The sequence below is a fragment of the Chenopodium album genome, chromosome 7 (assembly GCF_948465745.1).
Source record: "Chenopodium album chromosome 7, dcCheAlbu1.1, whole genome shotgun sequence".
Taxonomy (NCBI): Eukaryota; Viridiplantae; Streptophyta; class Magnoliopsida; order Caryophyllales; family Amaranthaceae; genus Chenopodium; species Chenopodium album.
This window is the reverse complement of record NC_137840.1, coordinates 78,095,252-78,161,132: the sequence shown is the minus strand read 5'-3', so window position 1 is coordinate 78,161,132 and position 65,881 is coordinate 78,095,252. Positions and strand designations below refer to the sequence as shown.

Genomic DNA, 65,881 nt, shown 5'->3' with positions numbered 1-65,881 from the left:
CGCCCACTGCCCGATGCTAACCTATAGTAGGGGTCTCGGCACGTGTCGTAAGCTAAGCTCGCACGGTGGATACTGAGATTCAGCCCTATGTCACTTCGATTCGTCCCTCACCCCACCCTATTCCATAAAAACACCTATATTTTAGAAAATGAGGTTAGCGATGCATCTCATATGCTAAAAAAGGCTAAGTACGGGATTAAGAGGTGTCGCAAAGCCTAAGAGTTGGGATGTTGGATGGTACAAGTGAGCAAGGGGACGTGTGGCATGTGCATAAGACATGTGCACCCCAAGGACAAGGCATACCGGGTTCTGAGCACTATTTACGACTCCCAAGGCCCTTAAGACAAGAAGTTTAAGGATGAATTAGATGGTTCCGGACACTGTTTATGACTCCCAAAACCTTTGGGAACCCAAGGAAGTAATTAGATGCATAATCTCGCCGGTTGAAAAAATGATGTACGGAAGCCAAATATGAAGGCTATAAAACACGAAATCGGAACAATTTAGGATGTGTCAGGACCTTGTGTGGGAATTTCACGAAACATTACGGGATGCATCCCGGGGACATATAGTATTGTTTCGACCCATATATGACCATTATTCGAATACGTACAAGCCTTGTGAAAGCTTATAGACAATAAAGGAGGAGTGTACGAAAACGTGAAAATTAATCGTTTTAAGGCAAATTGGATGGTTCCACTCACCCAATTGGACTCCCGGAGGGTATTAGAGACCATTATAAACATCTAGGTAATTTTTAGTTTCAGGCGAAAAAATACTAAAAATTTCCAAAATTGAAAGCTATTATCCACGCTTTTTAAGGAATTTTTGAGGTTACGGGGCCCAGTGTCAAAAAGTGATGAAACCCTAGGGGATACATCTTAGAGTCATATAATGTCGTTTGGAACCATATAACCAATAAATGATGTCATAAATGTCCATGGTAGGCTTGAGTTCACAAAATCGGTGCAAGTTGCGAATTAATAAATTGACTGTTTTAAGGCAAATTGGATGGTTCCACCCACTCAATTGGACTCCCGAAGGGTATTAGGGACCATGGTTAACACCTCGTCAATTTTTATTTTCGGGCAAAAAAAGGTCAAAAAATTCAAAATTGAAGGCTATTATCCACGCTTTATGAGGAATTTTTGAGGTTACGGGGCCCGGTGGCGAAAAGTATTAAGACCCTAGAAGATACATCTTAGGATCATATAATTCCATTTGGAACCATATATGACCATTATATAATGTCATAAATGCCGGTGGTAGGCTTGAGTTCACAAAATCGGTGCAAGTTGCGAATTGGTAAATTGATCGTTTTAAGGCAAATTGGATGGTTCCACCCACCAAATTGGACTCCCGGAGGGTATAAGGGACCATGGTAAACATCTCGGCAATTTTTATTTCCAGGCGAAAAAAAGTCAAAAGATCCAAAATTGAAGGCTATTATCCACGCTGTTTGAGGATTTTTTTAGGTTTAGGAGCCCGGTTGCATACATCTTAGGGTCATATAATGCCGTTTGGAACCATATATGACCATTAAATGATGTCTTAAATGTCCGTGGTAGGCTTGAGTTCACAAAATCGGTGAGAGTTGCGAATTGGTAAATTGATCGTTTTAAGGCAAATTGGATTGTTTCACCCACTACATTGGACTCTCGGAGGATATTAGGGACCATATTAAACAACTCGGCAATTTTTATTTTCGGGCGGAAAAAAGTCAAAAAATTCCAAAATTGAAGGCTATTATTCACGGTTTTTGAGGAATTTTTGAGGTTATTGGGGCCGGTGGCGAAAAGTGTTGAGAACCTAAGGGATACATCTTAGGGTCATATAACACCAATTGGAACCATATATGACCATTAAATGATGTCATAAATGTCCGTAGTAGGCTTGAGTTCACAAAATCAGTGCAACTTGCGGATTGATAAATTGATCGTTTTAAGGCAAATTGGATGGTTCCACCCACCTAATTGGACTCCTGGAGGGTATTAGGGACCATGGTAAACATCTCGGCAATTTTTATTTCTGGGCGAAAAAAAGTCAAAAAATTCCAAAATTGAAGGCTACGGGGCCCGGTGGCGAAAAGTGTTAAGACCCTAGGGGATACATCTTAGGGTCATATAATGCCGTTTGGAACCATATATGACCATTATATGATGTCTTAAATGTCCGTGGTAGGCTTGAGTTCACAAAATCGGTGAGAGTTGCGAATTGGTAAATTGATCGTTTTAAGGCAAATTGGATGGTTCCACCCACTCAATTGGACTACCGGAGGACATTAGGGACCATAGTAAACATCTCGGTAATTTTTATTTCCGGTCGAAAAAAAGTCAAAAAATTCAAAAATGAAGGCTATTATCCACGCTTTTCGAGTAATTTTTGAGATTACGGAGCCCGGTGGCGAAAAGTGTTGAGACTCTAGGGAATACATCTTAGGGTCATATAATGTCGTTTGGAACCATATATAACCATTAAATGATGTCATAAATGTCCATGGTAGGCTTGAGTTCACAAAATCAGTGCAAGTTGCGAATTGGTAAATTGACTGTTTTAAGGCAAAGTGGATTGTTCGACCCATCTAATTGGACTCCCGGAGGGTATTAGGAATCATGGTAAAAATCTCAGCAGTTTTTATTTCCGGGCGAAAAAAAGTCAAAAAATTCCAAAATTGAAGGCTATTATCCACGCTTTTTGAGGAATTTTTGAGGTAATTAAGGCTGGTGGCGAAAAGTGTTGAGACCCCAGGGAATACATCTTAGGGTCATATAATACCGTTTGGAACCATATATGACCATTATATGATGTCTTAAATGTTCGTGGTTAGCTTGAGTTCACAAAATCGGTGAGAGTTGCGAATTGGTAAATTGATCGTTTTAAGGCAAATTCGATTGTTCCACCCACTCAATTGGACTCCCAGAGGATGTTAGGGACCATAGTAAACATCTCGGAAATTTTTATTTCCGGTCGAAAAAAGTCAAAAAATTTCAAAATTAAAGGCTATTATCCATGATTTTTGAGAAATTTTTGAGGTTACGGGGTCTGGTGGCGAAAAGTGTTGAGACTCTAGGGAATACATCTTAGGGTCATATAATGTCGTTTGGAACCATATATGACCATTAAATGATGTCATAAATGTCCATGATAGGCTTGAGTTCACAAAATCAGTGCAAGGTGCGAATTGGTAAATTGACTGTTTTTAGACAAATTGGATTGTTCCACCAACCTAATTGGACTCCCGGAGGGTATTAGGGACCATGGTAAACATCGCATCAGTTTTTATTTCCGGACGAAAAAAAGTCAAAAAATTCCAAAATTGAAGGCTATTATCCATGCTTTTTGAGGAATTTTTGAGGTTATTAGGGCTAGTGGCAAAAAGTGTTGAGACCTTAAGGGATACATCTTAGGTCATGTAATGTCGTTTGGAACCATATATGACCATTAAATGATGTCATAAATGTCCGTGGTAGGCTTGAGTTCCAAAAATCGGTGCAAGTTGCGAATTGGTAAATTGATCGTTTTAAGGCAAATTGGATTGTTCCACCTACCTAATTGGACACCCGGTGGGTATTAGGGACCATGATAAACATCTCAGCAATTATTGATTCCGGGCGAAAAAAGTCAAAAAATTCCAAAATTGAAGGCTATTATCCACGCTTTTTGAGGAATTTTGAGGTTATTGGGGCCAGTGGCGAAAAGTGTTAAGACCCTAGGGGATACATCTTAGAGTCATATAACGCCGTTTGGAACCATATACGACCATTAAATGATGTCATAAATGTCCGTGGTAAGCTTGAGTTCACAAAATCGGTGAGAGTTGCGAATTGGTAAATTGATCGTTTTAAGGCAAATTGGATGGTTCCACCCACTCAATAGGCCTCCCGGAGGATGTTAGGGACCATAGTAAACATCTCGGGATTTTTTATATCCGGGCGAAAAAAAGTCAAAAAAATTCCAAAATTGTAGGCATTATCCACGCTTTTTGAGGAATTTTTGAGGTTACGGGGCCTGGTGAAGAAAAGTGTTGAGACTCTAGGGAATACATATTAGGTTCATATAATGCTGTTTGGAACCATATATTACCATTAAATGATGTCATAAATGTCCATGGTAGGCTTGTGTTCACAAAATTAGTGCAAGTTGCGTATTGGTAAATTGACTGTTTTAAGGAAAATTGGATTGTTCCACCCATCTAATTGGACTCCTGAAGGCTATTATCCACGCTTTTTGAGGAATTTTTGAGGTTATTAGGGCCGGTGGCGAAAAGTGTTGAGAACCTAGGGAATACATCTTAGGGTCATATAACACCAATTGGAACCATATATGATCATTAAATGATGTCATAAATGTCTGTAGTAGGCTTGAGTTCACAAAATCAGTGCAAGTTGCGGATTGATAAATCGATCGTTTTAAGGCAAATTGGATGGTTCCACCCACCCAATTGGACTCCTGGAGGGTATTAGGGACCATGGTAAACATCTCGGCAATTTTTTTTTCCGGGTGAAAAAAAGTGAAAAAATTCCAAAATTGAAGGCTATTATCCACGCTTTTTGAGAAATTTTGAGGTTTCGGGGCCCGGTGGCGCAAAAGTGTTAAGACCTTAAGGGATACATCTTAGGGTCATATAATGCCGTTTGGAACCATATATGACCATTATATGATGTCTTAAATGTCCGTGGTAGGCTTGAGTTCACAAAATCGGTGAGAGTTGCGAATTGGTAAATTGATCGTTTTAAGGCAAATTGGATGGTTCCACCCACTCAATTGGACTACCGGAGGATATTAGGGACCATAGTAAACATCTCGGTAATTTTTATTGCCGGTCGAAAAAAAGTCAAAAAATTCAAAAATGAAGGCTATTATCCACGCTTTTAGAGTAATTTTTGAGATTATGGAGCCCGGTGGCGAAAAGTTTTGAGACTCTAGGGAATACATCTTAGGGTCATATAATGTCGTTTGGAACCATATATAACCATTAAATGATGTCATAAATGTCCATGGTAGGCTTGAGTTCACAAAATCAGTGCAGGTTGCGAATTGGTAAATTGATTGTTTTAAGGAAAAGTGGATTGTTCCACCCATCTAATTGGACTCCCGGAGGGTATTAGGGATCATGGTAAAAGTCTCAGCAGTTTTTATTTCCGGGCGAAAAAAGTCAATAAATTCCAAAATTGAAGGCTATTATCCATGCATTTTGAGGAATTTTTGAGGTAATTGGGGCCGGTGGCGAAAAGTGTTGAGACCCTAGGGGATACATCTTAGGGTCATATAATACCGTTTGGAACCATATATGACCATTATATGATGTCTTAAATATCCGTGGTTGGCTTGAGTTCACAAAATCGGTCAGAGTTGCGAATTGGTAAATTGATCGTTTTAAGGCAAATTGGATGGTTCCACCCACTGAATAGGACCCCCGGAAGATGTTAGGGACCATAGTAAACATCTCGGCAATTTTTATATCCGGGCTAAAAAAAGTCAAAAAAAATTCCAAAATTGTAGGCATTATCCACGCTTGTTGAGGAATTTTTGAGGTTACGGGGCCTGATGAAGAAAAGTGTTGAGACTCTAGGGAATACATATTAGGGTCATATAATGCCGTTTGGAACCATATATTACCATTAAATGATGTCATGAATGTCCATGGTAGGCTTGTGTTCACAAAATTAATGCAAGTTGCGTATTGGAAAATTGACTGTTTTAAGGAAAATTGGATTGTTCCACCCATATAATTGGACTCCCGGAGGGTATTAGGGACCATGGTAAACATCTCAACAATTTTTATTTCCGGGCAAAAAAAAGTCAAAAAATTCCAAAATTGAAGGCTATTATCCACGTTTTTTGAGTAATTTTTGAGGTTAAGGGGCCTGGTGACGAAAAGTGTTGAGACTTTAGGGAATACATCTTAGGGTCATATAATGTCGTTTGGAACCATATATGACCATTAAATGATGTCATAAATGTCCATGATAGGCTTGAGTTCACAAAATCGGTGAGAGTTGCGAATTGGTGAATTGATCGTTTTAAGGCAAATAGGATGGTTCCACCCACTCAATTGGACTCCCGAAAGATATTAGGGACCATAGTAAACATCTCCGCAATTTTTATTTCCTGGCGAAAAAAAGTCAAAAAATTCCAAAATTGAAGGCCTTTAGAGGAATTTTTGAGGTTATGGGGCCCGGTGGCGAAAAGTGTTGAGACTGTAGGGAATACCTCTTAGGGTCATATAATGTCGTTTGGAACCATATATGTCCATTAAATGATGTCATAAATGTCCATGGTAGGCTTGAGTTAACAAAATCGGTGCAAGTTGCGAATAAGTAAATTGATCATTTTAAGGCAAATTGGATTGTTCCACCCACCTAATTGGACACCCGGAGGGTATTAGGTACCATGGTAAACATCTCAGAAATTTTTGATTCCGGGCGAGAAAAGTTAAAAAATTCCAAAATTGAAGGCTATTATCCACGCTTTTTGAGGAATTTTTAAGGTTACGAGGCCCGGTGGCGAAAAGTGTTAAGACCCCAGGGGATACATCTTAGGGTCATATAATTCCGTTTGGAACCATATATGACCATTATAAGATGTCTTAAATGTCTGTGGTAGGCTTGAGTTCACAAAATCGGTGAGAGTTGCGAATTGGTAAATTGATCGTTTTAAGGCAAATTGTAAGGTTCCCCCCACTCAATTGGACTCCTGGAGGATATTAGGAACCATAGTAAAAATCTCGGCAATTTTTATTTCCCAGCAAAAAAAAGTCATAAAATTCAAAAATTGAAGGCTGTTTATCCACGCTTTTAGTTGAATTTTTAAGGTTACGGGGCCAGGTGGCGAAAAATGCTGAGACTCTGGGGAATACATCGTAGGGTCATATAATGTCGTTTGGAACCATATATGACCATTAAATGATGTCATAAATGTCCATGGTAGGCTTGAGTTCACAAAATCGGTGCAAGTTGCGAATTGGTAAATTGACTGTTTTAAGGCAAATTGGATTGTTCCACCTACCTAATTGGACCCCGGAGGGTATTAGGGACCGTGGTAAATATCTCAGCAATTTTTTATTCCAGGCGAAAAAAGTCAAAAAATTCCAAAATTGAAAGCTATTATCCACGCTTTTTGAGGAATTTTTAAGGTTATTGTGGCCGGTGGCGAAATGTGTTAAGACCCTAGGGGATACATCTTAGGGTCATATAACGCCATTTGGAACCATATATGACCATTAAATGATATCATAAACGTCTGTGGTAGGCTTGAGTTCACAAAATCGGTGCAAGTTGCGGATTGGTAAATTGATCGTTTTAAGGCAAATTGGATGGTTCCACCCACCTAATTGGACTCCCGGAGGGTATTAGGGACCTGATAAACATCTCGGCAATTTTTATTTCCGGGCGAAAAAAGTCAAAAAATTCCGAAATTGAAGGCTATTATCCACGCTTTTAGAGTAATTTTTTAGATTACGGAGCCCGGTGGCGAAAAGTGTTGAGACTCTAGGGAATACATCTTAGGGTCATATAATGTCGTTTGGAACCATATATGACCATTAAATGATGTCATAAATGTCCATGGTAGGCTTGAGTTAACAAAATCAGTGCAAGTTGCGAATTGGTAAATTGACTATTTTAAGGCAAAGTGGATTGTTCGACCCATCTAATTGGACTCCCGGAGGGTATTAGGGATCATGGTAAAAATCTCAGCAGTTTTTATTTCCGGGCGAAAAAAAGAGTCAAAAAATTCAAAAATTGAAGGCTTATATATCCACGTTTTTTGAGGAATTTTTGAGGTTACGGGGCCTGTTGGCGAAAAGTGTTGTGACTCTAGGGAATATATCTTAGGGTCATATAATGTCTTTTCGAACCATATATGAACATTAAATGATGTCATAAATGTCCATGGTAGGCTTGAGTTCACAAAATCATTGCAAGTTGCGAATTGGTAAATTGACTGTTTTAAGGCAAATTGGATTGTTCCACCCACCTAATTGGACTCCCGGAGGGTATTAGGGACAATGGTAAACATCTCAGCAATTTTTATTTCCGGGCTAAAAAAAGTAAAAAAAAATCCAAAATTGAAGGCTATTATCCACGCTTTTTGAGGAATTTTTGAGGTTAAGGGGCCCGGTGGAGAAAAGTATTAAGACCCTAGGGGATACATCTTAGGGTCATATAATGCCGTTTTGAATCATATATGACCATTATATGATGTCACAAATGTCTGTGGTAGGCTAAATCGGTGAGAGTTGCGAATTGGTAAATTGATCGTTCTAAGGCAAATTGGATGGTTCCACCCACTCAATTGGACTCCCGAGGGATATTAGGAACCATAGTAAACATCTCGGCAATTTTTATTTTCGGACGAAAAAAAGTCTAAAAATTTCTAAATTGCAGGCCTGCTTTTTTGAAATTTCAAACATATCGGGGTCATATAATGTCATTTGGAATCATATGTGAGCATTATTTGTTGTCATAAATGTTCGTTGTAGGCTTGAGTTAATGAAATCGGTGCAAGTTGCAAACCAGTAAATTGGTCGTTTAAAGGAAAATTGCATGGTTCCACCCACCCAATCGAATGCCAGAGGGTATTAGGGACCATGGTAAACATTTTGAAAATTTTTATTTCCGGGCAAAAAAAGTCTAAAAATTTCTAAATTGCAGGCATCGCTTTTTGAGAAATTTCATAAGTTTCGAGGCTAGGTGTCGAAAAGAAATGAGATTTTATTAGATACATCTCGGGGTCATATAATTACGTTTGAAACCATAAATTACCATTATATGTTGTCAAAAATGTTCGTGATAGGCTTGAATTAATGAAATAAGTGCAAACTGTAAACCGGTAAATTAGCCGTTTAAATGAAAATTGGATGGTTCCACCCACCAAATTAGACTACCAGAGGGTATTACGAACCATGGTAAAAATCTCGACAATTTTTATTTTCGGGCGAAAAAAAATCAAAAAATTCCAAAATTAAAGGCTTATCCACGCTTTTTGAGAAATTTTTAAGGTCTCGGGGCCCGGTGTCGAAAAGATTTGAGATTTTAAGGGATACATCTTGGGGTCATATAATATTGTTTTAAACCATAAATGATCATTATATGTTGTCATAAATGTTCGTAGTAGGCTTGAGTTAATGAAATCGGTGCAAGTTGTAAACCGATAAATTCACCATTTAAAGGCAAATTGGATGGTTCCACCCACATAATTGTACTCCCGAATGATATTAGGGATCATGGTAAACATTTCGGAAATTTTTATTTATAGGCGAAAAAAGTCAAAAAATTCCAAAATTTAAAGTTAATATCCACACCTTTTGAGAAATTTTGGAGGTTTCGAGGTCTGGCGTCGAAAATCCTTGAGTTTTTATGGTCACATCTCGAGAACATATAATTCAATTTGGAACCATATATGATCATTATATGTTATCATAAATGTTCGTGGTAGGTTAGAGTTAATGAAATCGATGCAATTTGTAAACCGGTAAGTTGGTCGTTTAAAAGCAAATTAAATGGTTCCACCCATCCAATTGGACACTGGAGGATGTTAGGGACCATGGTAAATATTTCGGCAATTTTTATTTACAGGAAAAAAAAAGTCAAAAAAATTCCAAAATTGAAGGCTAATATCCACGTTTTTTTGAGAAAGTTTAGAGGTTTCTTGACCCGGTGTCGAAAAGACTTGAGAATTTAGAGAATAAATCTCGGGGTCATATAATGTCGTTTGGAACCTTTTATGATCATTATTTTTTGTCATAAATGTTCGTGGTAGGCTTGAGCTAATGAAATCAGTGAAAGTTCTAAACCGGTAAATTGGTCGTTTAGAGGCAAATTGGTGGTTCCACCCACCTAATTGGACTACCGGAGGGTATTAGGGACAATGGTAAACATTTCGGAAATTTTTATTTTCGGGCGAAAAAAAGTTAAAAAAATTCCGAAATTGAAAGCTAATATCCACGCGTTTTGAGAAATTTTTTTAGGTTTCGGAGACCGATGTCGAAAAGTTTTGAGATTTTAGGGGATACATCTCGGGGTCATATAATATTGTTTTGAACCATAAATGATCATTATATGTTGTCATAAATGTTCGTGGTAGGCTTGATTTAATGTAATCGGTGCAAGTTGAAAACCGGGAAATTTGCCATTTGAAGGCAAATTGGATAGTTCCACCCAACTAATTGGACTCCCAGATTGTATTAGGGACCATGGTTTACATTTCGGCAGTTTTATTTACGGGCCAGAAAAATCAAAAAATTCTAAAATAAAGGCTAATATCCACGTTTTTTGAAAAATTTTGAAGGTTTTCAGGCCAAGTGTCGAAAAGGCTTTATATTTTAGGGAATACATCTCGAGGTCATATGATGTCGTTTTGAACCATATAATGATATGTCGTTATAAATGTTCGTGGTAGGCTTGAGTTAATGAAATCGGTGCAAGTTGTAAACCGTTAAATTGGTCGTTTAAAGGCCAATTAGGTGGTTCCACCTAGCCAATTGGACTCTCAGATGGTATTAGGGATCATGCTAAACATTTTGGCAATTTTTATTCCAAAGTGAAAAAAGTCAAAAAATTCCAAAATTGAAGACTTTATATCCAAGAATTTTGCAAAATTTTGAAGGTTTCGGGACTCAGTGTCGAACAGTCTTGAAATTCCAGGGAATACATCTTGGTATCATATAATGCCGTTTGGAACCATATATGATTATTATATGTTGTCATAAATATTCGTGGTAGGCTTAGGTTAATGAAATCGGTGCAAGTTGTAAATCGGTAAATTTGTCGTTTAAAGGAAAATTGGATGGTTCCAACTACCCAATTGGACTTCAAGAAGGTATTATGGAACATGGTAAACATTTAGGAAATTTTTATTTTTTTCGAACGAAAAAGTAAAAAAAAAAATCAAAATTGAAGGCTAATATCCACGCTTTTTGAAAAATTTTGAAGGTTTTCGGGCTAGGTGTCGAAAATGCTTGAGATTTTAGGAGATACATATCGAGGTCACATAATGCCGTTTGGAACCATATATGATCATTATATGTTGTCATAAATGTTCGTGGTAGGCTTGAGTTAATGAAATCGGTGCAAATTGTAAATTGGTAAATTGGCCGTTTAAAGGCAAATTGGATGGTTCCACCCACCCAATTGGACTCCCGGATGGTATTAGGGACCATGGTAAACATTTCGGCAATTTTTTTTTTCGGGCGAAAAAAAAGTCCAAATTTTCCAAAATTAAAGGCTAATATCCACGCTTTTTGAGAAATTAAGGAGGTTTCGGGGTCGGTGTCGAAAAGGCTTTAGATTTTAGGGGATACATCTCTGAGTCATATAATGCCGTTTGGAACCATATATGATCATTATTTGTTGTCATAAATGTTCGTGGTTGGCTTTAATTAATGAAATCGGTGCAAGTTGTAAATCGGTAATTGGTTGTTTAAAGGCAAATTGGATGGTTCCACCCACCCAATTGGACTCTCTGAGGGTATTTGGGACCATGATAAACATTTTGGCAATTTTTATATTCGGGTAAAAAAATCTCAAAATATTCCAAAATTGAAGGTATATCCGCGCTTTTGAGAAATTTTGAATGTTGCGAGGCCCGGTGTCGAAAAACATTGAGATTTTAGGGGATACATCTCGAGGTCATGGCGAGTTGGACGGGGAAGGCAGAGGAAGCGGCTCCCCTAGAATACCCAAGACCCCAACTTTTTGCCGTTTGGATACATATATGATCATTACATGTTTTCATAAATGTTCGTGGTAAGCTTGAGTTAATGAAATCGGTGCAAGTTTTAAATCGGTAAATTAGTCGTTTAAAAGCAAATTATATGGTTTTACCCAGCCAATTGGACTATCAGAGGGTATTAGGGACCATGGTAAACATTTCAACAATTTTTTTTTTTGGGTGAAAAAAAGGTCAAAAAATTCCAAAATTGAAGGCTAATATCCATGTTTTTTGAGAAATTTTGGAGGTTTCGGGTAGAGCTGTCAATTCGGGTAAATAGGTTGGGTTGGTAAGAGTGGGTCAGGTCAACTCGGGTCAGGTCAATTCGGATCAATTACATAACCTATGCGGTTCGGGTTTGGGTTGGGTCATGCTTGAGTCGGGTCACATAGGGTCATACTTGTTATCAGGTTTGGGTCGGGTTTAGGTCGTGTTAATAACAGGTCGAGTTACATTCGGGTCTGGTGAACAATAGGTCGGGTTTAATTCGGGTTTTCATGGGTTAAAACGGGTTAGGGTAGTTCTCGGGTTCGGTTCAAGTCAATAATTTGCAAGTTAAAATCAAGTCGGGTCATTCTCGGGTTTAAGTCGGGTTCGGTTCAAGTCACTAATTTGCGGGTTATAATCAGGTCGGGTCAATTTCAAGTTGGGTCATTCTCGTGTTCAAGTCGGGTTCGGTTTAAGTCAATAATTTGCGGGTTATAATCAGGTTGGGTCATTTCCAAGTCAGGTCATTCTCGGATTCAAGTCAGGTTAGGTTCAAGTCAATAATTTGCCGGTTACATTCAGGTCGGGTCATTTCCAAGTCAGGTCATATTCGGGTTCAACTAACTATAAATAGATAATTATCATTTTATCAAGCTAATTCCTTTGACTATAATATATATGGCAATATACTAGAGAACTATAGTTTATAATTTAGGAAGATAATTATCTCCTTTGACCATACAACAAATATATACTATATTTAACTCTTGAATTTGAGGATGATGCTCCTTTCTTTTACTAGCCTGGACTAACTTGGTATCCCTAGACAAAATGCTTTGATCAACAATAATAATGTGGTCTAAATTGCATTTAAGGTGATTTGAAATCGGGTCAATAACAATTTGGGTTGAATTTAGGTCGGGTCAATAACAAGTCGTTGTTGATTTCAAGTCGGGTTAGTAACAGATCGGGTTGAATTTTTGGGTCGGGTTAGAAATAGGTCTTGTAAAATTCAAGTCGGGTCAATAACAATTTGGGTTGAATTTGGGTCAGGTCAATAACAAGTCGGGTTGATTTCGGGTCGAGTTTGTAACAGGTTGGGTTAAATTCGGGTTGGGTTAGAACAGGTCGGGTTGAATTCAGGTCAGGTTAGTAAAATGTTGGGTTAAATTCGGGTTTTGACGGGTTAAAACGGGTTTGGGTCTATTTTGGTTCAAGTCGGGTTCGGTTCAGGTCAATAATTTACGGGTTACGTTTGGATCGGGTCATCTCTAGGTTAGTTCATGTTCGGGTTCGGGTCTCACATACTCGGGCCAACTCGGGTCTAGGGTTGGTTTTAGGTCGGATTTGGGTCACCATTTTTTTAAGTTCAAATGGGTAGGTTAATAATCGGATTTGAGCGGTATTTCGGGTCGGGTCAACTTTTGACAGTTGTTATTTAGGAGGGTGTGTATTTGCAAAATCAGTAGAAGAACGGGAACCTCCTTCCAGAGGCTTCATCAAATTCTCTCTCTTCCCACATTCATTCTACTGTAAATCTCCATTAATTTCAATGGCAGTCTCTCTCTCAGTATCAATCACAAGCACAAGCACAAGCACAAGTAGCCTTTCTTTAATTTCAAGTGCTAACCAAAAGTACCCTTTTTCTAAATCCCACAAATCCTTAATCTTTCCTATCCAATCTTCTCCCATATTTAACCATCTTTCTATTTCAAATTCTCTCTCTTCTCCTGCTCCTCTTCTTCTTCACAACCGCCATGATTTCAGGTGCTGCTTCGCTAACATTGTAAGCTATTTCTCTTCCTCTCTCTCTTATTAATAGTTTGTTGATAAAGTTGCAAACTTTCTGGGTTGTTTTATCTTTAAATTGTTACTGTTATGATGGGATTTATTTCTTCTTTGTTACTGATGTATAATATCATAAGCTGCTGGAAAATTTTGTTGATTGATTGATTGAATTTAGTCTATGATAATAGAAAATTATTATGATGGAATTCAATTTTTGAAAGAATTATGGCAAAAATTGAAAAATATTAGTAGTATGTCAAATATGTTATGATGAAGTATCATAAGCTGCTAAAATATTTTGTTTCATATTATATTTAATTGAAGTTTAGTCTATGATGCCAAAATTTAGCTGCAATTATGGTTGATACATTTATAATGGTTGATAAATAAGTTGTGCTACTATATGTATTGGAAATTCAAACTCTCCATTTAATTAAAAGCAAATGGATGTATTTCAATGGTTAACAATTGTTATTGATATTGTAGATGGATGAAGGAATGATAGAGGAGGAAGATGGGGAAATGGGGGAGACAGGTGCTAAGAGGATGTGGGAAAGTGTTGAAACTCTCACTAAATATTATAAGGAGGCTGTTTTAGCTGGGGATTATCAGACCATTACAGAAATAGAAACTGTATTATTAAGACTAGAAACCAATCAATCAATCAATCAATCAATCAAAGCCTTAATCCCAAAAGTGGGGTCGGCTAACATGAACCAAATTTGATTATTCCGTGTAGTCATCAACATAAATCTTTCTCCTCCATCCCTTACGATCCAAAACTTCATCCTCACGTAAATCCATGCACTTCATATCCTTCCTCACTCCTTCCAACCAAGTCATCTTTGGTCTCCCTCTTCCTCGTTTAATCCCTCCATGGTCCCACTCTTCCACTCTTCGCACCGGTGCACCCTCGGGTCTCCGTCTTACATGTCCAAACCAACGCAGACGATTTTCCCTTAATTTATCTACAATGCCCGCCACACCTACTTTCTTGCGAATAACCTCATTTCTGATTCTATCTCTTAAAGTGTTTCCACACATCCACCTTAACATGCGCATTTCCGTAACCTCCATCTTTTTAATATGCTCTTTCTTAGAAGCCCAACATTCTGTACCATAGAGCAACACTGGTCTTATGGCAGTCCTGTAGAATTTTCCCTTCAACTTTAAGGGAATGCTGCGGTCGCATAGCACTCCCGTGGCCGCTCTCCATTTAAGCCACCCTGACTTAATCCTGTGGGTCACGTCTTGATCAATGTCACCATTCTTCTGGATGATCGACCCTAGGTACTTAAGACTAGAAACCGAAAAGATCAAATTGGATGAGAGATTATCAACATTGACAGAAGAGATAATTTCTGGGAAGGAGAAGTTTATCCGATTGCAAGCCGATTTTGATAATTTTAGAAGGAGATCAGAGAAGGAGAGACTTTCAGTTCGAAGCAATGCACAAGGGGAAGTTATTGAGAGTCTTCTGCCAATGGTGGACAATTTTGAGAGGGCGAAGCAACAGATCAAACCAGAAACAGATAAGGAAAAACAGATTGATACGAGTTATCAAGGTATTTACAAGCAGTTTGTAGAGATCATGAGGAGTTTGCGTGTTGCTGTCGTTGCAACAGTAGGGAAGCCTTTCGATCCATCGGTAAGCCTTTTTATTTTTATTTTTTTTTACAACGTAAGCCTTTTTATCATTGGTCACTAACTATAATATTTTCTAAGCCTGTGCTCATTCACTATTTTTCTTTAGCATTTGATTTAAATTCACTTTACCTGCAAAATGCAAAAACCTAATACTGTTCCAGTTTTTCACTAGTTTAAGATGGTGTTAATTGTGTTTTTGCTGAAAGCTCATTAGCCCTTTCCCAAACATGCTTGTTATTGGTTGTGAACTTGTGATTGTGAAATTGGCAGGGTCAGTTTACACTTTATGTACTGCTGTAACTTTGCAACCAAATTTAGAACTTTTGTTCTTTCATTTTCTTTTTCCTTTTTCCACTAAGCTTTAGTTGGGATTAGAGTAGTGGAGTTGGGCAGATTGGGCCTCTATTGAGACATTATTCATAGAGCCATTCAGTACAAAAGAATTTAAGAGTTACAATTAAGAATGACCCTGGTTTTACTTTACAAATTTATAATATCTTGATTTTAGCATGTTTTTCTCTCCATTTCTATACTTAATACACTCATTTTCTACGTGCTATTTGCCTTTTTTTTTTTTAAAAAAAAAAATTTGAAGTGCACTTACAATTGCATTGACCGAGCTTACTCAGTCAAGGCTAGCAGCATTTGCTTGCCTGCTCACATTGTCATGTTTGATGGAAGAGATAATGCTCCTTGCATTAAGATTTACTATGAGAATAATATATATTGCCAAATCGTCATGCCACTTCTAGATGGAAGCTTAGTAAGGATTTATACAATGGCAGTTGAGGCAGAAACAAGGGTTGTGTTGAAATTAGATCCTCTATGCTGGGAAAGCAATTTCCAATGGCTCCTTCACTTGTTGCCTTGTCAGAAGGTCCTTCGGCTTTGGCGACATCAGTCAGTGTGGTTTGGAGACCTATTACAACTTCTTGAACTATAAAAGCTACTTCGTATTTCTTAAAAAAAAAAAAAAAAAGAAAAAAAAATGACCAACTCTGTAGTCTGTACTCATATAGGCCAGTGTCTACCCTGTTATGTAACATTATTGAAGATTTGTTCAAGTTTCTGCTGAAGTCAATATTTTACTGCTGCCTTGATCGATAATGATCGAATGTCTAAACCATTAGTATATATTATTAACAGTAATTCTGTGGAAGTTTGTATATATTTATTTGTGGCTCTGATACGCATTACTATTAGTGTTAAATTTAAGCAACTTAAACTTGTTTTGTTTCTTGTTGTAGTTGCACGAGGCCATTGCCAGAGAGGAGTCTGAAGAATTCAAGGAAGGCATTATAATTCAAGAATTCAGACGTGGTTTTCTCCTTGGTGATCAACTTTTAAGACCAGCGATGGTAAAAGTTTCTTCAGGTCCTGGTAAGAAGATAGATAAAACAACCAATCAAATATCCTTGGAGCAATCCGCCACAGCTGCTGGCATGGATGAACATTGATACACAATGCGATATTGAATGTGAAGAACTTTCGGCTTAATATCTATACTATAATGATTCGTTAGTTGTGATAGTTCATGACCTATTTTAGGCTTCTTAGCATTCATCCACCCTTTTGTGAACATACACACACAGGGAAAGCATCCATAATTATGTCATGCTGCATTTTGCTGAAGTAGATGTTTACAAAAAAAAAATGATTTGTTCTTTGTTGAAATTTGGAAATCTAGAGTAATTTTGGTCATTGCTATTAATTGAATACACAATATACTTGTACTTTATAATTACATTCATATTCTGTAAGATTTTAAAGATATTATAAAAAAACACTTTATAAAAAAAGTAGCATACATAACTCCATAAGTTGGCAAATAGAAAAAGAGAGGAACCAAACAAAATATGAATAAATAGATTTTTTTTTTTTTTTTTGATAGAAAATAAAAAGATGTTATTGTTGTAGTAAACCTACAAGAAACTTAAGCCCTTTGCACCAAACTATAAATATTCAAGCTAATTATAATTCAAGCTTGTTATGTTGATTTTTTCTGCTTAATGATGAAGGTTGGAGGGGGCTACCCAAAAAAATACTTGATCTCTTTTCCAATTGGGATTTCTTTCCCTTAAATCATTATCAAGAGGGTATGCTGGAGTGTACGAACATGAAATAGGTTCAATTGTGTTATTGTTCAAATTGAAAACCCCGCGATCATTATGCCAAACGTCTCCATCCCAATAACACTTAGTTGTATCAATGAAGTAGATGGAATTGGGGTGTAAACCTGGATATTTATTAGCACATAGAGAAAATGTCTGATCGTGACCAATAAACACACATTGGTCTTCTAATGTTGTCAAACGTATCAACTCCTTCTCAGCAAGTCGTACCTTGAAAATGTCAAAGTGCATAGTTTTTATTGGAGGTTCATGCCCCTTGGGGGTATCATCGTGTACCATAATATGCCTAACAATGAGCACAACATCATCAGACTCGCTATCTTCAAATGTTAAGATAAATTTTCTATGACAAATCTCTCTCAAATCTCTGAGTTCCTGACTCTTCTCTTGTTCAAAATGATCCTGAAGTTGAGTCACAAGATCATCACATGAAATTTCATGTACCAATTGCCTCTTACCATCAACAAAGTCAAACACCTCAAGCCCACTCTCATTTAAAAAATAAAACAAATTAGTAGCATTCAAGGAAGCTAGCGATAGTACATAGGGGAGATAATCATCCCGTACTTCAACCCACCTCGCAGTCTTAGGATCATCCCAGATGCGTAAGCAAGCAAGAATTGAATGGGGGCCGTGGTGCCCAAGAGCGGTGAGAACACAATTCACATTGCGTGGGTCCGAATGCGAGAGGGCAAGGTGACGAATATTTGGAATTTCAACGGGACCCCTAATCAAGGAAGGCAGGCGGATGGCATTCATATCCTTAGCACTGAAATAAGGATTGGCTAAATAGATGGGGTAGCTTTCATCTTCAGGGTCCTCAAAGGCTAACCATTCCCCTACCGATGTAATGCACCTAGCTGTGTCGGGTATACCAAGACATTCCCTTCGCTTTAACCTCACAACCTTATTCTCTACCAGGCTATAGAATGAGTCCACAATACACCCGGTCTTCTCATCTAGTTCCGGTGTCAGGTTTAACCACGGGGTTCTCGGGTTTGGCAGACACGTCTTACCATCCACCACCTCTAGTAATGTAGACGATGACAAGATGCTCAGATTGGCTGCTTGTTGTTGATGTTTCGATAAAAGATGTTTGGTTCTAACTACTCGTGAAGTTGGTGTAATCAGTTGATTACAACCGAGTGATACTGTCAACCTCCTTAGCATTCTGAAGTCATCAAAACAGGAAATTAAATTACAAATATCACTTCATTCAATCCGGATTATAAAACAGGTAATAACCAAGGAAAACCATAATCCAATACCTCAATGCCATATCAATTATTACTGATTAAAAAGCCTGCATAAACCATGAAAGCCAAATCAATAATATCTCAAGATTACATACGTACGAATGTCCGTCCCTAAATTACATATCTCACATAATAGAGAGAAGTAGGAATGTAATTTAGGGATGGAGGAAGTAGTAATTATTGACTCGGTTGGCTTTAACTATACAAGTGGAGACATACATATGCAATAATCCAAGTTCGTGAATTTATATAAATAACCAATTATTTAACAAGTTAGGTGTCAATTTAACCGTAATTTTCAGTTGGATGTAACTATACGAGTGGAGATATGCATACGACAAATCCAATGAATTTACAATTTTACATAAACCAAACCTTGCACCAAATTAACCACCAAAGTTAACTCAATTTTGTTAAAATCTTCTTGCTTAACATGAATTGAAATTTTGATTGCTCGTTTCAATCTTTTATAATTTAATTTATGTAACCAATAGGGGTGCTAATTGAGTTGAGCAGCTCGCGAGCAACTCTTACTCGACTCGGTCAACGCTCGGTCAAAATTCGACTCGAGTTAGCTCGACTCGAATTCGACTCGACTCGAGAGGTTAACGAGCACGAGTTGAGCAAGCTCTAACTCGACTCGATAAGCTCGTGAGCAACTCGATAAAATATTATTAATATAAAATTTGCAAATAAAGTTATTATCTTTAAACAAAGTTGACACTAATTAAGCCTTAATTTATATCATAAAAAAAGAAAGAGTAAATTTTTATTAATATCTATATATAATAAGGATTACAATATAAATTGAACAAAAAATAAATAAAGACATATAATAATAGAAGTACCAAAATTTTAACGAGCAGATTGTGAGCTACTCGACTCGACTCGAAACTTTAACGAGCATGAGTCGAGCATGTTTTATTTGCTCGAAACTTTAGCGAGCACGAGTTGAGCACATGTAAAAAGTTTTCGAGTTGAGTCGAGCACCCCTCAGCTCGTGATCGACTCGCTCGATAAGCACCCCTAGTAACCAACCAATTTAATTATATATATATATATGACCAATATTATCATTCTATAAAATCTATCACATAAGATAAGTTAACAAAATATACTAAATAAATTGCTAGCATGTGAAAGCCCTACAATGTGATAAGAAGATTAACAAAATATTTTGCAAATTAAATATTTTTGTTAATTAAAGCTAATTTCTGAGTTGAAAATCATTACTATTAGATACTTACCTATTTCACATATTTTAATACGAGATAAGTTAACAAAGTAAGATAAACATGATATTTTTGGTACTCATTGTTGATATGTTGCATTCAGTTTTATTTGTGTATTTTTGTACTTGGGCCATCCTTTTGTGTTTTGGGCTTTAGCTCTCTTCATTCTTGTTGTGCATTAGATATCTCTTTCCCTTACTTTGCTTTTCATATGATATTATCACTATACAATATTAATCACCAAATAATGGAGTTAACACCTTTCAAAAAGTTGAATGACAATAGATACATAAAAGATCAAATGGCATTCAATTAGAATCTCGTTCTCTCTCCGTTTATACATAGTTGTATATTCACATGTCCTCGAGTATTATAATTATGTGTGAGGCTACAACCTCTCAATATAATCCGCTCATGCTTTACGGTTTGTTGTACAATCCAAATTAAGTATCGTACTTTACCTACCCTACCTCATAGTCTTAAGCCTTAACTCTTATTAGTCTTATATACAATGTTGTTGGAACTAGGAAACTAGGAAGTAGCAACTGGCAAGTCCATCAACATTACTATTAACATAGATAAGGTGTTAATTGAATTGAGCATCTCGCGAGCAACTTGAACTTGACTTGGGTCAATGTTTGATTTGATTTAGCTTAACTCGAATTTGGCTCAACTTGAGATGTTAATGAGGACGAGTTAAGCAAGCTCCAACTCGACTCGATAAGATCATGAGAAACTTGATAATAAATTTTATTAATATATAAAATTTACAAACAAGTTACCATGTTTTTGAAAAATTGACACTTAATTAGAGTTAATTTATATTATCAAAAAAGAAATATTATATCTTTAATAATAAACAAAAAAAAAAAAAAAAAAAAAACTATATAAAGCAAACAAAAAAGATAAAAAGCCTATAATTTTAGATTGATCAAATTCTTAACAAGCTGATCATGAGATATTTGACTCGACTCGAAACTTTAGCGATCAAGAGTTAAGCACAGGTGAGAAGTATTCAGGTTGAGTAGAACACTCCTAAGCTCGTGATCGAATTCGCTCGATTAGCACCCCTTAACATAGACTTGCTTGCTACATAAATGCCTGACTTACCAAACAAAAAATGTCTGAATTCCTATGTTTACATCCCACATTATATTTTATCAAACAGTAAATCACAGTAAATCATTGATTAAAGACTGTTATAATTAGCAGGAAATACAGAAATTAAGTAATAAATTATTAGTTAAAAAAGGAACTAACTTGAGACTTGAGAGCCCCATCAAGGAGGCAAAGCATGAAAAATAGGGATGGGACAAAAGGCATGACATCCAACCGGGTCGGATTTGGTCAGGTTGCCCCTTAATTAAAAGGGTGTATAATTATAAATTTATAATGTTGCCTCCCACAAAATTCACCCTCAGAAATGGGCAACATTCTGGGTGTGACTAACACCAAACCCAGAAAAAACACACTTTTTTTTTCTTTCTTTGTTTCTAAATTGAGAGTATTTCTGGAGAAAAAAAAAAAGAAGAAAGTCAGGCGCAGAAGAGACAATGTCAGGTTGGAAGTCAGATATTTGAGAGAGAGTGTGTCATTATCACTTCCATTGCTTTCATGAGTGAAGAAGAATAGAATCGAATCAGGTTAATACTTGATGATACAGTAAAAAAAAATACAGTAAAAATCAGGAATCTTTTTATTTTTAATTTTTACTGTTGAAACCCACTCCAATTCATGATTGTTTCTCAACCGAAATGATTAGTCATTTACTGCCACAACTAGACCGCACTCCTTTCAGTTCCCTTGGGAAGGAACAGTAATGTAAGGCAATCTCAGACTCAACATTTTAAATAAAAAGTATATGTGGGTAAAATAAGATCTTAGTACTAGTGAAAAAGAAAGCACAAGTCCAAAAAAAAAAAAAAAATGGTATTTTGACTTTGATAATAGAAAATTGGAAGAACCTTCCATCCCTTTCTTTTTTGAGTAAATGAAGTGAATACCACTTACCATTTCTGTGTGCCCCTCTTGTGTTATTTCATCCTTTACTTGAATAATAAATTTAATTAAAAAAAATGAACTGTATGTGAAAGTTTTGATCTTTATAGATTACATTGAAACTCCTCTACATTCAGAAAATGATTGATTACAGCAGTATGGAATCATATACTAGTTGCTGAACAAAAAGACTGAAGAAACTACTACTACTACTTCATTCCTAATCTCTAACAATATTCCCATCTAATAAATAAAACAAAATTAAATAAATTATTGTAAAAAAAGCACGAGGGCTTTTTGGGAAAAACACATCCTCCTTGATTCATCATCAGTGTTGTTGTTGCTAAGTGCACTAAGGAAACCATGTTGAGCAAAATGTGGGGAAAAAACGCCTTTACCCAACAACAACAATTACAATTACAACAAAACCCATCTTCTTAATTTACCCTAACCTTTTCTTTTTGTTCTGTGTCATCTTCATTCTTCCCTCTTTTTTCTGTATTTATTTGCTTGATCTCTGTGATAGTATCCAATCCAGCAAATACCATCTTTTTTTTTTCTTTTTTTTTTGGGGGGTGTTTCCTAGATTTTTTCCAAAAGAAAAAAATAAATAAATAAAAATTTACCTGTGACTGTGACTGCAAAAGTCCAAAAGTTTCTTCCTACCTTCAACAATTTCATCAAAGAAATCATCAAGTTGGCTAATAATATTCTCAGCACCAGATCTCAACACTCCAAAACAGCCTTTCAAATTGTCCACTCTATCTCTTATCCCCACTTCAGATTCCCACTCCACTCTTTCACCTCCTTTCCTCTCCAACTCTGCCCTCAACTCTTCCATGGCCGCCTTTGATCTTCGAAACTCGTACAACAACACCCCTGCTCTTCCTCCTCCACCGTTCATCTGGTTTATCTGCCCCCCCACCCTCTGCTGCAGCCGTGTTGTCGATACCATAAAACCCGACCCGAATATCACACACCCTTCGTAATCATCATACCCACCTCTAAGAAAGTTGCTTGATTCCGGCCAAGAGTACACTAGTCCACAAAGCAGGATCATCAGTAGCAATGAGCTTACATTCCTCATCGCGTAAAGTACTCCTCTGAACCCATTGAATCCATTCAATTTCGATTCGATTAGTACTTTTTCATCCATTCTTAGTGATAGTGCTTGGATTCTTGTCTCCACTAATGCTCTGTTTTCTTCCTCCAATCCTATCGCTTCTCTTCTGCATCCTGATAGCCCTCGAATCACCTGTTTAATTTTATTTATCCAATCCAATCCAATCAGAACGTAAAATTAAAATACAGATTGGGATAGAGAGATTTAAACATGTAAGTTATTGTTATTAATCATTACCTGGCGAGAGAGCTGGGGAGTGATATGGCGATGGTTATCGAGAGAAGAGGCGATGTTGAGGCCGGAAGAGTAGTAATTCTCCATGGTTGAGATGCCGGATTTTAAGACATGACAAGCCTCCCAAAGCTTGGAGCTTTCATCCATGTATTCTTCAAGCCATTTGTCTCCAACAGGAAGATGAAGTTTTTGGACAAGAAGAGTTAATTGGGAATGAAATGATCGAAGAAGAGAAAGAGTTCTTTGAAGAAATTGGATTGACATGAAATTATTTGAAAGGAATACTCTTTCTAGATCATCTATTCCTCTTGTTAAGAAGGTGTAAAACCCATTTACAGATGAACTAGGATCCATAATTTAACAATAGAGGAGGAGAGAGACACCGGAACCCGAAACCGAAAGAGGGATTTTGAGGGAGAGAATTTTGCTGATTGTGAGTTGAGAAGTGAGTGAATGAAGAGAGCAGGGGAAGGAAAAAGGTTGTAAAGAAGGGGCTATTTAAATTGAGAAGAAAAAGAAAAGTTTTTATTTATTTTTATTTTTATTTTTGATAGAATTAAATGAAAAAAAGAATTGAATTGAATTGAATTGGAATGGAATTGAAGAAGGGAGGAATTGGAATATCTTAGAAGCTCAGGTTTCAAAGGTTGAAAAGGATTGTTGGGAGCAATGATGGGTGTTTCCTTTAGAGGGGAAAGGATGATTGGTAATCTGCCATATTCATTGTTAAATGGGCAGAAAGGAATTTATTTTTAAGTGGGAATTTTATCAAATTTTTATTTAACCATAAATAAATAAAATTCAAATAAAAAGAAGCAAGAGATGATGAATGAGAGAGTGGACAAACTCTTTTTAAGTAACAATGCAAATTTCATGAGCTTCCTTCCAATTTGTTACTTTAGTGGAACTGTCCATTTCTTTTGTTTTTCTTTTTAAAAAATTGAAATTCTAAGTTAAATCCTAACAATAAAACAAAAAATCTTGAATTATTTTAATAATATGGTGGGCTATGTTTTCTATGAAATGAGATTGTTGTAATTGGTTAGTAAGAAGCTTTGACTGAAGATTGACTGAGATATTTAAATCTAAAATGCTTCTAAATTGCTTCTATGTGTATGAAAATTGTGATAATGGAATTTCAAAGGATATGTTATGTTTGATTTGAGTGCTAAATTTGGCTTGTTCTTCCCTCTTTTTCCTTCCTCGAGCAACTGACTTTGTTCCCAAATTATAATTTCAATTCCATCCTTTTCTATTGAAATTTGGATTTTCGTTTCTTCCTAGTTGTCCTAGATTACTGCCATTTTGTTATTTTTATTTGTAAGGGACAGATGGAATGATGGGGTTCTTTGAATTTGTCTTGTACACTCCATTCTACTATGCAAACTATCAAGTCTTTTTAGGCCCCCTTCTCATTCCAAACTTCTAGCTCCCTGGTTATTTGGTGCATTGCTTCCCTTGGCAAGGGGGCAAACCCACTTGTTTCTCTCTTCATTGTTCCGGGCCGTTCTTTATGGGTTCTTTTCGTACATCTATTCTTCATTTGATTTCATACAGAAATCCTGTTTGAAACTCCGCATCTTTCTATATAAGAGGATTTTTATTTGACATTAAAAATTTTAATACAACAAATCAATTATTAGCTTTGGAGATAATTTTATTAAGGATTATTATTCAACTGATTTCATACTGAAATAAATGTGATCTCATTTGTACTTGTGAGGATTTTCTCAATCAATGTGTTCACATCACAAATTTATTATTACAGAGTAACTTTTAAGAGTGTAATATAACTGATTCTTTTCATATTAGACCTCATAAAGGGATCAAACTTTTAATAAGATATCCGACAAAGTTTCATTAATTTGGTTGATATATGATTCACATAAGGTAAAGATGATAATTTGATTAGTTCATGTATAGAGATGGAATTGTGACAAAGTAAAGAGTTACATTGTTCCTATAGATGATTAACACCTTAAGCTTTCTTTTGTACCCAACAACTAGTATAATAATAATTAAAAAAGAATTGTAAAGATGTCTTTTTCTCTAAGTTTTGAGGGCCTAGGGAAGGTAGCAGGTGGGGGACCAGGAAATCTGAAATATGTGGATTATGTTTGTTTAACATAGGAGTAATATAAAAAATGATAAATAATGCATTGGGTTTAATAGTAGAATGCTCGTGGGTTTTTGGAGAATACGACGGTAGGAGTATGTTGGTCTTTTGAGATCTCTTTGGAAACTGAAAAGAGGCTTGGAGTTTGAAACGCACCATATTTAAGAGGGATTTCATTTTTTATTTTTCCTAAATAATTTTATTAATTTTATTATATTTTTAAGAGCATTGAAATCTATCTTAGGGCGCTCCCCCTATTGCTATTGCTAATGCTAATGCTTAGTTTAAGACTTTTATGCTTAAACTTGTCCACCCCTAATTAATATTTCACCCCTCTTTTTTGGCTTCATACTTGCTAGACACAAAGCACAAAATTACAATTAACCTTATTTGTTGGACCAAATAGGAGGAGTTATTTTATGAATTGACTTGTGACTTATTATTGTTGGAGTTCTTGTTGGTTCATAGGGGTTGCGTAGGAAATGGATATATGTTTTTGCTTTGACATAATGTGTTTAGGATGATATGTGTAGGGTGTTTGGAATAAATGACTCATTTTCTTATACATGAATATAATTGGTCCATAATTAGAACATTCTTTTTTTTTTTTTTTTAAAAAAGAACTTATTAAAAATTGGATGGTGATGAAATCATAAGAATAACACAAACTACTATAGACCTCTAATTAGTACGAAATATACTCCCTTTGTTCTGTATTACAAAGTGCTTTGCATCTAGGGTGATTTAGATTCATATATAGCTCTAATTTAGTATTTAAGGGAATATTAGAGCTCTAAATTATCAAAAATTGATGTTGAAAATAGTATTATATGAAGAGAATATATCAGGGTTTTTTAGGACAACATATATCAGGTTTTTAAATGGTTAAGTTTTGATTGCATTAGATACTCAAATAATTGTAGATTTGTGGAAATGTATAAATTTTCATCTTATCTTCATTGGATTTATTGTCCACTAAGCAATGTTCGTTTTATTCTTATTTTTTTTAAAAAAAAAAAATAAAATTGAAGTTAATAGCATAATAATTTGGTCACCACATACCTCTAATCATTTTGATTCCATTTTCTCTCCCTTAGATATACAATTGTACTAAAATATTGTATAAGCATATGTAAGTTTAGAAGCTAGTGACCTTACGCCCAATTTATTGAATTAAAATTAAAAATAAAAGCTAGTGATCTTCATCATGCACTTCGCGCAGAATCTCAACTAAATTATCTCTCCACTTCCATTTTTTTAATGCATTAAATCATTAAGCTGTTCAAAATTAAATTTATGCTACTTTAGTATAGTACTTTTAATATTTTCCTAAATTTACTTATATATGCTTATGTGATATGTCTCATCAAATGCTTTCTATTTCTTCTATATAAATGGTCACCATTAAAATAATTTACACACTTAATTCAATATTAATACAAAAAATTTAAGGTATATATCTGGATCTATTAGTATTAGTAGTACTCGCTCCATCACCAATTGTCGTTACATATTGTATTACGAGTACGTATAACAACAATACAAGAAGAAGAACCGTGAAAAACGTTAGCACCAAATACTAAAAACCAAAATAAAGTGAGTGTTTACTAATTATTGACCAAACAAACCCAAAATTGGTAGAGCAAGAATAAAGAAAAGGTGGCCAAAATGAGGTAACATATGGCAAAAAAATTAAAAGAAACACCCAGCATATGCAAATCTTGACAGCAGGGAATCAAATTTTTTGAATGAAAACCTTTTTAGAATTCGGCTCAAAGAAGAAGGCTTAGCTGTATAATAGAAATTTGGTTGTTGAATGTTTGTTTAGTTTAGTAAAAGTTGCAGATATGGAGGTAAATTCATAATTTTTGGTGGTTTCTTCATGCATTGTTATAATAGGAATTTTTTAAATAATTTTTTTTTTTTCTAATAAAAAAAAAATTGCTCTCTCTCAAAAATAATGTCCATATAATAATATATGAATTGCAATATTGAATACAGCTGGTACTGTAGTGGCTAGTTATCAAACTTTAAGTGGTTTTTGGTGAAGTAAATTGAATGAATGATGTATACTTGCATGGTGAACATCTTTCACGCGTAACCTTAAGAACCAAATTTGTTTGCATTGCTCAAAATCTTGCCTTTCTTTGCTCACAAAGTACAAAAGATAAATTTTTAGATAGATATCCAAGTAACAAGTACGTATTCCGTAGTATGTTAATTCGCATATGTATTCCTTCTATCACTTTTTGTTTCTCCCAATTATGATACAATGCGCTTTTTATTTACAGAAAGAAAAACTTTAATCATAAGTAAGATTATACTTGTATGGATTACAAGCTCCGGTAAGATTATACTTATATCAATTACAAGCTCTTGTAAGATTATACTTATATCGATTATCATATATGAAGTAATAAAAGTAGCTTTGTAACATTAATTCCTTCATTGATTGTATATTTGTGTCAATGGAATCTAAAAATTAAATTAGGAAAAAAAAAAAAAAAGTAAAGTCAATGCAAAATTAAGAAGATTTCAAGTTTGGTGAAATTAATGAAAGATGTGACATGCATAAATTTTAGAAAACCCAAAGATGGGACAACATTGGGGATGCAATTGACTTATTATAGTGATGCAAATTGAAGTTGTAAATTAGTGAATAATCGTTTAAACAATGGTCCCCAATTTCATAGTGTTGTAGTTGATTTAACCTATCCTCAATTCAATGGACCCCCAATTTCCCAAATTACTTGCTTGTTGCCGATTTTTAATTGGAGGAAATCAAGTTTTGTGTAGCCAATTAATTTTAGCCTTTCTTTAATTCTTCCTTAACAATTGAGCCCATGTTGCTTATTTCAATTCATGTTATGACCAACATTTGTTGATGTTTTACTTGTATTATTCTTTATCTTGTAACATGATTTAATTAAGTGTAATATTTTGGATTTAGGTGGGAAAAAATTATCTCATACCCTAGAATGTGGCCTTTTAGTTAGATTACATGTATACTTTAGATAGCGAAATGCTTCTTTTATTTAGTATGTGTATTGTTTGAGCAACTTTCATTAGTTTCGGCTAATGTTTACCATTACGAACGTTAATTAAATAGAAACATGTTTCAAGAGATAAACATATTAATTATATTACGAACAAGTTTGAAACACAACATAGTGAATACTCCGTACTTCATATAACATCTACTACTAATATATAAGATCCGATCCATAGAAACGAAACAGGTTGTTTACGCTAATGTGCTATATAAGCTCTGACTTATATTTAAGAAAATATGTTGATGGTTTATAGGCTAGAGAATATAATTTAAAGTGGTGAGGAACATTAAATGGCTATCTTTTATAATTGAATGAAGTTGATCACAACTAACAAGTCTGACGAAGGATCGGAGTTTCCTCTTGAATAACTCTGTAAAACATTGAATGCCTATCTTTCATTATTGGCTGATATGTGCTGTAATTGTAACTGTAAAAAAGATTGATTTCTGGCAACAAAATTATGGTCTTCAATCACCATCATTAAGCCGCCATGTCAGAGATCCTAAGGATTCTTCCTCTTTTGAATATAAACTCATCTTATATAGCTCCCTACTTTCTACTTCACTATTATTACACTATATAGTACTCTCTATGTATTCGACCTATGTATTCATTTTTGTACTCGTAAAATGTTAAAATTACTTTCGATAGTTAGTTACTTTCCTTTTATTATATGATTTGTCCACTTTAATTCATTTCAACTCGAATAATATCTAAATGTAATATAATGTGCATGTTGACAGAGCGATTATAATTTTAGTATGGTAGATATTTAAGGCACAAAAAGTGCTTAGAAACCATCTTAGTTTTTTGTTTAATACATAAACAACATTGTATTGACAACCTTTACGCCTCAAATATTCTCAAAATAAAAAGAAATTCATGCGTATCAGCTTAGTTTTCAGGTTCAACTTGGTACTCAATCCAAAAATGTGCATAAAAGCAAGAATAAAACAGATCTTGTATGTTCACATGAAAAGAACAGAGAGAAACAAGAGAAATTTGAGAAAAGTGTTATGCCCCCACTTGATAGAGATTGGAGAGAGAAAGTGATATGAATCTAGCTATAAAATTAACATTGTGTAATTAATTTAGGCTAAAAGATGAAAATTAAACAGCTGGAGAAATTTTATGCTTCTTATTTAACCATCTAAAGTAGAACCCTTTTTTTTTCATCTTCCATCTTTGTCTTTGGCAATCTAAGCAAAGTAACCCCTTTTCCCTATTTGATTATCATAAAAGCATAGACATAATTATCTTTAAGGAAGTCAAAATCTATGAAAAGTGCCGGATTTTATAAAATTAAACGGATTTTTATTTCAAGTTGTTGGTGATTTTTCTTTTTTACTGTTGGATTTGAGCCTTTATCTTTTGATTTGTTCCTTTTTCATTTGAGGTATGAAATCGCGACTCATCGAAGTACCAAGTAGAGAAATTTTCGATCTTTTTTTAACCTCGATAATTACATGTGTTTTTTCAGAAGGGGGCAACAGACCGAGACTGTTCACTAAAGGAGTCGTGTGGGGCCGAGTATGCTTTAAGGATGGAAGAAAAAATAAAAGTGATTGTAAAATGTAGCAACACAATGATCATAGGAAATAATAAAAAGGCAGCACATAGTTTACTATTAGTGCAACTAATGATCGATGGATGTACCAAAAGGGTAGACAAGACACCCATCTAATTGATTTCATGCAAGTTTACTGGGGCATTGCAGTACAATTATCATGCAAAATAGGCCAAATTTAAAGCACTTTGAAATGACTACTTGATACCTCTCCGTGATCAAATTAATAATTATTATATTCGACATTATTAATTTTGACTGTTTTCCAATTGAATGTCTTTAAGTTTTAGATTTCATAATAGATTGTTTGAAAAATCGAATTATTATTCTAACTACTATTAATTCATAGTTTCTAAGATTTGGGTGCTTGACTTTTAATCCTTAATCACTGTTTAATTAAATTTTTGCACGCCTCTAATATATATTTTTTTATTTGATTATGGGCAATGCGTGGGCCCCCCATTTTTTCTCACAATAGAAGGCATGGGATTTAGCACCTTTAGGGCTTTAGATTTGTAACACTATTTTAAAAGTACTCATAAAAGAGAAAAGAAATAAGTAACTTGACTAAAATAACCTTATACTATTAGACTTCTATAGAAACATAAAATAATGATTTGCATGCTAAAGTTGTTCCTCAATCAGACAAATATATTTTGGTTACATTATAATCTAACAAGAATATAGTACACATTAATTTGTAATCACTCACCTACCTTTAATCTTCAAAGTTGTGTGTGATTACAGTGAAGAATTACATTTTAAAATAAATTTGTCAAATTTCAATCAAAACTTATCTATAAAGCAAACATAAATATGAACATATTAATCATTTAAATAGACTATGTAAGGAGTTGTGTTCGTTGTACTAATTTTTATTATTCAGTGTGATTAATTATCATTTTACATAATTTTTTTATGTGCGCGAGGTATATAAAGGGTCGTAATTGGTCCTTATCAACTTCTTTGGGTATGTTAGATTGTATGAATTCATACCTTAAATATTAACCTCTCCACAAAAATATTACCACTTCCATCGATCGATAGGGACATTAGAGAGGACTTTGGTAATACACCGTACGTCGCTAGGGTTCTTTTTGTAACTAGGCAAATATATAGAAGCCCACTAATTAGCTTTAAGATTCGCTCTTCCACTACATATATATTTAGACTTTTGATCGATCGATGCTCTTTCTTTTGCCACCTCTCCTCTTATAGTCAAAGGACTAATTTTGGATGGAGTATGTACTTGATCGATAATTACTTTTTCATACTCCCTCGATTACAATTAGATTTTAACTTTTCGTGTATATGTCTACAATAATTGAATTACATATATACAAAGATACTAATGATATAAAAAGTGCATTGACAACCGTGTAAATCCTAAAGTTACAATTAAGAAGGGAAAAAAAAAAAAACAACTGAGCAAGTATTATATGCATGGATACGTTCTTGTATTGCTCTATGTATTTTTGTAGATCTATGTATGTGTTTGAGTGGTTAGAATAGTTGTAACAACTAACTTCGATTTGTTTAAACCAACAATGAGCACTTCTTGAAGTTGAGATTCCCTTTATCCACAACTCCATAAGAATAATGTGCACTTACTCTATCCTAATTGAAGTATATCAAGTTGAGATTCTCTTTTCTCATTTCAAAGTAAAAACTCAATTGGCTTATTCTTACTATGTGTGCAAAAGCTCCAACCTTCCACTATCGCTACTAGAAGGCAAGAACGTGTCATATGACTCGTATATTCAGCAAACTAGTACCTTCATTTCAAATTACTTATCCTATTTTTTTATTTGAAATGTTATTGTACAAACGAGTTTACTCATCCCTAATTTTTTTTAAAAAGAAACTACGACGTAAGTACGGAAACTATAATAGAGTGAGTCCATGGCTGAACCAAATATATTTAAAAATATAAACATAAGTTGAAAAATTGGAATTTTAAAATGGAAAATGTGTGTACCTAAAAAATAGTGGTGAGTAGGGTAGTTAAAACTTAAAACAAAGGCATGCAGTATTACAGTGGGAAGGGCAGAGAGGGGGTGTAGAGTCTGAGTGAGTCCTTTAAACTTAGGTTGGCCAATAATTGGGTAGCCTTTTCGGCCCACAGGCCACAACCAACTCTTTCTTTCTTACTTTCAAATTAAAGATTGGCGGCTGTAGCTGCTACCAGTACTATTGCCACCCTAGCTTTTCATTCCACCCAATCTATCTATCAGCCTCAATTTTCATATTTATTTTTCCCCAAATTAATTCTATTTTTATATATTATTTTGAGTTACTTCTCATTTAGGTTTCAACTTTGTTTTAGTCTTTGAGTTACCATTTCATTACTTTACTTCCCTCTCAATCTACTCCATCCATTTCATTATGTTAATCGAGTGCAATTTTTTTTATATAATAATAACTACAGAGTATATATGATATATGGAATAAAACTGTTTTCTTTGGCTATGATTTTGATCTTAGTGTTATCTACGGAGTAATAATTAACATATTTTCTAAAAAAATATGAAATTTATAATAAGGAAAAGTTGATGAATTGTCGATAATATATAAGCTAATATGATGAAATATTATTAATAGAAGAAAGAGCGAAGGGCCATCGACTCCCATGCCTTCCTACAACCCGCGCTTGGACTGACTAACTAACTATTTACTTTGTAGCAACTAGTAGTGTAACAAGTTTACATAACTTTCAACATATATCTTTGTTACATGACTTGTATACCCCAAGTAGTTGGGGTCAAGGATTGAAGAAACTTAAATGACAACAAAAAGAGTAGGATTAATTAAATCTATTGGATTTGATTGTGGTTAAAAAAAAGGAGCACCAAAAAAAGTTGAGTTGCCGTTAAAAAGAAACTCAAAGTAGCTACTAGTTAGTCAAGAGTGGAGTCTAGTCTAGATATACTAGCAACCTATTTAATCATGATTCATGATCATTGATATTAAAATTTATTATAAATAGAGATTAGAATAAGGTCAATTTAACATAAATTCTAAAATGGGGTCCATATTATAGGGCCTAAAAACTCATAATATAGGGAGAGTGCTTGAACCAGAAAATTTGATGATAATGATGAGAGTCAGGAGTCAGGGGTTTCGCTTTCACTTTTTGGTTCAACCAACTTACTTACTTACCCAAAAACTAAACTAAAAAAGCCCACTTTCTTATTTATTAAAGGATAATTCTCTTCCACTAGACCCTTAGACTTGCCTTTTAGCCCCCTTAATTTTTTCCCTTAAAAAGAGGGAATACCCTTTTAATTAATGTTCACTTTGCTCAACAATATTAGGAATAGTATTATTACTCTAGGCTTTTGATGTGTCAATCCTCTAATCTTTAATGGAATTATTTTTGTGTGGTGATGATTTTTGTGGGTATTAATTCACTATTTTGTTTGGATTTAGTAGATTGTTAATTGGGTAAAGATGACTCTAATCATGATTAGGAGCATTACATTTACATTAATATATACTACTTCACAAATGATATCCATGTCAATATGCCATACAAATCTCTTATATTTAGAAATAAAAGGAGTGATTATGTGTATTTTAGCACCTTTTATCTACGACACTTGAAAGTTGAAACCTAAGTTTAAGGGTTTGTTCGTCAAAACTAACAATATTATCTATTAGACGATAACTATCAAGGTAGTTGTTTAACGTAAGTGTTGCATATTTATGCTCGAAATAATTAATGTTTCCAACAGAAAATGGGTTGGAATTGGACCAAAACTACCTGTCGAAGAGCAGCCGTGTATAGTAGAGTGGTCTAAAACTTCATATTAATGAAGCCCAGGTCACATTCAATTATAGTTGCAATCTCTTCTCTTATTTATATTAAGAGTGGAAGAAATTAATTATTCCAAGTGTTGCAGAATAATCAAACATTCCTTCTTCTGTACTTCATAAATTCAGCATTTAATGAAAAGGGCTGTATTTTGGGCCTTTTAGTTGTATTGGGCCCAAAAACAAAAATATTTATATTTATAAACACGCTCGGTGGGACTCGAACCCACAATCCTTTGATTAGAAGTCAAATGCCTTATCCATTAGGCCACGAGCGCTTATTGATACGATTGACAAACAAGTACTATGTGAGAGTAAATATAGAATTGGACCACTAAAAAATATAGAATTCATATTCCTTCTCTCCTTACCCACCCCACTCACACCTCAATTTGTTGTTTTCTTACCAAATAAAAATACAAAAGAGAATCTTTATACTTCCTCTGTTTTTTTTCTATTGCACCATTAGGAATTTTATACTTCCCAATACATTACTTTAGCTATTAATATATTCAAATTTACTTTTGTAAAAATTATAAAAATTTGATATTTGAAAAGTAAATTTCGAGACGAATTTAAGTAGATCCCACATGACTATGTTTTTCCTAATGGATAAATCACAAATGATGGTCAAAGAAGATTAAGTGAATAGTGTAAAAGTCCTTATGGTGCAATAAAAGAAAAACGAAGGAAGTACAATAAATAAATATTTTAAATGGACCGACTTGTAGTTTTCTTAAACTACGTGTCCACCCTAACGTCCGAACTATTATGGGATGGAGGGAGTAATACATTAAAGTTTTAGTTGAGAAATAAAATAATCTATGTAAATAAGGACATCTAGACATAATTTAAGCTTTTGAGAGGATACAACAAGGTAACAAAGTAAGTCTTTGGTATTAATATGTCCTTATTCATTGTAGTGTAAGCATTTGAATCGTTTATGGACTAAAATACACCTTATTTGATACTGTTTTATATTAAGATGTGAGGTAAGGTTTTTGAATTTTTCCATAAACGACATCCTTTTGAAATTTTAGCTATAATCTGAAGTATATATCTAGCCGCTAAAATATAAGTGTGTATCTTGTTGAATTTTACTTGCAAAAGTGCAAAACAAGTAAATTAGAGAAACTAAAATCAACTATCTATGAGCTTGTTTGACATCAGCTTTGGTTTTCAGTTTCCTATTTTTTTGAAAACCAAAGATAGGAAACAAGAAAAAGGTGTTTCCACTTTTCTATTGTCAGTTTTCAAAATTATCATAAATTTAATATGTTTACATAATTTTTGATTCATTATTGGACTCATATCATATGCTTTTAGAAAACAAAAAACCAAAAAACAGAAAAAAAAAAATAATAATAATAATAAAACAGAAACACGCTCGGTGGGACTCGAACCCACAATCCTTTGATTAGAAGTCAAATGCCTTATCCATTAGGCCACGAGCGCTCATTGATTTACAATTGCATTAGATAATTTTTAACCTTTATAAAAGTTAATGTCTAATTTAGATGAAATTGTTTTCCACATAAATATTTACTCGTAAAATGTAACAAGATTTTCTTTCCATTTATATTTGTAACCCATACAATATCTAACATGTGATCTTATTTTGTAAAATCTAATCCATAAAAAATCTTGTACGAAATACAACCATTAGGTCAACTTGTTAATTTCCTTTTGTTTGTTATAAGTAGCACCATTAGATCAACCTTTTTATTTTCTTATGTTTATTCAATCATCAACCACTAAGAAGTCTTGGAGAGAAATTCCTTTTACGTGAAATAAACATGGAAGAAAATATGGATGTAGTTGCTTTGTGGGAAGAGGCCTCTATGAAATTTGATAATTTAGAGGACACATGGGATATTATTAGTAAGGTTTCAATGGAGCAAATAATTAATGAAGTCGTTAGTTTGGATGAGAAGATTACAATTGTAGATGGTGTTCTTGAAGATGTAGCACCACATTCACCGCCCTCGCCAGTTTCTTTACCGCCAACACTACTTCAACGTCGTCATGGAAAAGGCAAGGAGATGAATGTTATCCTCGATCATTTGGGTGCCAAAGGAGTAGAGAGTGTTCTTCAAGAATTACAGCAGCCAATATCAACGAAACATGTTTATGGCAAAGGAAAAGAGTTAAAAGTTCTACGTCGAAATCTCAAACAACCTTTGTCATCATCACCACCTAAACCTTCCTTGGATCAGTTGGATGAACCGTCATATTGCAAGAAATTGGAAAATACAAAGCGGAAGTTGCAAGAAGGGTACATGAAATGCCAAAATGTAAGAAAGAAAATATGTTTGATTGGTTTGAATGATCTTCCTACTCCTACACAACCTATCCAAAGAAAGCAAAAGGGGAAGCTTAAAGATTTTAGAGGGATGAAGAGTATGTCCCATAAAATAGTTGGTTGTTAATGGTACGTCAAGATGATCGCGATCTAGGATAAGCGAAACAAAGATCGATCAAGAATTGTTGACACGGCATACTAGCCGGAGCAATTATTAGTTGATAATATAGATTAGCAATTTATTAATAAGTTTGTCACGTACTTGAACCCTGGAAGAGAAAAGATGAAGGTTTTTTCTGCAAGAAAGCATAATGTATTGTAGTAATTAATTTTTTTTTTATTGAAAGATAATGTATTGTAGTATCAGTAGTTAACTAAGCTACCATAGTATCTATCAGCAGGCATCATTAGAGTTTGAATATGCCTTAGCTTCTACAACTTGTAACAATATTCTTGGGAATATACAATTCTATACAGCAAAATTTCGATACATTTTCCTCAAAAATCTGATTTCACTACATCACTTGTTGCTGCTTCTATGCAAAGAAAAAGCATTGGACTGATTTACAGGATATGAACATACATTGATACACTACTTAGCTTGTAGTTTTGTTTTCTAATATTGAGGTACAATAGCCTATCACACTTGATATGCAATCAAAACTGCAGAATATATTGGATCAGCATAACAATCTCCAAGTCTGTACTAAGAGCAAATCATACTGCACAATTCCTCCAATCTCGTAGCTGAGATGCCTGTGTAAGGCAAGATCTCGAGTTTGTCACTTCGCAAGCACCTTATAACCGTCTGCCCCCTCAGTTCAGTAGTCTGAAATCAGGATCACATCATAAATCAGCATTAGCAGTGAGAAGTGATGGTTCTGTACAAATCATCTATAAAATACTCTCAAGTAGCATATTAAATCATTGTTTCAATCAAATTTTGAGCAATTTCAAGTTAATACTCTGAATAAAAACATTATGCATGTCATTTGGTACTGTAATTGAGAATATTAGCATACCAAATTAGTTAAGAAGTACCCTACATACATTCAACTTCCTGTTAGTTGAACATTACCTTACAGAATGAAGATTTGCTATCACAAATCCACATTTTTGAAGGCACACAATCAACGAAGTGGCACCAACTGCAGTATTTATTTATATCAATGCTGCTGAGAGCTGCTACAATGAGGCCAGCTACCCTGCATGTGGAATCCAAACCTCAGGTTAGATCGAATATTTTAAGTATTTGGTTTGTTACCAGTGAGAGAAGAACTCACATGAGGAAAAACAGGAGAAGACAGACAATCCTTAACGTTGGTCTGTCCAACTTATCCTTCAATGCCACAGACTTCTTCACACCATAATCAAATAAACCTTTATGTAAAGCTGGCTTCCTAAGTTGCGGACAGAAAAACAGGACATAACCAAGAAGGGATCCTGCCATAAATCCTGCAATGTTTGAGAAGTTATCGATAAAGGGTAGCATCCCAAGAGCGAAGTTCACTGCAAAGACCAAGAGCAGTGCCATCACAGCCTGAAACTGCACACAAATGCAGGCACTTTAGCAATTTTGATACAAAAGCACACATCAATCAAGCAGGAGAATAATGCATAGAGGGCAAAGAAAAACCTTATTGCTGAAAGATTTCCAGTCTCGAATAAGCCCAGAAAAGGAAGCACCGATCAAGCCAAATAGAGCAGCTGAAGAGGAAACATCAGGTCTATTTTGGACAAAGAGTGTGGCCATCAAACTACCAGTGATGACTGACAATATGTAGATGATCCCAGTCCTCGCTGCAGATAAGAGACCAAGAGCATGAACATATATGATTTCCAGGATACTTAAGGAATACAAAACAGAAAAAAAGAAGTTTTACATGGTCCATATTTCTGTTCCAGATTTATCCCTATGTAGATAGCACTGGAGAGGCTGATGAAAAGGTGAAATACACCAGCATGAAGCAAAGGGGAGGTGAAGAGGCGCCATACTCCATGGATGTTTGTCAAATGTATTCTACGAAGCGCTCCCATCCTATCCAACCTGTAGCCAATCCATTACGGCACATCACTGTAAACTTATGTTTGTATGGTACATTGATATACATTGTTGCTCCACACTTTAGTACTCAAAAGAAGTCATAAGCTGATACTTTGCCATTGAAAGATCACTTGAATTTAAGAAATAAAGTACAAATTCCAATCCAATTCAAAATTCAACAATTGCTTAATAATCCAAGATACACATGTAAAATCTGATTGACTAGGCAAGCATTATTTCAATCTGATTGATTCATGTTAGCAATAATCACATCCCATTTCAATTGACACATCAAATGTGGTATGTACTATTGATTCTAGTCCAAAATTTTACAATACTTTAATTACTCAAAATCAACCCACAAAAATCCAACCCCTAATTAAAGCATCTTCGTATGAATAACATAACATAAAGCAGATAATTCAACCCCATTTCAATTCAACAAATCCCAACTACTCATTCAAGAAATTAAATAGAAAACAGGTAAACCCAGTTCAATTCAACAAATCACAAGTTCATACAAACAACATTTAGAAGAAAATCACATAAACATCATCCCAATATATTCAAATAAGTACGTAAAAAATTCAAAGTGAAAGAGACTAACGCAGAAGAAGAAGGACCAAGAAGAGGGTTCTCATGAAGAGGCTGAAAGAACATCAAAGCACAATCTCCATGCGAGTTACTCAAGCAATTGTTAACAATCATCGTACAAAAAAACACAACAAGATGAACAAAAACGAACAATGAGATGACCCAAGTAGTCTCCTTGTTCTTCGACATTGACCCAAAGAATGGAATCCTCTGTTTTTCCCCTGTTACTTCATCGACGCCATTATCGTCGAATCCCTTCATATCCACAATCTGGGCGTCCTGCATTTTCCAGAAATCCATTTGAATTTTGAACTTGATTTTAGGGTTTTGATTTGGGATTATTTTGATGAATTTAGTACTGGGGTTAGTAGATTACAGAGTGATTTCTTTGGTTAGGGTTTCAGTGTAACAATTTTGAGAAGAAGAAACTTCTTGAATATTGTTTGTGGGTGTTACAGTGAGAGAGACAGAGTGAGAGTTGTTAATTTCGCGGGAAAAATAGTTCTGGGTTTACAGGCATTACAGCTGGTTCAGTGATTGATGAAATGCCACAAGGCCCAAAGAAGAATGTGTTTCTTGACACTTTGTGTCTTATCAAAATTTACCTCAAATGACTTAGGTCAGGTCAACAATGTCACATTTGGTTCGGCTTAATTATTTTTTTTTTATTTTTTTATTTTTAGAGAGCCACAAGGGCAGGGGTGAGAATCGATTCCAAGATTTTCTGAAACCGGAAGGGAACCTCTAACCACTTGAGCTATCCCTCACTCTCGAAAAGTGATTTTTCTTATTCTACATATTCATATTTTTCTTCTGTCACAATGTTTTTAGTTAATACAAGAATTTATCATCTATAGTACAACTTAATGACTGAACTCCTACTCCTAAGCAATAAGCCCTACATTCTATATTATATACATGGTAAATGTGTACTTAGGGCCTGTTTACATTTACTGAACTGAATTGAGTTGGAATTAATATTTTTTGAGAGAGGGAAATTAGGAGCTGAGCTGAACTGATCTGAGCTGAACAGAACTGAACTAGTCGAGCTGAACTGAACTAATTAGAGCTGAACTGATCTGAACTTATTAGAGCTGAACTGAACTGAACTGAAATTAAGTAAATGTGAATAAACCCTTAAGCATGATTAGAAAAAGTATACTAACCTTTTCTTTTTGGAATAATACACACCATATTCCCCTAATCCGGCATCAATGAAAGAGATAGTAAAATTTTGGCATATAGCAAATAATGTTTATATGTTAAAAACTTGAGAATGAAATTATTATCAAAATAACGACGTGACATCAAATAGTATATAGCGCTAAATGTCTAAATACCTAATTTTGTAAGGTTGTATATGAAATGTCAACTGAATAAGATAACAATTATTGCCTCATTGCATGGATATTATTTTTATTTGATAAAGGTTATATATAGACATTGGATAGCATGATTCAATAATATAAGTATATTTTCCGTACATGTCTATTTTATTGGCTTGAAACGTCACATATAAAATACAATTGACCTTGAAACATTATCTTATAATTTCAATTTCATGCTTCTGCCACTTCTTTCTTGTATTTTTGTAAATGTGTTTTCATAAATTAGTATATTTTTATGTGGTATACCAACCTTTGTTAATTGATATGCATGCTCCATGAAGGACAAACAAATCTTACCATGCTTACGAGTACCGTATATATATAATTAGCATGTACTCCGTAACAAGTATATATCGATTAGCATGCAACTACAGAGTATATTCTATATTCTTATGATTCACCCCTTGAGTTCTTCCTACAAGCTACAACCGACATTTTTAATCTTCAAGCACAAAATTTCGCTGTTACAATATTTAACACTATTCGTCAAAAAATTAGTGTCAAAGCCAAAAAAAATGTAGGAGTCACTAGCGAATTTAGGGCCAAAAAATTTGGAGAGGGAGGGTCCTTCAACATTTTGCTCAAAAATAACAACACTTAACCACTACGTTATAACTTTTAAAATATAATTATTAGACATTATATTACTTATAACCAACAATTTAGAAAAACCAGGGGGGAGCTCCAAGCCGTAACAAAACTCCACCCTTGTACAGAGTATCACTTAAAATTTAATATTTTTCATCACTAAAGTTTTATGAGTTGTAAGTTTGTCACACATATTCTTTTAAGCTTTATAGAATTATAGATAGATATCACGCAAGCATATTAGTCATGTACATCTATTAAATCAACTATTTTAATTTAGTCGAGCACTTATTTCATATTACTCAAAATAAAACAATACATTAAAAAAGAGACGGATAGTAGCTTTGCCTTTAATAATGTGAACACTCCGTATTTAGCATAATTTGTTGCTATCGATTAAGCAAAGTGGACTCTTCTCTTCCAAACAACGGAATATTCTTAACTTAGTTTGAAGGGCATTTTTCTTGTTTGTTCTTAGCTTTCAACAAAAATTTACATCAATTGAAAGAAATTAATTAAAGTTGCGGGAACTATAGATTATGAAAGAGACAAGAGATAGAATTTATATATGGAAAAAAAACCAATAAAACGAAAAATCAAAAGTAGTAGGCGGTATGAAAATTCACAAACTCATGGGTTTAGAAAGTGACTTACACTATTAGGATAACTGTTTTCTGTTTTTCAAAGTTTGATTTATTACACAATTGGAGAATTTTGCCTAAATTTAGATGATAAGATGATTTGGATCCCACATTTTTTAGGTTCCACCACAATTGGAAAATATGCATGCTAACAATGAACTCCTGCCTTTTTAATCAATAATCACAAATACGGTCAAACAGAGTTCAGTTTAAGGTATGCTGTTTTTTACATTATTTTTATTTTATAATATGCAGTGTTGTATAATGTTTACTTCATACTGGTTATTAAAATTATACACACGTTACTTCTACACAATTATATAATTTGTATCTTGTAATTTGTATACTAACATAAATTTAAGGTTAAAATTATATATTGAGAAAAGTGTATCTCTTCGTTTTAAGAGGAAAGTAATTTTTTAGCCACCGCGCCGGCCCACCGCCAAGGGCGCCAACCTTGGATGTATGTAATATGTAAGAACATGTGATGGATATATGTTGGATGGATAATTGGTAGGAAAATGCTATACATAGCCCTAAGGGCTACATATAAGCATTTAATTTACTCTTGAAAATTGTTTAAATTTAGAAAATCATGACAAAAACACACTAATTACACCGATTTGCGCGTGTTTTTGTCATGAATTCCTAACTTTATACATTTTCCAAGAGTAAATTCAATGCTTATATATAGCCCTAAGGGCTATGTATAGCATTACCCTAATTGGTATATAAATAGTAACTAACAATAGTTGACTTTAAAGAGATATTGGAATAATGGGTTTGACAAAATCTCGTATGAAAAAGCAAACAAATAGTGAGTAATACTTTCCTCGAACTTTCTTAAACCCATTAAACAAACTACTCCGAATTATGCTTGCCCACTTGCAGATTCTATTTCACGATTAATCTAATTTGTCTTTACGGAAGATCATAACGATGTTTTTATAATTTTATACCATGTAACAATTTATTGATGTCACATTGCCACTAATTTTAGTAGTTGATCGAACAATATGTCAATATGTATATGTGTTACTTACATTGATCTATATATACTTATATAGAGTGCTATATATATAAAAAAAAAAAAAAAAAATGTTTGTTATCTCCAAATTTGTTATTTGTCAATTATACTTCCCCTCAATTATTTGATTGTGGATTATCTTACCAAATATTTTCAATGAATTTAGATATAAATGTGTGGCATGATACTAAGTACGGAGTAGCTTTTAATGATCACAAACTCCTAATTTAAGCTAAGAGTCCCAATAATGTTATCAATCCTTAATGACCACAGGAGATGTCAATCATACACTTAAACTTAATTGTGAAAGGTGACATGTGAGTTACATGCTTAAACTTAATTATCTCTTATTAATGTTGATAATAATATGTTTAACACTTTAAGTGAGGAATTTAATTATCTAATTTTATCCATCTATGTTATGAATTTTCTAAATTAGTATGTCATAACAACCTAGCTATAGGTGGACCACACGATATTTTAAATTTTGTTTAAGTAAATGAGGTGATATGATGAGTAAAAATATATAATTAATTTTCTATGTATCATATTAACCGAGATATTACCTGTATATACTTACACAATTTTTTATTTTTTTTTAAAAAAAAAAAATTACTTTCACCAAAAAATTGTATTACAAAGATAAGTTACGCGAATAACAAAATATGTGCTCAAATTATGTCATCTAAACCTGAGGGTCAGTGCCTAAAATGATCAACAATACAACTTCAAAAGAGTAAACCCTATATATGGAGTCCATCAACAAACATGAATAAATATTTTTTACGAACTTGCTATTTTTTTTTTTGGACTTCTTAATCATGCATTCTTTTTATAATTTAAATGAGTAAGACATAATATATGTCCTTTATTTTTTGATTCAGTATATCAACACTGAAAATCTGAAATTAAATACGAATTTTCAAACATGCATGAAGTATAAAGCCAACTTACATTTGGGTCTCGAGTTTTAAGTGATGTTTAGATAGGGTGTTGTATCTTCTAAAGTTCTTACATCACTTATCATCAAGAATCCAAAATTGTAGGAACTTGAAATTGTTAATGAAATGACATGAAAGAAAACCATAACCATGGGATTGATTAAATGATTAGTTCGAGGACACCTTAGGCTTCCTTAACATAATCACAAATGATTGATGGACCAATGTGTAACTTCTGATGCAAACAAGGATTGTAATTCTCCACTAATATTTGGACACGTAGGATTTTAATTATATTAATCATGTTACTACATTTTCTTTGGAATTTTTTAAAATAATGTTGCTGATCTGTGTTCATGTACGAGTAGCCAGCTGGAACTTCATATTTGTTGGTGCCCAAATCATTGGCTTCTCAAATAATTTTATTTTAATAATTGTTGATTATTTTTTTTATTAAAATAATTTATAAAGTTTTTCAGTCAAAGATTTTGGAAGAAACATTGAAATGAGAATTACACATCTTGCTTATACTCGAACTTGTACGCAACAATAGGGTAGAGAACGCAAATACTTGTATCTAAATATGTTTTGAAATTATTTAAATACGAGGATACCAAGATCTTTATTGACTACAATATGTTGGAGTTACCCTTTTTTTGTATTTTAAGGGTTATTTTAAGAAAAATAAAGTATTAAAACACAGGTTTTTGTAACAACAAAAAGTTGTGCTAAAACGAGATTAACTAGGATGGATAATAATTATTGTACATATTTTTTGATATTGTGCTAAAATATCGATTGTAAATCCTCATTAGTGATTTAGTGTATTGTGTATATGAGAAAATATATTCAATTGAGATATTATTAAGTGTTCCAATATCTTATTACTCTATACAATATTAACCATTGTGCTAGTTGCATGTGTATCAAAGATAAACATTTGTTCAACTATAACATATCGTACATTGTAAAAAATACGGAGTAATTGGCAGTCCGTACAACCTATTTGTAGCAAATGAAGTAAAATTGTAAATATACTACTCTGTAGTTTGCTTGAGATTTTTGGTGCAAGGAAAATGTTGGTCTATTTAGGTGATGGATGAATCTCACCTCCACACTTTGTTAATTGGTAACCAATAACTATGGGCGAACATCATGTTCATATTTTTCTTTGATCCGAAGTATGCGTGATTTTGAGTTTTGTGACGTAAAATAATGTTTATTTAGCACATCATAAACTCATTAAAATCTTTCACTTAACATAAATTGGTAAATACGGTAGTATAGTACAGTAAATTTTCTTTATGAAATTGTGATGAATATTCCTTTTTCTTTCTTTCTTTGTTTGATTAATTTTAATTTAAGTGATATCATAATATCCAAAGTTAGCGGAAAATATAAGGAACTTGGAATTTAATGCTTTAAATCAAGTGTAACTAACTTTATTTATTGATTTTCTCATGGTCGGTTTGCACCAATTGGATATGTTTTCATCTTATTTCTAAAACTAGAGATGTTATTCAATGATTTTTATTTTGTCAAGTGTATCACTCTGAGGACTTTAGCCAATAATGAATTTGTTCATTGTATACCTTTATACGGTTATACCACGTTCAATACGAGAATTATAGAACTTATTATAGTAGGGAAATTATTAATATAATATATATATGTCAAATCCTTGTAAGAACTAAGAACTAGGTTGCCAAACCTCCTCATATGTACAATAATACTAATAGATCAAGTCTTTATCAACATTATTATATGTATATAAGGACATGTTCTCTTCAGCTTAAGGGCCTGTTCATATTTACTTATTTTCAGTTCAGTTCAGTTCAATTCAGCTCCAATCAGTTCAGTTCAGTTCAGCTCCAATCAGTTCAGTTCAGTTCAGCTCTTAATTTCCCTCTCTCATAAAATATTCATTTCAGCTTAGTTCAGTTCAGTTCAGTTCAGCTCTAATCAGTTCAGTTCAGTTCAGCTCTTAATTTCCCTCTCTCATAAAATATTCATTTCAGCTTAGTTCAGTTCAGTTCAGTTCAGCTCCAATCAGTTCAGTTCAGTTCAGTTCAGTTCAGCTCATTTCAGTAAATATGAACAGGCCCTAACTTTGGTTCAGTTCAGCTCCAATCAGTTCAGTTCAGTTCTTAATTTTCTTCTCTCATTAACAATTCCTTTCAGCTCAGTTCAGTTTAGTTCAGCTCCAATCAGCAGTTCATTAAATCAGAATAGACCCTAAACTAATGATTTACCCGTCGCAGATAAGTTATTGCTTAAATAAGTTATTGCCCATAGTAGTATTTGTAATTTCCACTTAAGGAACGAAACATAACCACACAATTCCCATATATGACAACCCTCTAACAAAAAAACTATTCAAATTACGCGCACAAGCTAAAATGTTTTGAGATTTAGCCCATTCATTTTCATGAGTGAGATTTTGTAGAAAATAGGAAATGGATTTACCTTGAGAAATTAAAATTACATGTTTCACATACTGTACACAAGTTTTGTTCCAAAAAACAAAAAAAGAACAAAGAAAAAAAAAAAAAAAAAAAAAAAAAAAACCTTGGTGGGACGTGAAGACCTTGCGCCGTACAGTAAAATACAAGTAAACATCAATTTTGTACATCAAAGTCAACCACACCTCTGTAGCAAGTACGAGCAACAATTGTGTATTTCTCCCATTGAAAAGTGAAAACAAAATTAAATAAAATTACAGTTCAACAACTTTTTAAAAAACTTAAAGGATTGTTTCGAGTTTCGTAATTACTTGGTACTCTGTATATAACAGTTTTATTGCTTCATCTTTTTATTAGTATTTCATTTTTGTACTTAATCAAACTCCATATTAGACTATACAAAATTTTAAAGTATGTATACGACAAGTCTGAATTCTCAATCTCTTTTTTTAATTTTCTATTTTTGTAATCTAATTCATTCAAACCTAAAAATGATTTTTATTTTTTATTTTTACAACATAGTGTATACGTACTAGTTTATAGTAATATGAACATCACATGCCCCACAACACATACACCAGCAGATCTCATCTGAGATTTTGAGACAAGAATCTCAAACATTATATTGCAAGTATAATGATATTGATACTCCTCTACCTTAAATAATTTTTTTTTTTTTTTTTGAAAAGCCTCTACCTTAAATAATTTGTAAAACAACTAAAAGTGAAAAAGCCTGAATGCATGTTTTTAAAAGGGAAATAGGGAAAATAAATAAATAATACAAAATACATCTCAACAACAATGGAACCCAGGTCACTTTTGGGGGAGATGGATAAAAGGTAAATTCACAATTATTGGCCATGTCGTTCTTTGGTAGGAATTTTTTTAGCCAATTTATCATCATTATTTGACTCATATAATGTATTGTAAATTGCGCTTATCCAAAACATAGTCCTTACTCTTTTTTATTTTTATTATTATTTTTTTTTCATGTATAAAATTATAATTTCTACAAGTCTGTAATAGAAATTAATCAAATCTATCAAATACATGTTTTTTTTTTTTTTTTTTTTTTTAATACACGACATGAAGGGTGGGGTGATGATCGAACCCAGATCACTCATAGGGAAAATGGAGGGACTAACCATCCCTTCATCCCATGTTCCTCAAATACAGAGCTTAGATTTTAAGGGTGCTTTATATTCACCTGATTCTGAACTTATTATCTAAAATTAACTGAACTTATCAAATCTTTTCTGAACTTGTTAGTCGTTATTAGAAATTGAGCTTGTTAGGTAGTCCTAATTAACCTTTATCACAACTTATTTAAACTTATTTTTCTTGAACTTATCTTATTTGAACTTAATAACCTTTATCTGAACTTATTTTTTCTTGTGAACATAATTTGGTAAAAGAAAAAGGTAAACACATAAAATACGAGTTTTGCCCAGTTAAGGTATAATTGTCTTTTTAAGTACCAGTGGAGGGGTACATGCGTCTTTTTATGAACTAGTTGAGGCGTACATGTGTAATTTCCTCATCAAACAGTAAATGCAAGTTGCAAACAGTAATTGACAACTCACCAAAAGTACTGAATAAATGACTATGCTTTTTCCATATTTTTAAAGAAATGTCCCAAATTAACAAAAATTCGTTTACCTGGAGATAAACTTGTATTTGCCGATAAAATACAAGTATATTTATACGAGTAGCTGCTAAACCTATGTCACTTTCTACAATCTTTCAAATTTGGCGACATCTTGAGTTATTGACAATGTACTCGTAATTCATAAATTAATGTCAAGTTTTTAATGAAAATTTCAATTATGGGGTAGTTCATTATCTAAAACTAATGGTAAAATTAGCGAAATAAATTTTTTGATCATATTTTTATCACAAGACTATGTATATCATTTTCATTATAATTTTTGTATTGATGGGACATATTATTATTATTAGTAGTCGTAGTAAATTGTTATTATTATTAATAGCGGTGGAATTTAATTTATTATGTACAATTAAAATACGAGCAACATTATACTCCGTATTAAAATGTAGTTGTAGTGACGGAGAAGAGTGTGGACCCACCTTTATATTGACAATTTCTTCTCCTCGTTTCTATTCTTCCTCTTCAACATTTCCTCTCACTTTCTCTCTCCTCCTTCTTTCTCTCTCTTACACTTTTTCTCTCTCCTCCTGAACAAGTCTTTGCGTTTCTTCACGGATTATTTGCCTCTGATTCTCTAAAATTCCATGAGAATTTTTTTGGGGCACAATCAGAATTTATTGGGTTGAACTCTGTTGACTGTTTTACGACTTCATTTTCCAGTGAAATTTGCTTAACTTTGCATTAATTTGGTTACTTGTAAGGTCAGTTGCTTTAATTATCTTTCCAACTATTAATTTTTTATAGTATCAATTCCATTGATTTCTGTGAATTTCTAGTATGTTTGTCTTTTTTTTTTTTTTTTTGCTTTTGATTTACTTTGCGTGTTTTCATTAATGGCGTGTTAATAAATCCTCTCGAACTTAAATTTTGGTGATCAATCTTTTTTTTTTTTTTTTTTTTTCTTGAAACTTTAATTAGTGGATGAATTATAGTTGAAATCTTGTTTTGAGTAGCTTGTGGAATTGTGAATATACTGAATATTTGAATTGTGGGTATACGGTGTATTTGAATTGTGACTATATGGAGTAATTGATTCTTGAATCTTGAAATTTCAGTAGTTTGATTTGTGGGTGTGTTGTGAAAATTGAAATGGTTGTCATCTAATTTGATTTCTGGGTGTATATTTGTTTGGGTATATTTTGACTGATTTCTTGGTTATGATTGGGGGTATTTTGATCAATTCTGGGTTTCTTTTGATTGATTATGCTGTTTATATTGATCAGTATGGGTAGTTTTATGAGTTAATTGATTGTATTAGTCTTAATCGTTGACTTTAGACGAGTTTTGATCTTGATGCTTGAGAAGGGGATGATAAAAAAGAACTGTTAAACAACCAACAATGGACTGGATTTTGGTATTTGAGATTGGAATCTGTTGATGTTTGTGCATATTACATTATACGTTTTTTTTTGGATGATGTAGTCAACTGAATGAATGTCTTGTGTTCATCTAATTTGGCAGCAGACGAGTTTCTTGACTTGGACTAAATGTTGTAGATGTGTCAGTTTAGTTCCGAGTCAAATGAACAAATGGAACCAAATGAAAATCAAGAATTGTCAGGTCTTACCGGGGAAGAGCAAGTAGTTTCCTCTATATCACATGCTGTTAATCCTGAACACGGAATTGTACAGAAGGATGCTTCAAGTACTCTTGAAGCGCCCTTACTCGGTCCACCTAAATCACTGGCGAGCTCTGAAAGTTTTGCTTCAATTAGTAGTAAGATGCTGTACTTGTGCATTTCAATGATGAGTTTGGTATGATTTTGTATTATCTCATGGCTGCCTTTTGTATTTCAGGTGAGTACTCTGTGGATGTCAATCCATATAGTGATGGGTATGTCTGTAACTTTGTATTTTCTGGACTGTGAATGTAATTATGATTATATTGTGTGATCTAGATTACAGATTACACTTCTACTAAGTTTCTGTATGCTAGATGCATGACTTCTTGTTTCTTATTTAATTTTGCTAGACATACTACTGATACTAGAGAAGATGGCCATGGGTCTGAGAGTGGTTGTGAGGATCCCAGATACAGGTTGTATCAAGCTAGGTTGTATCAAGCTCCTGAGCAGTTATATGATGTTAAGGAAAATCACGAGGAGGAAAAAAATGGTTTGATGCTTGAAAACTTGGACAGTCACGTTACAAATAGTGAAGGTGGTGCAAGCAGTGATGAGTTTTTTGATGAAGCAGATGTATCATCTCCTACCTTTTATGAACGAGATGAGATTTGGGATCCACCAGAAGCTGAGAATGCAAATGATGACATTGCAAATAGCGTGGGTTTTGATGTTGAAGAGTATGCTAATGCCGATAGCTCAGAATGGGGAAATCCCAGATCAAAGGAGATTGAGTTGGCCAGGGAAAATGTAAAGAATGAGAAGTTCAAGGACTTGGTGAGCCAGCTACTTAGTAAACTTGGTGTAGAAATCTGTGATGACAAGGATGAAAACTGGGTGGATATTGTTACAGATTTGGCATGGCAAGCTGCTAAATTTGTGGAGCCTGGTGTCACTGAGGGTAAAGCTATGGATCCATTTGGATATGTGAAGATCAAATGTGTTGCTGCTGGATCTCCCAAAGAAAGGTTTTTTTTTTATTCATATTGAGCTTTCTATATGCACCTTTTGCATTATGTTAATCAGTTGACGAGGTATTTTGTGGTTTCAGGAGATCTTAGATTGCTTACATACTGTTTTAAACACTCTAGTAAATCATGTTTTCTTCACTGATTTCCATTTCTCAACCAGATTGCTACTTAACTGGGTGGTTTCTTTAACGTAAAAGAAGTCTCTAGATGACAGCAAGTTTTATTTGCAACATACTTCATAATTTTTCTTAGTAAATTTTTCTGTGATTTAAGGAATCCATGTGTGTACTGAGATTTTAGCTAAGTATTAGTTTTGTAATGAAGTTGTCTGCTTCTGTCTTAATGAGAATTAATGTGTACATATGTTTTGCAGTCAATTAATTAAAGGCTTGGTTTTTAAGAAGCATGCTGCTCACAAACACATGATTACCAAGTACACAAATCCTAGATTGTTACTAATACAAGGAATGCTGGGTCCATCATCTGTTTCATCTGGGCTGTCATCATTTAGCTCAATGATTTCTGAGGTAAATTGTCCTTGTTTGAAACTTGAAAGATTTAATTTCTTTCTTGTATTATGATTTGCTGCTTGTTCTGATTGGAGTAAGTTCCTTTGATAGGATGAAGTCAACTGGGGTGGACTGATGCAGAATTTGCAAGCATGTCAACCAAATGTTATTTTGGTGGAGAAATCTGCTTCTCGTGCTGTCATGGAGAGGATCCTTCAAATGGGAGTTACCCTGGTCCTTGATATGAAGCTTGATCGATTGGAAAGGATTGCTCGTTGTATAAATTCACCCATCTTGTCCTGTGATTCACCGTTTAATCAGGAGCTAAAACATTGCACTGAACTTTATTTTGAGAAGTTTGTGGAGGAGCATACTATTGTTGCTGAAGGTGGAAAAAAGCCGTCTAAGACTTTGATGTTTGTGGTGGGAAGTCCGACACGTCTTGGTTGCACAGTAAGTCCAATTTTTATATGTTACTCTTGTAAAGTTATTTGTAGAAGTCTTTTTACTGCCTATGCAAATAACTAAAACAGGGGAATGAGTGGATCCTGAGCTTGGCCTACGTAGGACAGGAGTACTGAAATGCACGAGTAGGTGTATAATCTTCTAGTTCACATGATAAACTGATCATTTAGGAGCTGGAGATTTATTTTGTTTATTTTTTTCCCTACCAAGTAAAGATCTAGATTTGCCCCTATGTTCAGGGTCCCTTGGTAAATGTTGATGAGAAAGGTCTAGATGTTGACATATGCATAATTACTTTAGACAAGGTTAAAGGCTGATGATGAGAGACCCTCAAACTGTACTGTTTTGAGATAGGATATAATGAATAGAAAGGCTTAAAAGTAAACAGAAATTTTAACATACAAGATAAACAATTAAACTGTTCCTATCTACACTGAAATATAGGCAGAAGTCATTTAAAATAAAGTAAATTACAAAAAAATAAATGTTGCACCTAGTTTTGAAGGCTTATTTTAGACACTCACTGGCATTTTGGATAGATGGTGTTGATGGATTGATGGTGTAATTTGTAGTAAATATCTAATTACATGCCCATGGTTATGCTTGTCTGTTCCAAATATTTAATTCCACTTGTAGAGAAACAAATTATTTAGGATGGCTTGTGACAATGGCTTGTGACTTCCTTTTACTAAATCTTTACTTCTATGCTAATACATTAAAAAACATTCTTAGGAAAGCTATCTCACGTGGCACTCTCCTCATCTAAAGGCTTCATTACCATGCCAACCCTCGATTAAAAAAGTAAATGTTGTTGCTACAGGGTATCGAACATAAAAAGTGAAAGATAACAAACTCTGGTAATTATATCTTTTTATAAGATTTAAACTAGTAATTAGACCTCACAAACTTTTTGGTAATGAAAAAAGAGCATTTACATACATTTTCTCTTACCACAATTTCCTAAAGAAATTATTTCTAGCTAATTTCTATCTCAAACTTTATGATATTTTAAAAATAATATCATGCATTTGCTTATCACGTTATGACACCAGTTTTTCTCAATAGACAAAAATTTTATGAAAAGTAACAACTTGGGGTGCTTGGGCCGAAGATGATGTTCTCATCTATGATAGATACAGGGCCTTCAATTTGTTTTTTGCAACATAAATCTTTGTCAAGGTCTTGTACACGGTGAATTTTTGGGCGATAAATATTTGCTTGCTCACGTACTTCCTGTTTGTTTGTTCTACCTTTTTTTGTTTATTTTGCAATGCCATGGTATGATCTTTCTAAACATTATAGCTGTTCGGAAGCCCACCTGAATTTGATATAGCCATCCTGTAATATATCTTTAATTGAGGTTTATCCCACCTTATTTCTTATAGCTTGTGTCACTTTTATTTGATCAGTACTGTTGCAATTTGCAAGTGCAACAAATAGCCTCAGTCCTTTACTTTGTTTGCTTTCTCATGCTGGATCAATGCAGAAAATTTAATGCAGATTATGCTAAAGAAATAAGAAAATGTGATGCAGTGACTGTTTGTGGGTTGTGCTCTTATATAATATCTGGGGATTCAGTTACTCAGTGCATAATTTGCAAAGCAATGAAAACGTTATTGTATTGTTTTTATGACTTTAAGCATCAAAATTAAGAATTTAATACCATGGTTGGATTGAAGGGGCCTGATTACATGCTGTGTGAACTAATAAAGATATTATTGTGTGCCATTCTTTATGTAGTGTCTAGCTTTCCTAATTATTATGGTGTCCTAGAACGCTTATCCATTAGGATTATCCTTAAGTAAAGTACTGATGCTTTAAAAGGGAGCAGGGTCGAATACTGTGAATTATTTAAACTGTTGAGGCTTGTTATGACTGTTGTTTAGAATATTAAATAAATGACTTGAATTTTAATGGCACAGATTCTGCTAAAGGGTTCTCATGCTGAAGAGTTGAAGAAGATCAAGTGCGTTGTACAGTGTGCTGTTGTAATGGCTTATCATTTCCTCCTGGAAACTTCCTTTCTTTTGGATCAGAAATCTATGTTCTCCACTATTGCCTCTGGAAAAGCTGCTGATATCTCATCAATCAATGAACAGTCCACTTCTGTTGTCTCTGAAAAGGCCAGTATTCCACATAGTGAGGAGCCTAATCTAGGTGATTCTCCGGCAGATGGAGTACAGGTTCTCATCTCCAATGGTGATGATCAGGTGTCTTCTTATGAGCTAGAACCCCCTGCCGATGATATTCTGGCTTCCAATGAGCTTCAAGAGGGAGAGTCCTTTCATGTCAAGGAGTTCAGTGCCAAAGATGCTGAGATTGCTTCTTCCCGTGGATCTCATGACAAACTTTCCCACAATATGCAGTTTGCAGCTGACTGCCAGTTGTCTCCCAAACTCTCTGTTGCATCAACATCATTCTCAAATGCACCAGAGATACTTTCAACTGTCTCCCCAGCTACTTATGAGCACATGTCTACTTACATGGACTTGAATGGGAGGGAACTTGAAGCTCAAACTGCAGTCTCAATTCCTGTGTCACCCACTGAAGATCCTGCCGAGCGATCTGACATAGAGGCAAAGAAAATGGCAAATGATTCCCAGCTAGTGTCCACTTCCTCTATGGCCGAGGGGGAAGCAAAGGGACCAGTAAATGATGGCGAAGAGAGCATCACTGCAAAGGATGAAATCAGCAGTGTTTTGGATTCTGAGAGTATCTTGGTTTTGATGTCTAGACGAAATGCTATAAAAGGGACTATTTGCGAGCAAAGCCATTTTTCTCAAATTAAATTTTACAGGACTTTTGATGTTCCCCTTGGGAAGTTCTTACGGGATAGTCTTTTCAATCAGGTTATATCCATTCTGCTGGACTGTTTTTGTTGAATGTGCAACCTTGTTTTTTCTTAAAGCTGTTGCTCAGATGTTTGTGGTTGGTTTCTAAATGTTTTTTTGGGTGATTTATAGAACTATAAGTAAATCCTTTTGTACTAGTTTTAGCAGAGTGACATGTGAATAATGTGATTTCATTGTGAATTAATTAGAGAATTGCATTTTAAATTACTGGTGATATGTTTCACTGATGCGGTGTTTTCTGATTCTTTATCTGTTTATTTCCATAAAGTTGGGTGTGTTGTATTTGAATGTGTATTTATATATTTTGAATGCGAGCCTTACTGAATCCATTGAATGTGTAGGATCTTAATTGTGAGACATGTGGTCAAGGTCCTGAAGCTCATTACTACTATTATGTTCATCACAGCAAGCAGCTCACTATACGAGTCAAACAACTTGGTGATAAGCATTTGCCTAGAAAACCTGAAGGGAAACTTTGGATGTGGAGTCGTTGTAGTAAATGTGAACCTGATAAAGAGAAGGCAACCAAAAGAGTATTGATCTCTGATGCTGCACGTTGCTTGTCATTTGGCAAATTTTTGGAGCTCAGCTTTTCAAGTCATTCTTCATTTAATAGGCTTGCTAGCTGTGGGCATTCCTTTCAGAAGGACTTCCTCTACTTTTTTGGGTATAAAATCTGTCCTACATGCTTAATTTTTGCTTAATTATTTTCCCTATTGTACACTCTTGTTTGGTTTTGTGGTATCGGTTACTAAGATAGAGCCCTTTTAATTACATTTAGAAACAAAATCCTATTTCAACTCAGAACTCTTTCTAATGGTGGTGATACACTTTATCCTTGTTTTGGTTAGTTTACTGGATGCATTAAGGAAAAACTTGTTCAGCCCTGAAATCTTTGAAAAGCTCTTTCTAATGGTTGGTAATGCAAGTATCTGGCTTGAAACTTTGTTCAAAAATGTGTAATCAAATGTCATTGTTTCTGTTTCGACTGTAAATACGATCATTCACTGTTCTATATGATCTTCTGATTTTTTACACGACTTGCAGTCTGGGCTCTATGGTTGCTATGTTTCAGTACTCTCGTCTTGCATTATATACCATTTCTGTGCCAGCCCACAAAATGGAGTTCAATAGTTTAATTGACAGAGACTGGCTTCAATCTGATATTGGGACGGTATGCCCTTTCTTTTCAAAGATTCTGTATGGAAGAAAGGTGCCAAATGGTTTCTTCTGTATGATTTAATTAGTTTCCTTCCTCTATTCCTTGCAGGTCTACACTTCAGGGCTATTGCTTTTTAATGAACTTGAAAAATACTTGAAAAAAATCGAACCTCGCTTTTCTGGCTGGAATCTGGTTCTTAATGGATATTCAAAAGGGTTTGCGGACATTGTAGACATGTTGAAGCTGGAAAAATCTGAATTTGAAGTAAGTTTCCTTTTACATGCATATGATCTTTCATGTATCATGAATTCCTGATCTGTGCTCATTGTTTTCATCTTCTTTTTTCTATTTAGTCATCCCAGTTAGTGTTAGCCTTAATTATGCACTCACTCATCTCAAGGCACTTGGATGTAGACCATGCAGTGCATCACTGCATTCCAAAGATCCAAACTAAGGTGGTTATCTTATTATTTTGGCTGTATTATTGTGAAAAACAGGAGAACTTTAAAAATAAGAATGAAGATTCACATGACTCTGTCCATAAACTTCTGAGCATGAACCGACTTCGATGGGAAATTCTGCTTGAAGCATGTGTTTGGGACCGGCGATTGCAGTCACTACTTTCTTCCCAGTCTACAGTTACTGGCAATAATGAAGTGGCGCAGAGGCAACTGGGTTTGAAAGAAGATGGCTTCCCTGGAGAAGTGATTGAAGGGTCTAAGACAGCTGTAGAAACAGCACAAAAGCAAATGCTGTTGGAAAAGCACAGATCTGGAACAGAGGGTGAAATGATACAAAAGATTGCTGATAATGATTCGCAAGCGCTTGTGGATTCTGAAAAAGAGCATAGTAACGGGACGGTGGAAACTACTACTAAGGTGATGGAAAGACAAACTGGGTCAAACAATGGAGGTGCTGAAGAATTTAGAGTGCAGAGAACTGAAGATGGCCATTCCGATTTAAAGATTGAGAATGAAGCTATTGCACAAGGTGATGATAGAACTTCTGAGAACCCTAATGATGTAGAGGTCCAAATTGAGATGGTTGCAGAAACAGAAAATCATTCAGATAAGGAATTTCCAAATGAGGGAATGCTTGTAGGCTGTGGAGAGCAAGACTTGATAAGCTTGCCCATTGTCGAGGAGAATACTGAGACGCCACCCTCAGGTGATTTAGTCTCAAGTATATCACTGTCTCAAGAGTCTAATGGGAGCACACTTCCTTCCCATCTTCATTCTGATGAGAGTACTCAACAGGACAGTGTTTCACTGTCTAGCCATCTGTCGGAAGATATAAGCATATCCATTGATGTGGATAAGGAAGATAGTAGTTGCTCTGCTGATGGAGAGGTATCTGAAACTATAACTTCTCATCTGCTGAAGCTAGACTCCCCGTGGTGGAATCCATTTAAACAAACTCGAGATGAGTGCATGGAGGATCTTCTGGAAGGCCGCCCGTCTAAATTTGGTCACTTGCCCAAATTTGAACTGCTACACTCTCCTGACTTCTTGCCTACGGTATCTCAAGTAATTATTGATGAGGGTACCAGGATTCACATGCCTCTCAGAGATGGTGACTTCATTGTATCGGATTTTGATGGTGAAATCTCAAGCTCCGTCGCTTGTGCGTTGGCCTTAATTGAAATTTCAGCCCCTCCAGCATCAGTTAGAGATGAATATACTTCTCTGAAACGTGCAGTATCTGAGCCTTGGCCTTTGAGCAGCTTTCATGATCCAGATTTTATTCATTCTTCATCAAGCATGACTTTCACAGAATCTCATTTATCCACCATTGACAGCTTGAATCGAGTGGATTCTCTTGTTTCTTATGGGCGAGTGTACAGTGAAGTTACTCTAGGCATTGAAAAGTATCCTGTGAAGGGAAAATATTCAGTAGTTATTATACATCCCACTGAATTTCGCGATCTTCGAGATCGATGCTGCCCATCAGAACTTGATTATATTGCTTCCCTTAGTCGCTGTAAGATTTGGGATGCCAAAGGTGGGAAGAGCAAGTCTGTCTTTGCCAAAACACTTGATGAGAGGCTTATTGTCAAGGAAATTAAGAAGACTGAATTTGAGTCGTTCATGAAGTTTGCCAATGAGTATTTTAAGCACATGAAAGAATCTGTTTATTCTGGAAATCAGACTTGCCTTGCAAAAATTCTGGGAATTTATCAGGTTCTTTTGAATACATTTCTTCATGGTTTCATCCTTGCTTTCACTTTATATATCTATATTTGCCTTATGCATGGACAGATTTTAATCTTTGCTTCCATGTTTGCAGGTCACTATTAGAAATCCCAAGAGCGGCAAAGAGACAAAACATGATCTCATGGTTCAGGAGAACCTTTCTTTTGGCAGGAACATTACTTGTCAGTATGATTTAAAGGGTGCATTGCATGCTCGTTTTACCACAACTGCTGATGGTGCGGGAGATGTTCTATTGGACCAGAATTTTGTGAATGACATGAATTCATCACCTTTATATGTTGGCCAGAAAGCCAAGAGACTTCTACAACGAGCTGTCTGGAATGACACAACATTTCTCAAAGTAAGTTCTGATGATCTGCATAGTATCTTATTCTGGTTGCACCCTCTACCCTCACCACATGAATGCAGGATAGAATGATTGTAATCTACAATTTTTTTTCTTTTCTTTTCTCTCTCTCTTTTTTTTTTTTTTTTTTTTTTTAAATTTTTTTTTATCTATTTATTTTTATTATATATTACATATCAAGTTACCTAGACTCTGCTCTCTTTACCTGATTTTGGACTAAATTGAAATGAAAAATCTGATTTTTGCTTTTTAGAATTGAATTTTACTGCTAATAACCGATTTTCATCAATTTAAAATGATCTACGCTGGTTTTACAGAGTTTTTTTTTTCTTTGTTCAGTTAAAGCTATTTTTCATTGGTGAAAGTTGACATTTACTAACACTATCTTTAGGGATTAGATGGGTAGGGCCTTATGGTGTACCTTTTGTTTCTGATCACTCTTTCTTACTTTCGTGGCAGAATATAGGAGTCATGGATTATTCTTTACTGGTGGGGGTTGATAGGCAACGCCGAGAGCTGATATGTGGGATCATAGATTATCTAAGACAATACACTTGGGATAAGCAATTTGAAACATGGGTGAAGTCATCTCTTGTTGTTCCCAAGAATTCCTCACCAACCATTATCTCACCACAAGAATATAAGAAAAGGTTTAGGAAGTTCATGGACACTCACTTCCTGACTGTCCCAGATCATTGGTGCTCTAACAGATCTTCCAATCCTTGCAAACTTTGTGGCGTCAAAGTTCATGATATATCTGTCACCAAGTCAGAGAAGCAGAAGGAGGAGCTAAATGGTTTTCCAACCCAAGAGAAGCACAAGGAGGAGCTAGATAGTCTTCCAACCCAAGATTAGCTCAATATTCTTTACTCATTTGCACTGTAATTTTCTTTTTCCCTTATTTTTACAGTAAAAATTGATACTGTACATAGATTGTTACTGCTGCTGCACATAACAACCGGTTATACTGCGATTATTTAGCAGATAACTGGGTATATGTTATGTTAGAATTAAGCCAACTGTGTGCAGATTGAGCTATATACGTATGAAAATTTTGTAAATTCTGTAGCAAGCTGCGGTAATGACGACAAAGCATACATTTGGAGCTTTGATAATGCTGAAGCTGAAAACTACTCTACTGAAACTATTTTTTATACGGAATATTATTTTTGTTCCTGTGAACAGTTGAATGTTGAACATTGGTATCCTGATTCCCGATCGTCTGATTCAAGAAGATAATTGTTTGTATGCTGCTTCTTTAATATGCTTATTTTATCCAAAAATATGAAGCTCTTCCTAATTGTTAATTGAGGGCTTTTTACCTCAATAATGAAAGTCTTCTTACCTCAATAACTAATTTATGGTCTATGAAGGAGTCGAGTGTTGGTTGATCAATCTTCGTTATATGTTAGAATTAAGGCAACTGCTTGCAGGTTTTCACTCTTAACAGACGTTCTGCAATCTAGCTTTTCAGACGTTTTTTCTGAACTTAAGGCAGTGTAGGTGGATTAAGCTTGTGTAATCCATTAAAAACTGAAACAAGTTTCTTCACAGCGAAGTCAAAGAGGAACAATTTGTATTATGCAACCAAAAAGGTTCTTGCCTATTCCGTAAATAATGGAAAGGTATAATTTATTTCTAAAACAATGAGATTCTTGATTGAGCAGAAAGCAAAAGATGCTCAAACATATAAAACTAGAAGTCTTTAAATGGATGACGTGCCTCAGCCATACATGCAAAAAAACTACCGTTCTATCCCCGCAAAAATGGATGAATCAATCAATGCTGCTCTACTGGCAGCTGATGAATCTGAGAACTCTAATAACTTGGATGATGGCATAGATGAACGGCATTGCATGTATATTCTCAATGCCATCCTTAGCGGCACTGCTCGGCTCAATGTTCTTCTGCCCAGTATTACGATTTTAGCTTACACTATCTTTACTCCTCTCCTGACAAATGATGGCAAGTGCAGTACTCTTGACAGATGGCTCATGGGCAGTTTCTGGGCACTTTGTTCTGTGTCCTGCATCTTCTTCTCCATAACTGATAGCTTCAGAGCTGCAAATGGGAGGTTATACTATGGTGTAGCAACCATCAGAGGAATATGGACCTTCAACGGAGGCCGGAAGAGCCCCCTCATTCCATCTGATTACAAGCTGAGACGGTCAGATCTCTTCCATACACTGCTGTCGGTTATTGCATTTCTGACTTTTGCTGCATTACACAATGATGTTCAGCAATGTTATTACCCTGCAATTCCAAGAAAAGTGACCAACACTGTTCCTTTGGTCGTTGGATTTGTTGTAAGTGTTTTATTTGTTTTGTTTCCAAGTAAAAGAAGGGGTATCTGCCATCCCTTTCTGCTACAAAAACATCCCCTGTATTTGCAACCTTGAGATAAAATAATCATCTTACTACACCATTCGCACATCATTAAGTGTTTGAATATCAATGCAATTTTACATGTCAATAATAACTATACCAAAAGTAATCACAGTTGTTCATAACATTAGAAGACTACGGAATAACAGGATCTGGGAGAAATTCCTTTGATTGCAAATCAACAACGAATGATTCTCATTACATTAGTCAAAATAATATGTATGAGGGAATTGTAAGAAAAAAGCCACAAAAGGGTTTACATATAACATCAGATACATTGGCAGCGAAGTGGAATCGAAACACCAGGTGGTTTTCTTCTATCTCGAACTATAGCTTCCTTTACCATTGGCAGCTTTTGATAAACCTTTTTCCAAATTTGATTCACTGCTCCATTTGGTAGAATTGGACCAATACCACCAGGATGGCCATTATCATACACGAACATTGGCTGAACTAGAGCCATGTTTCTGCGAAATTTTTCTCTTTGCTTCTTAGAAATGCTTTGAAGATGAGATACAAGCCATTTTGATTGCAGTGCATCATTTTCAGACACAAAAACTGAAAAGTCTGAATAATCAATCATCCCTTCAAATGGCAATTCAATTCTGTCACTGACAATGACAGGAATACATAAACTTTGAATGGCGTCAAAAAGGCGGCATGATGTTGGTGTATCTCCAGCAGGATGTAAACAAAACTCGGAGGTTCTCATCCCTTTAATCGATTGCTCTTTACCAGTGGCATTGGGGAAACCTTCCTCCATAACTACCCCAGGTTCATTTACTAGCAAGTCCCATAATCTCTCTCGAACTACACCTCCCTGCATACAAGAATCTTCTTCAGGTAAGAGAATGTTCTGTAATGCTTATAGGCATTTGGTTGGGGGGAACAAATCCTCCGCTAAGTTGTCATTTGGGAAAAATATTTCAATTTTATGAGAAAAAATGGTTGATATTTCTGCAAATTGTCAAAGATCTCAATACCCAAAGATTATGTCCTTAAAGTCTTTCCCCCCCAATAAGTATAAAACCTGATGAAGATATTTTGGGCATTTGAAAATATATTCCAACCACACCATGAATGACAGTATGACACAATGGAACTTATGGCTATAAAAGAAAAACCAATAAATAAATAATGAATAAACAATGAATAGAATACTGACCCTATGCCTATGTTTTGCTCCTTTAAAGTAAAGAAGAGTACGCCGTGGTTGGTCTTCTGATAAGCGCAATACAGGGAGCAGATGGGTGTATGGAACAATCACATCCTTCAGCAAAGAAACTTGTGTATGTTGAATCCTTTCCGTTGAGTTGCCATTGGATGACTTTGCGTCAAGTCTATACCACCCACCAAAGTCTACAACAAGAAGCATGGCTGGGGCAATCTCATCTCTAACATGCCACATTGCAACAGGGTCTGCCAAATAATGCTTCAAGGTTTAAAACAACCTGAGAATCCAGACACTAAACCATAAGCTGCTAAAGCACACAGCACTACTTGTATGTTATTGTTTCTATACAGCAATGATGTGAAAAAAAATATCATACAATTGGCTATCCGGAACAAAAATAGGACTGAGCAATTGACCATTATGAACCCCAAGTAAAAAACCACAAATCATGCATGAAAAATTATTTTAAATTACTAAGGGAATATCTAAAAAAGGGAGAGAGGAGAAAATTCCACCCGACTTCTAAATTATTTTTGCAACAAAAGCCATGCTGAAGGCAATTTAAGGGCTATCCCAATGATAACAGCAATGAACTACGTCAAATCCGGCACTTCTCAGGCAAAAAGATATATCACACATAATAGGCTTATACATAAGACTGACAAATTATTTCAAGGAAAATTAGAGGGAATTACATCAAGTTCAAACAACAATCCAAGCAGACAAAATTGCATATCTACATACAATGTAGAAGAGACCTGAAAGGACAACATTGCATGATCTTCCCAAAGACAGAACATTTCTAGATAGAAAATTGAAAGGCCTGATAGCTAGTGAGAGTTTGAGAGCACAGTTAAGTAGTAAACACTTGACGTGAATTGATAATCTAAGCAAGGGTCAAGAAAAGTACAAGGTGGGATAATAAACCCTTTGTATCCTAGGTGCCATTAGACCAGATCGCCAGAAAATAATCTTGATGGGCCTTGACACTTATTCTTTCCCAAGGAAAGCACTAGCAGAAACCTTATTGGCTAGCATGACACCGATTACACTAAGCCCAACATTAGATACCAAAAAGAATGATTGATTTATGTAAACAATGAAGATTTCGAGAAAAGTTCACACGGAAGTGTCCACTGGTCTAACTAACCTCAAACAGTGACCATAATCCTTTGTGGCACCAAATGTAAGTGATAAACAACAGTCATTTACTCATTTCAGATCTAACATCGGCTATTTGGACATTACTAAATATTACCCATGGTTTAAAATATTGGCTCATACAAGGCAATTAGGTTAATAAGCCATAAATTTGCCAAACAAAGGTTGCTTAAGTTGTAAGAGACTACTATAAAATAAAATTAAAAAAAAAAAAAAAAAAAAAAAAAAAAGGGTTGTAAGAGACTATTACATATTCAGCACATACAGCCATGAAGTACATGCAGTGAGTTGCGCATGCATTTAATGACATCACAATAAAATACACACTTTTATAATACATGATTCTTAAAAATCACATTTAATGTGACTGCTTATTTATGATCATGATTTAAATCTCTCTCATAAAAGTATTACCACAAAATATAGTAATGTTACTTCAGCCACGATTACTTTATAAACATAAAATTTTCAAAATATTTTTGTTAACTGTGCTGTTTAGTCCCCCTCACTTCAATCATGTTGTTCTTATTGATATTTTTACATCAACTAATGCCAATACCGAACAATGATAACTATTTCCCAATGGATATCATACAATTTTTCCCACAAGTTCCTGGTTTTTTTTTCTTATATTTTCTAATTTAGAGCACCTCTTTGGCAAAGAAATACAATGAAATAAACACCATATATTTTTGAAAGATAATATCTAGCAATAAGAATTTTTGCACAATCAATTACTCGACCCAAATAGAAAAACAATTGACACGTCGAATTCCCTTCTTTTCAGAATGAAAGAGCCAAGTTTGTAGAACCATGGAATGGATGTTGCAAGTTCATGAAAAAAAAAAAAAAAGGTCCTTTTGTACAGACTAAGGCACTTTAGTAAGTAAAAGACAATACAGCATTTTCTTACGTTAGTAATTAGGAAACCATAAAACCACCCCCCCCCCCCCTCTTCTCCAAATTATAAGTGAGCAGCTAAGACGGCCAGTTAAGCCCTCAACCCAGTACTCAGCAGTCAGCATGTAAAGTCATTATAGCTTTCCCTTCTATAATACTTTGTATTTGTGAAAATTTCATTTGAGTGTCACTTTTTCGATACCTTTGGGAAGTAGGACTACACAGATCAAATAGCTAAGTTGCTAAGCCAAAGACCATGATTCTTTGACGGCTATGTGAAACCTTGATGAAGGGTGAAAAATTTCAAGTAAATTGTATAACATAGGAGTCAATTGAAGTAAACCCGGTATATTCACACCCAACAGCTCAGGGCAATGACTTACAGTCAATTTATAGAGTATCAAATCTCATAGCTTGCCAAGGAGGCAAGGACTGCTATGATGAATATCCACAACACACTCTTTGAGTCCAGTCGATACAATTACCGTCCAACATATCATCTCTAACATAAGAGTAATAGATAATGCTTAATTATGCCTCCAGAATTATGCATATTACAATCACTTAATTATAACTCCATAGAAGCTTAAAGCATGTAACATCATTGGTTCTAATATTTCTACATGCACATTGAATCCTATTAAAGTGGTAAACAATACACCATATTATAAAAAAAAAAAAAAAAAAAAAATGAAGTTCTCAGTTGCAAGACTTGCAACCATATACCATTCAATCTTACAAAAATCATGCAACTTTCACAAATTCAGAAAGCTAATTACATTAATTAACAAGAGTAATAAAAGATTATACCTGTCAAAACAAAAACATGATCACGGCCACCAGATAATTTCCAAGCCTCAGAATTTTTGACAAGATCAAGAACTTCTCTTTGCCTCTGATAATCTTCATTCCCAGATTTCTTCCTGAAAACACTTCTATCCAAACTCAGCTGAATTTCAGCACTCAAAGTTGCAAAAAACGGCACAAAAATCACATCCGCCTCTTTTGCATCAAAAACCCTATTTGCAAAAGACCTACTTCGCAAATTCTGAGGGGTCATAAGATCACCCAATATCCAATACTCAGCACTATACTGTTTTATCAATGGATTTTCTGGGTACTCAAGGTTTCCGGGTTTCCGATTTGAGCTGGGTTCGTGATCTGGGTCACTGGGGATCCGAGAATCAGGGGGCAAAGCCCAATATCTCTCCAATAGACCATAATTTAGGGATCTGGGTAGGTTAAAAACGAAAACATTGAGGGAATTTTTCTGGGAAAATTGAGAGATCAAAGTGGGGTCGTTGGAAATGGAAGTAGGTCGATTGAAGAAGATGAAAAAAAGGGTACAGAGGAGAGAGAAAGAGAGGAGAAGAGAGGGAATTGAACATGGGAAAGATGAAGATGATAATGGAGTGTTGTTCTTCAACGCCATTTTTGCAAAATACTATTTGAATGATTAAGTTGCCATGGATTCGTTGCTGAGTTGAGTGAGTGTAGAAATTGGTAACTTAAGAAATTTCAGGCTTGAGGATGATGAAGAAGCAATTACTCGTATATTATAATAATGGGCTTGCTTTAATTTTCGGGTTATAACTCCCTCTGTCCTATTTCTGTTTTTTTTTTTTTTTTTTTTTTTTCTTTTCCATTTAAGTGTTTACGATTTTCAGCAGAATCAGTACGCATCTTAAAATATTTATATCTTTATTTAAATTATAAAAACGTAATATTAATAAAGTATACAATGAGATGAATCTAACAAGACCGCTCTGATTATATTGTTTTTTTTTATAGATTAACGGTAATTTATGGTCAAAATTTTCAAAGTTTGACCTAAGAAATGGCAATGGGGCAAAAATAAAGGATCGGAGGTGACCTAAGAAATGGCAATGGGGCAAAAATAAAGGATCGGAGGGAGTATTAGGGCACTTCAGCTCTAATCAGTTCAGTTCAATTCAGCTCCTAATTTTCTCATCTCATAAAATATTCAGTTTAGTTCAACTCCGATCAGTTCAGTTTAGTAAATGTGAAGAGGCCCTTAGGGCCTGTTCTCATTGACTGAACTCAGCTGAGCTGAATATTTTATAAGAGAAGAAAATTAGGAGCTAAACTGAATTGAATTGAATTGAATTTCAACGTATGAGAACATGCCCTTAATGAATGCACTGGCTTATTACTTATTAGAGACTGAATGGCCGTCATTTTTTTTTTTTCATTTTCTACCATCGATGTCCGATAATCAAATTCAAGACATTGTTTGAAGGTAGGTGGAGGATTGTTCATTTACACACCGCAGCTTATTGTAAACAATTTGTTCACACATTAATGCATGTAATTATCTTCAACCTTTGCGACTGCAGTTTATAACATAATATGGAGCTGAATACTTCACATTGACTATTATTAATATGCACAAGATTTTCATGTATGAAATTGGACACAATGACATAATTCAGTCATCCTGACATGAAAAAGAAATTACTCTAACGAAATTCAGTTACATAAAGAAGCTAGTGGGAAAATAATGTTGACAGTGAGAGACTTGGAGAGAAAGAAGGGTGAAAGACCGAGGGATCTAACTATATCTAAAC

At 34.6% G+C, this 65,881-nt stretch overlaps 6 protein-coding genes and 2 non-coding genes across 10 annotated transcripts; 3 read left to right on the top strand and 5 right to left on the bottom strand.

Annotated features, from left to right (window-relative positions):
- Positions 1–13,374: 13,374 nt before the first annotated feature.
- Positions 13,375–17,061, top strand: LOC145639787 (uncharacterized). Its single transcript, XM_081691112.1, has 4 exons — positions 13,375–13,705; positions 14,194–14,361; positions 15,017–15,355; positions 16,602–17,061. Exons 1-4 carry the CDS (start codon positions 13,472–13,474, stop codon positions 16,809–16,811), a joined length of 951 nt encoding a protein of 316 aa, XP_081547238.1. The 5' UTR covers positions 13,375–13,471; the 3' UTR covers positions 16,812–17,061.
- A 5,437-nt stretch (positions 17,062–22,498) lies between these two features.
- Positions 22,499–23,902, bottom strand: LOC145638714 (uncharacterized). The gene is made up of 2 exons (XM_081689711.1): positions 23,333–23,902; positions 22,499–23,227 (listed from the first exon to the last, which is right to left on the bottom strand). The coding sequence occupies exons 1-2, from the start codon at positions 23,681–23,683 to the stop codon at positions 22,595–22,597; spliced, it is 984 nt and encodes a 327-aa protein (XP_081545837.1). The 5' UTR covers positions 23,684–23,902; the 3' UTR covers positions 22,499–22,594.
- A 10,181-nt stretch (positions 23,903–34,083) lies between these two features.
- On the bottom strand, positions 34,084–34,156 carry TRNAR-UCU (transfer RNA arginine (anticodon UCU)). Its single transcript has one exon. It is a non-coding gene; the product is annotated as a tRNA-Arg (tRNA).
- Positions 34,157–35,260: 1,104 nt separating this feature from the next.
- On the bottom strand, positions 35,261–35,333 carry TRNAR-UCU (transfer RNA arginine (anticodon UCU)). Its single transcript has one exon. It is a non-coding gene; the product is annotated as a tRNA-Arg (tRNA).
- A 1,010-nt stretch (positions 35,334–36,343) lies between these two features.
- LOC145640732 (inactive RHOMBOID-like protein 8) lies at positions 36,344–39,118 on the bottom strand. The gene is made up of 6 exons (XM_081691959.1): positions 38,832–39,118; positions 38,064–38,227; positions 37,817–37,980; positions 37,464–37,726; positions 37,259–37,385; positions 36,344–37,009 (listed from the first exon to the last, which is right to left on the bottom strand). The coding sequence occupies exons 1-6, from the start codon at positions 39,116–39,118 to the stop codon at positions 36,887–36,889; spliced, it is 1,128 nt and encodes a 375-aa protein (XP_081548085.1). The 3' UTR covers positions 36,344–36,886.
- An 8,840-nt stretch (positions 39,119–47,958) lies between these two features.
- Positions 47,959–58,870, top strand: LOC145639785 (putative 1-phosphatidylinositol-3-phosphate 5-kinase FAB1D). Of its 3 annotated transcripts, none has more exons than XM_081691111.1 (13): positions 47,959–48,235; positions 48,996–49,250; positions 49,331–49,367; positions 49,506–50,123; positions 50,500–50,653; positions 50,747–51,088; positions 53,023–53,949; positions 54,294–54,619; positions 55,000–55,126; positions 55,223–55,378; positions 55,612–57,294; positions 57,401–57,667; positions 58,140–58,331. In XM_081691111.1, exons 2-13 carry the CDS (start codon positions 49,031–49,033, stop codon positions 58,191–58,193), a joined length of 4,911 nt encoding a protein of 1,636 aa, XP_081547237.1. In that variant the 5' UTR covers positions 47,959–48,235; positions 48,996–49,030; the 3' UTR covers positions 58,194–58,331. The 3 variants fall into 3 exon arrangements, with proteins under 3 accessions (XP_081547237.1, XP_081547236.1, XP_081547235.1); XM_081691110.1 differs by having other exon boundaries at positions 47,983–48,235; positions 48,999–49,250; positions 58,133–58,870; XM_081691109.1 differs by having other exon boundaries at positions 47,983–48,235; positions 58,133–58,870.
- Positions 58,871–59,416: 546 nt separating this feature from the next.
- LOC145638713 (protein DMP2-like) lies at positions 59,417–60,197 on the top strand. The gene has a single exon (XM_081689710.1). The coding sequence runs from the start codon at positions 59,440–59,442 to the stop codon at positions 60,070–60,072; it is 633 nt and encodes a 210-aa protein (XP_081545836.1). The 5' UTR covers positions 59,417–59,439; the 3' UTR covers positions 60,073–60,197.
- Positions 60,198–60,211: 14 nt separating this feature from the next.
- On the bottom strand, positions 60,212–64,903 carry LOC145638711 (putative arabinosyltransferase ARAD1). Its single transcript, XM_081689709.1, has 3 exons — positions 64,104–64,903; positions 61,224–61,477; positions 60,212–60,878 (listed from the first exon to the last, which is right to left on the bottom strand). The coding sequence occupies exons 1-3, from the start codon at positions 64,723–64,725 to the stop codon at positions 60,327–60,329; spliced, it is 1,428 nt and encodes a 475-aa protein (XP_081545835.1). The 5' UTR covers positions 64,726–64,903; the 3' UTR covers positions 60,212–60,326.
- Positions 64,904–65,881: the final 978 nt, after the last annotated feature.

Bases quoted from the DNA above. Each gene is read 5' to 3' on its own strand.
- LOC145639787 (XM_081691112.1), top strand. From the start codon at position 13,472: ATGGCAGTCTCTCTCTCAGTATCAATCACAAGCACAAGCACAAGCACA. The intron at 13,706-14,193 runs GTAAGCTATTTC...TTGATATTGTAG, and splicing joins GGTGCTGCTTCGCTAACATT to ATGGATGAAGGAATGATAGA. The intron at 15,356-16,601 runs GTAAGCCTTTTT...TTCTTGTTGTAG, and splicing joins GGAAGCCTTTCGATCCATCG to TTGCACGAGGCCATTGCCAG.
- LOC145638714 (XM_081689711.1), bottom strand. From the start codon at position 23,683: ATGGATCCTAGTTCATCTGTAAATGGGTTTTACACCTTCTTAACAAGA. The intron at 23,228-23,332 runs GTAATGATTAAT...AAAATTAAACAG, and splicing joins CTCCCCAGCTCTCTCGCCAG to GTGATTCGAGGGCTATCAGG.
- LOC145640732 (XM_081691959.1), bottom strand. From the start codon at position 39,118: ATGGATTTCTGGAAAATGCAGGACGCCCAGATTGTGGATATGAAGGGA. The intron at 38,228-38,831 runs GTTAGTCTCTTT...GATTGGCTACAG, and splicing joins CTTGGTCCTTCTTCTTCTGC to GTTGGATAGGATGGGAGCGC. The intron at 37,010-37,258 runs GTAATGTTCAAC...TCCTGATTTCAG, and splicing joins GCAAATCTTCATTCTGTAAG to ACTACTGAACTGAGGGGGCA.
- LOC145639785 (XM_081691110.1), top strand. From the start codon at position 49,031: ATGTGTCAGTTTAGTTCCGAGTCAAATGAACAAATGGAACCAAATGAA. The intron at 49,368-49,505 runs GTATGTCTGTAA...TAATTTTGCTAG, and splicing joins GTCAATCCATATAGTGATGG to ACATACTACTGATACTAGAG. The intron at 55,379-55,611 runs GTAAGTTTCCTT...TGTGAAAAACAG, and splicing joins TGGAAAAATCTGAATTTGAA to GAGAACTTTAAAAATAAGAA.
- LOC145638713 (XM_081689710.1), top strand. From the start codon at position 59,440: ATGGATGAATCAATCAATGCTGCTCTACTGGCAGCTGATGAATCTGAG.
- LOC145638711 (XM_081689709.1), bottom strand. From the start codon at position 64,725: ATGGCGTTGAAGAACAACACTCCATTATCATCTTCATCTTTCCCATGT. The intron at 61,478-64,103 runs GTATAATCTTTT...ATTATTTGGCAG, and splicing joins TCATGTTTTTGTTTTGACAG to ACCCTGTTGCAATGTGGCAT. The intron at 60,879-61,223 runs GTCAGTATTCTA...TCTTGTATGCAG, and splicing joins GAGCAAAACATAGGCATAGG to GGAGGTGTAGTTCGAGAGAG.